A 72,089-nucleotide genomic window follows, 5' to 3' on the forward strand; every position below is an offset into this window, starting at 1 on the left:
CCACCATCAATATTAAGTCTCTTGCTTAGCACGTAACAATGGCGTTGTTGCGGGGTAAGCATTAGATGGTGACAGTCAAGCGGAAAAACGGTCAAGCCAGAATAAGTAAACATTACCCGGAAAGTGGCCGCCTCAATCTTTAGGATGTGTTGACGCCAGAGCTCCAAGCTAGGAAAACGCATCCTTCCTTTGACTATCTGGCCATTTTCTCCTGGTCTGTATTAGGGTTTCGAAGAAACATTGCTCGGTTGAAGTTGAATCCTTGGCTATCGGATAATCCCATTGCGATTGCTCAGCATCCGTTTCTTCTTAGGGTTGCCACGATATATATGCAGGTGAAACTAGATTGTCCCTCTCAGTTTAGAATAAAGACTCTTCTTGTTGAATTCATATCTCTTCATCATGGGAACATAAGTGAATCATCCTCGAGACAGCCATATTCCTCGGCCAAACGCAAGCGTCTTGCTTCCAGAGTATGACTCTAATTACCTCCTGATTTTGAAGTGATAATTCTTCTTTTCCTCATAACGCTGCTGCTTTTTTTTTCTTTTAGAGTGGGCAAACTCCTGGGTCTTGTGACAACTCCCCCATACGGACCATCCGAGTCAAGAAGATCATACCGGTATGCTTTTTACTGACGAATAAATATTTTATTGCCACCATCAATAGGTAACAAAGAGAGATTTTCTTTTGTACAGAGGTACCCAGTTGGAACATGCGTGACCGTGGTTGATGACGACGATCTGGCCACACCTCTTCCTTCAAACTCGAGTATGCCAACTGCTGCCTGGAAAATGTTGATTTGGGTATTTCCTGCTACGAATATCTCAATGCAGGTTTGCCGTTCGATATCCACATGAAGTGTTTATCTTCTATCTACCGAAGTGTAGGTAGGTTCTTAGTGCAGAAGGAATTCATGGTTTTGTACACGAAAATATGGAGAAGATACGGCCACATTGCAACCAGGAACATGGTGCAGCATTGCTCGTCTGCGTTAGTCACCACAGTGAACTGTCTTTTGCCCATGATTGTCAAATTGGAAGGCACATCCATTCGCGACGTCACTGAATCAACCGTTGAAAAGTGGTAGAATATGGTATCTACCTCTGAATCCCTGGAGTTTAACATAAGCTGGCTGCGGCACCGTCTTGACATTGTCAAAGTTGATCGAGTCGGCCTCCTTGCAACGTTGTTCCTGCTACAAAGGTCATTTTGGAATAGGAGAAGGCTCTGACTGCTGAATCTCAAAAGGTGGAACATGCAATCCGGGATTTGAAGAGCAAGACTGAAAGGTACCAAAACAGGCTAACGATGATGTTTTCAAGAAACTACAACTTATTGGATGACCTTTTCTGAGTTGTTATTTTGAATATGCAGCCATGACAACGTCTGATTTTTCTTTTGGGTTCTGATTTTATTTTATTTTTGAATTGTACTGGTGTTTGGGAAAGAATAAATGGAATTTTCATTAATACGTCTTGACTAAATGAAATTTTGATAACTCAGACATGAGGGAGGAAGGAAAAGAAATGCCTGGCCGGCCATGTTATGAAACGACGAGAGGTGGAGCAATGGTCAGGCATAGTATGCCTTGAGCCATTTTCCATTGATGATCGCTTCCAACTTGCCTCCATCTTATTTGACAATCTTGTAGTACCCACTGTTGTAGGCTTTGGTGACCATATAAGGTCCTTCCTATTTTGGAGAGAATTTTGGTGCGGACATGTCTTGCTGAATGTGCTTGGCGGTCTTCAACACTAGATCTCCTGCTTGAAATATTCGAGGTTTTACGGATTTATCATATGCTCTGGATACCCTATTTATGTATGCCCGAGCATGTTCTTCTGCCTTAGTTCTCTTGGAATCTAGAGTATCTAGCTCCGCTATTCTGGCATTCGATGCTTCAGCCTCGTTCCATTGAACTCCACTTGCATCCGCAATCCTAGCCGACGTAATTTTATCTCTGCTGAAAGAATTGCATCCGCGCCATAGACGAGTGAATATGGAGAAACGCCAGTAGAGCTTCTAGGTGCCGCACGATATTCCCATAGCACCATGGGCAATTGCTCGTGCCATGTCCGAGGATTATCATGTACCGTTCGGTTGAGAATCCGAATTAAAGTCTTGTTGATGCTCTCGGCTTGCCCATTCCCTTGGGGATAGTAAGGAGTAGAGAAGACTTGCTTAATTCTTTATTCTTCGAGTAATTCTTGTACTTGCTTGTTGGCGAAGGGAGTGCCGTTATCAGTAATGATGTGCTTAGGCATGCCAAAACGACAAATGATGTATTCCTTAATAAATGATGCAATTATCGCTCTAGTAGTCCCTTGCAGAGGAATGACTTCAACCTATTTAGTAAAGTACTCTGTTGCAGTTATGATATATTCATGCTGCTTTGACGATGGAGGGTTAATCTTCCCAATGATGTCAAGTCCCCAGCTGTAAAATGGCCACGGACTACTCACCGAGTACAAGGGAGTCAAAGGTGCGTGGATGAGGCTCCCGTGAATTTGGCACTCGTCACACCTTTGAACAAACGTTGTTGCATCATCTTCCATAGTTGGCCAGTAATATTTCTCGTGTATCTGTAGGAATAATTTCTTCTTCCCTTGGTGTTCACCTTCATGTGTCTCTTTCAACATAATTTGGATTTCCACCTTTGCCAGACACCATAGTAGATCACCTCCAAAGCTTTTACGGTACAGAGTTCCTTCATGAAACACAATTTTTTTGGCTATTTGCTTCATCTTGGTTGCGTCCTTCTTATTGGCAAGGAGTACACCATCGCGGAGGTAACTATGTATGGCTCTCGCCAGTCCCCAACGTGGCCAATCTTAAAGACCTCTAATTAAAGTGGCGGTGCTTGACAGTTGGGGCATGATCCTTGGAGCAATCGAGATTGAATCTCCATATCTGGCCAATAGTAGCCGAGGCGTTGAAGGCAACGGTAAAGAGTCACCACCAACGTGTGTCCACAAATTTTGCCATGAACATGGTTAAGCTGTATTTGTGCTTCTTCTTCTCCGAGACATCTTGACAGAGATCTATCCGGGTTTTGATGATATAACACTCCGTGAAGCAAGAAGAAATTTTGTAGGGTTTTGAGACTAACATTTCCTTGGGAAAGCGAACTGTTAAGCTCTTGAATGATCGGGGTCCTCCAATCATTGGCTTCAGTATCCTTAGACTGCAAAATCCACGTCGACGCTACAGTCCGACTCTTCACCGCTAAAGTCTCTTCTAAACCTTCGAATTGCAGCTTCGAGGCTAATGTGGCTAGGCAATCGGCGTGTTTGTTGTTACTTCGACCGACATGAGTTATGGTCGCGCCAGCGAAATAATTAAATAACTTTTGTGCCTCAGAACTATATGGCGCCAGTGTTACCTCTTTTAATGCGTAAACTCCATTAATTTGGTTAACCAATAATTTAGAGTCGCCTCTCACTTTTAGGTGTGTAGCACCTGCTTGTTTGGCCAGTGACAACCCTATGAGAAAAGCCTCATATTTCGCCGAATTATTGGTGCACTGAAAGTCCATCTTGAAGGAATGCGAAAAGACTTCACTAGTTGGAGACACCAGAACTACACCCGCTCCTCCAGTATTATTGCTAGGGGTGGTGGAGCCATCGAAATAGAGTAGCCACGCTTCTTCTTTGACAAAAGATATTTCCGATAATTCCCCAAGAAGGTCTTCATGTAGTGCGGTGGTTCCTTCTCCCGGAAAAGCTGCTAGTAAATCCGCGACTGCTTGTCCTTTGATAGCCCTTGGGGAAGCGCATGTTACATCTAGCTCCGACATCTGGAGGATACATTTGGCCGGCCTCCCTATCAAGGCCGGTTTTGAAAGCAAAAATTTCACAGGATCAGCCTTAGATATCAGCACCACTTTGTTTGACAACAAATAATGCCTAAACTTCTGAATGGAGTGAATTAGGGCTAAGCACGCTTTTTCTACTTTAGGATATCTGAGTTCAAAATCCCTCAAAGTTCGACTGAAGTAGTATATAAGATGTTCAATTCCTTCATCATCTTCTTGGGCAAGGAGGGCTCTGACGGCATCATCGCTGAAAGCAGTGTAGAGGCACAATGGTCTTCCTTGTACAGGAGGTCTCGTGACGGCTGGGGATGACAATATTTTTTGGATCTTCCGAAACGCCTCTTGTTGTGGTGCGGTCTAGACGAAACTTGCTCCCTTCTTCAGGAAAGGGGTGAATGAAGCAATAAGCTGGGCTAAACCAGGTATAAAACGCCGAATGTATTTTACCTTGCCCATGAAGCTCTGGAGTTCTTTCACAGTTCGTGAAGGAGACATCGTGAGGATGGCTTGGGTCTTTGATGGATCAACTTTGATTACCTCAGCAGTTACCTGGAATCCTAGAAATTTTCCCGAGGATACGCCAAAAGCACACTTTAAAGGGTTCATTTTCAGTTTGTACTCGCGATACCTTTCAAACACTTGTCGCAGAACCTTTGTGTGGGCCGCTCGGGTCTTTGATTTGACTACTATGTCATCCACGTAATCTTCAACTTGCTTGTGCATCATATCATGGAAAATTGCAGTCATGGCGCGTTGGTAGGTAAGCCGGCATTTTTAAAACCGAAAGGCATCACAGTATAATAAAAAATTCCGAGAGGAGTTCGAAAAGCTGTCTTACTTGCGTCATGCTCATACATCTTTATCTGATTGTACCCGTTTTACCCGTCCATGAAGGAGAACATGCCATGTCCACTGGTGACGTCGACTAGCATATCAATGTTGGGAAGAGGAAAATCGTCCTTGGGGCAGCATTTGTTCAGATCTCTAAAATCGACACATCACCTAATTTGACCGCTCTTCTTTTTTACAGGAACCACATTTGCCAAACAGGTAGGATGGTGAATAAGTTTGATGAAACGGGCAGCTAGCAACTTCTGAATCTCAGTCTTTATTTGTTCTTCCACATCATGTCTGAACTGCCTTGGGGATTGCTTGACTGGTTTGGATCCAGGTATTACATGTAGGTGATGAGTGACCAATCTTTCATCCAAGCCAGGCATTTCCTTGTACGTCCATGCAAATACATCTTGATATTCCTTAAGAAGGTCCACAAGTTTGTGCGCTCATCTGTGCATAGAGCCGAGCTAATGGAGACGGGTCATGGAGATTCTTCACTTCCGATGTTGACAACTTCGAGCTCATCTGTGGTGGAGTTGGTTCCGTCTTGTAATTTTCGTGGTGCATCTTCTTGTAGCTTGCTGTTGTGATTGCATTCTATTGGGCGGAGAGACTGGGCGGTAGTCTCCCCTGCTAATTGCTAAAAGCAGCGCCGATATACAATTTTCCCTTTTTCGTCACGACTTGCAACAAAAGCACGCTCCCTCTTGGTTGATAAGGGAGAATTGGTGTGTCCTGTCGTTGGAGGTGTGCCGCGGGATTGGGTTCCTTTGTTTAGTGACGCAAGTTTGTCCTCCTCTTCAATTGAGGTCCATGTGGGGAGTGGAGTGCAGTAAACCTCGCCTGATGAGTCTCGTGAATTTTCCTTTGGCTCGAACAGCTCTACACCACAAATTGGCGTATAAGGAGACAATTTCTTCGTTCAACATGGTTTTCAGGCATTAGTGATACGTTGAAGGGATGATCCGGTTATCATGGAGCCACGGTCTCCCCAGTATCATGTGGTAATCTGGCTCCTTCTCTATCACTTCAAATTTCACCTTCGACTGGACTGGTCTCACTGACAGATTCAGACTGATGTACCCATACGTGCTGGTTTGGTTTCCTTCAAAATCTGTCATCATGGTAGGTTGTCGCACGATTTTACTTGGCCGCACCTTGGCTGTCCTGAGCGTTCTAAGGGTGATAACATTTGAGGATGCTCCCGTATCAATGAGAGCCTTTTTGAATTCTGAATCCTTGATGCGAGCAGTGACATGTAGGGCTCTGTTATGACATTCATATGCCATCATGTCGTCTTCAGTAAATGTAACATTGTTGATCGATATCTCTGATATTCTTGAAGTCTCTGGATGTGAATGAGCCAAATGTGCATCTAGGTCTATATGGTTGATTTCAGCAAACATCTCTGCTCGCTGATCCTTGAAAGGTGTAGAAGTTCACATAAACCTTTCTACCAAAGAGGCTGCTTCCTGGTCCACTGGCCTCTAGTTGGTGGTGAAACTGTTGATATGAGAACGGTCATCCGGGGTGTCAGTCCCCAGCGCTGGAATTTCTGGGACAGGTGAGCTGCTCCAATCTGACAAGAAAACTGAGTATGTTGTTTATTGCTTCCTTCATCAGGTCCATGTTCCTTGTGTGGATCTCCTGGACTCGTGCCAACTCGACCAATCTTGGGATTTCTTCATTGGCTTCACCATTAGGTATACCGTTGGAAGGAGAGATGTCGCCATTCGCCAGGTTCTGAACGGAACTTGGATTTGTAGAATCAGTTCTAAGACCGACCATCCTTTTAAAACTGGAATTGCAACCGAGAGATTAATCTCCCACTGTAGTCACCAATTGTTTATGGGTAAAAACTGTTTCTGCTGGTTTTGGTAAATTTGAGTGTGTGGATGAGAAACAAATCTAAACCTAAAACAAATGCACTGCACGGGAGTACTTTAGATTCGAGATATCAATCTGTATAATCCTGGCCTAAACCAAGAAATGGTCGTTCCAGTCTTGCTTCGGTCACAAAGTGAAGGAGAAAGGTTGGTCTTAGGGAGGGGAGCGAAGAAGGTGTTGAGACCAGAATGGTTAATTCTGAAGGTGTGGCTATTTTATGACTTGTATCAGAATTTGGAACTAGCTTGCGGAATGAAAGCTATCAGTTCTTCTGTATTTTTCTGGATACTGTGTTGTTGTTCTAACAAAAACTTGTTGTTTGGTTGAAAATAGGTAAAACCTATTTATACAATTCATATTGAACGCACCCTGATATCGTAGAAAGTGGGAATGATTGAGTAATGGAGAAGTGAGGTCATGTGTAAATGCCAGAAACCACGTTCCCACTATGGAGGAAACCGGTTAGTTTACACCCTCTACTTCTTGCCGTCACTAACTGTCCTGATTTCTGACACTTTATTATAATGGGCGTGTTGCACGTCGTACGCTGTAAACCGCCAGACTAATACCCTGATGAGAATCCCCCAGTTTGTGACATATTTGATGTCTCGAGTGTTTTCGTGGAAAACGTGTAGCAGATTGCTATGTTTGGCAAGTCAAAGTCAGGAGACTTGACAAAGAAAAATAACATATGATGATATTAGGCTTGTCTTGACTGGTCGCCTAAAACTTGCCACAAGCCTATCAATTATATGGCGAATTTGGACGGCTGAGGTTGTGACCTGCGAGAAAGGGTGGTCGTTGATTATGGCCACATTCCATTGGCATCTGATAATAGCAAAGTGGCGTCATCGGCATATGCCAATGTATGATGGCATATTTAACACATGCCAGTGGCGTAGCGGCATGCCAGTGGCATAGTGGCGCCTGGGTAGCCGCGGTAGCTATTTTGACATATTGGTGTTAGACCCAAATGTGGCTCCAGCAACATTGGCCCATGTTGTTATATCAAACTTAGGGCCTTAGGAGAATTACTTGGCTTGGTTGGCGTGGCAACCTTAACTAAATTAGGGTTTGGCATATCGAAATCCTAATTAGCGTGTGTGGCATGGTCGCGGTACGGTGGCGTTTTCATGCAATCGGTGCCATAGAATAACCACAGGCGCAAGTATGGCTGGGTGATTATAGTATGGCGTCATTTTTCGGGTTTGTCGGGTCCCACATGGCTCGTGGCATGTTGTGGGGCCAAAGTGGCGTAACTTGGGCTACAACTGGAAATTAGGGTTTCGACTAATGCCACTAAAGCAAAGTCGTGTTTCTGATTAGAATACCCTAATTGGAATTCATTATGGCATTGGCCACGAACAGGAGGTGGGTTAGCACGTAGGCGCACTATTTATGACACGTTGACACGTTCGGCATGCTACTGCGGAAAAGTGGCACGTTTGGCATGCCAATTAGCGTATTGGCGCGGCATGGCATGTTTGGCATGCCACTAGAACGCCGGAGCGGAATGTCACATTTGGCATGCCATTAGCCTGTTGGCGCGGTTTTTGGAAAGCCAATTGGCTTTGTGACCATCTGGCGCTATTTGCCTTTTTTTAACACTATGGCAGGTTTGGAGCGACCTGACTGGTCAATAGAAAAGAGGGGATGGGAAAGCATGTGTGTGGCCGAAATTCCACCGTGCGTGGCGGATTTAAAGCGACATGATTGGTCGATGGGAAATAGGGCCGGCAAGTATGGGCCCAGCAACAACTCATGTGCGTGTGGCGGGTTTAAGGCGACCTGATTGGTCGACAGGAAACAGGGGCCGGTCGGGCAACATGGGGTGTGGCCTCTTGCAAATGGCGCCGGCTGGCATATGTCCACACCTCCCTTTGTTGCTGCTCTTATTTCGCGGCTCCTTTTATTCCTTGCTTTCTGATTTTGGGTAGGATTTTGCACCTACTAATCCACGTGGATTAATTGCCTAGTTCGCCAAGGCTTAATTTCGACCGGCGAGGTCTAATATACTGCGCAGGGCGTAAAACCCTAATTTTTGCAAACTAGTCAGGGTAATATCTGAATCTTGTGAATTATCACAAAATTGATTGAATTCTATGTGTTGACACAAAGTTCTTTAAGTTTATTGCCAGAGAGTAGTATGCTTTCCGATTGAGTACTTTTATGCAAGGACCTTAACCTTGATACTTGCAAATTCGTGCTACTCTGCTGCGAGTGAACACAAAATGTCATGCCATATCAATATTAAGGGTTCAGCCGGGGAACATAGCACAGAAAGCATTCAAATAAACTTATATTAATTGAATAATACAGGCAAGGTGCCGAAATTTACAGAATATCTGGGATTGTTGCTACATGCACCATTCTAGATAAATTTCATGCGGAAATATTGAGTTGCTCAATAAATGCGCCAGTGGAGAGGTTGAACACTCATCATTTTTACATGGGTCTGTCTCTTTGCAGAGTGGCGACACATTAAACGCAAAGTTTTACAAACTTATCCCAAAACTAAAAACCACCATCAACAGATGGTAGTGAAGGCCGAGCTGCAGTTGAAGAGGGAATTGATGGTGGTACGGAATTGTAAGAAATGGAAAACAACAACTGCAAGCAATGGAACTGAGACAGGTCAAGGTTTACTGGCAGTATTGAATGACTGAACAGAAATAGATGAATGTTAGGAAAATGTATATTGAATACACATTCTGAAGGACTGAATCACAAAAGTGATGTTGTTGATATTACATGGCTAATGGTGATGAGATGTGTGCAACTGTTGGAATTACAGGCTTTGCCTTTGGCCTGGAATTATGCTGGGGTTATGAATGAGTTGCAGCTGGTTATGAAGCTATTGCAGGGTCCCATGGACTTGAACTGAAGATGCAGGTGTTGTGTGTCGTTTGAGTGTGTAGTTGCGGCTATAGATGATACAGGCGATTGCAGGTTGTGATGTTATTGGTTTGAACTGTGGTGCTAGTTCAGATGGTGGTTGTTGTTGTGTGGAATTGGTCTTGAGGAATTGTTGGCTGTGTTCAAAGTGCAGCTGGTAGAGTTGTCATTATAGTGTATTGGATTGGGTTGTTGTTGGAGTGAAGCCATGAACAAAGTTTCAATGAGGGAGTTAAATGGTGTTTGTAGAATGTATTGAGCTCAAATTGCAGGTTGTTATGGGATGTGCAGTTAGCTTAGGCTCTGGCCTGGGACTAGTCAGCCGAGTCAGATAGCTGACTGGGTCTTAACTCAGACTCTGATTCAGTTCTTGACCTCTTTTGAGTAGAATTTTTACATGGGTATTTCTCTTATGTGGGCTTGGTGGATTGCTTGGACTTGGGTATTGAAGATTTGACCTAGTTTTGGAAAGATTAAAAGCTATAAAAGGAGAAAGTTTCTACTTCCTTGGAGATCACGTATTTTACACTTATACTTGAGGTTTTTGGAGAGAGCGGCGCCTAGGGTTTGCTTTCATTTATTTTTAATCTTCTTCATTTTTATTATTGATTATAATGAACTCAAAAACTATGAGTATCTAAGTACTATTATTGGTTATGGGATAAAGTTGATTTCACAACATGATATTGCTTCAATGAATTAGTTTTGTCTCAACTTTATTGTTTATGATTCATGGTTTATATTGCCATATGATTTGATTGTTTGTTTGGTTGAGTCCGGAATCAATCCGATTTGCATTCATTTCTAAAGTTATATTAGGGTTTTCAATACGAAAAAGTTGTTTATCCCTGATTCTAAGTAGCATAGTGTGGTTATTACTTGTAGTGATACATCTTTATAATCATATATGAATCATAACCTTGGTTAAATCGAATTAGTGCTTTTACACGTTTGATTGCCTTGATTAGTCTTATTCCATAGAACTTAGTGCTTTTAGGGAGTTAAACTTAATTGTGCTTTTACACTTTAGGTTGCTTTCTAGGAAGAATTCACATATACATATTTTAATGTGGTTGTGATGAAATCAGGGAATTAGTGGGATATACTTGCGATCAAGGTATCCTAGGACTTTTAGTAAATGAGAGATTAAAATACCAATTCTAGTCATTGATGAAAATATATTTTTGTGAATGATAATAACTCGTGACCAGTATCTTCCTCTTATTGATTATTTTCTCATATTTTATTGCTTTCAATTTATTTTTATTGCATTGATAAAAAAAATCCCCCCTTGGTTACTTGAGAATCTGAAAATTGCATAACAACAATTGCCTCTCTGTGGAAACGAACTCTTTCTTATCGCATACTTCATTTATTTTAGTTTAGTGAGAAAGCGAAATTATTTTTGACGCATACGACAGCGATCACTCGCATACAAGGTATGCATATTGTGTTGTATCCAGACTTTGATTGTAGTTCTAAAACTCTCGTTAATCGATTTGAAAAATCCTTAAAAGACGACAATAGTAATCTTACACATACCACTAGCTTCAAGTAATTTTAAAATGATTATTTGATCAATGTTGATACATGAAAATAATTACCCCTTAGCGGGGCTAGGGAGCCTCAAAAGAGAAGGAAAACACGACAGGAAACATAAGGGACTTTGGAACTAAGGCCCAAGCCCTTTAGAAAGTATCCATAAGGTAGAAAGGATAAGGAAAGAATTAAGGGAAAAGGAGAAGGTTGTATAAGGAGGAGTGGCATTAGTGGTAATTAAGAAGGTTTAAGGACATGTGGCATGATGTCATAAAAGGAAGGGCTTTTGGGAAAGTTTATAGTAAGAGGTACATAGTACAATGAAAGGCAAGTTCCCTCCCAAGGGACCACTTTTCCTTAAAAATAAAATAGGAAAAAACATGAAAATGAGTTCAAATGATAGGTTTTCTTATGAACATGCAATTCGGGGACACACAAACTAATTGGGGGATATTTCACTGTAGCTGCCGGCATGGTTTTTCAATGCCGACAATCCATCGACCATGTCGATTTCATTGAAAACCAATACCGACAGCTACAGTAAAAATATCCCCCAATTAATTGTCTTTCTTATTTCTTGTGCAAAACCAAACAAGCCTCTTTTTCTTTTTTTTTTGAAATGGATGGAGTAATTGTTATGAAATGTGTAAAATTCTTGATTTGTTTTATTAAATTTTTTATTAAGCATAAAAACTGGTGATATAATAAAAAAAAAAAATTTACACATCATTTTCTTTTTTTTTCTCGGTTTATGCATCATTCGGATTGGCACAAGAAAATTGTGTATATAAGAAAAAGAAACGACACTATCACTGGGTCAAACAACACCTTAACGGGCTAAACAATGTCCACACACCATCCAAACACCCGCTCTGGCACCAAGTAAAGTCAGTGGGCCAAACTAACCTCGAAAACCGGTTTACAAGATTAGGGTTGTCCAAGATATACATAGTTCAAAAAAAAAGAATCTGGGCACTGTGAAAGACCGGGGACTTCTTACACATGAGCTGATTACATGACCCGCTTCCATTAACTTTTTTGGACGACCGAAGAAGTCCTTCTATGTGTTCACTATGGGGGACAAAAATGCAATTGCACGCAATGCTTTTTTTCAATTTTTCATCGCAAAAATTGAACGTTGATTGGTGTTTTTTCTACGAAATTGGATCGACAATCGGAGAGTCATCAACCCCAGTTATGGTTAAGCGCAATCAAAACGATCGGAAGTCGAGCGGATTGACGGTAAATGCGGCGTGAAAATGGCAAAAAAAACCGTCACCTATACTCTCAATTTTAATCATGACCGTTGATTACCAGAAAAATTCAGCCACACGATCTAAAACCACCGTTGTTAATACAAAATTGTTACAAACAATTGTTACAAAATTGTTACAAAATAAGTATCATATAAATGTTACTCTTATAAATGTTATTAAACTATTGCTACCAAAATTGTTGCAAACACTGTTATAAAAACCCATCCCCTAAGATTTCCATCGTAGCACTCCCAAACTTCGGTCGGCCCCCAACCGCATTGCGGTAATCTAGTTATTTACAGGAAAACTCTAAGAAAAAATTTTGGAATAAGATATACAACAAAGTATTCCCACTAAACATGCATTAAAACAGTCACACAACGAGTTACATCCAGGACGGTAACAATTACAACCATCCATCTTACAACAATTACTGCAAAAAAAGAAACAAATTTCACATTAAAATAATACATGATTAATGTTGTCTTAAATTTTTCATTTAAATTAAAGGCTAATGATACTCACTCTGTTTTTAGAAGAAAAAAAATGCTACTATCACTTTTTTCATTTTAGTCTAAAAATAGGTCATATTAATTCTTTTCTAAAAACGGATATAGTTAATTCAAAAAAGATATAAACGAGATATTTCTTCGAAAAAAAAGAGATATAAACGAGATAAAAGCATTCACGTATATTTAAATTGTCATTAGAGGATTGCAGAGAGCGTATTAGATGATTACTCACCAAGCATCGTCTTTCTCTTCTTCAGCAGAAATACTCATTCCTTCAATTACTGGTGGTGCTTCCATATATAATCAAATGAGATAATATATGGGTGTAATGAGGTTACAGATTATACCAAGAGAGAATGGAAGAAGGATTATATATAACTCTCCCATCGATGAGATGATGTATAACAAAAAAAAAAGTCAATCGATTTATTTTTCTTTCAAAACCACTTGTTATTTGGTTAATTCTTTTGAATCTATCAATATAATGAATTACGAACTGGCAAACTCGAAGTGACTAAATCAGAAGTTTCATCGAATAGAGTAGACTTTAATTTGAAATGATGTATACAGGATATAGATGAGTTTTATTAGTCATAGCAGTTTGACTAAAATTGGGTTAGCATTTGGATCATCGATTCTCAAGAGTCGAATGGTCGAATGATCTATAATTGTTATATGTAGAAATTAACGTTTAATCCCAAAGTTGTTGGGCTTTGGACACTCTAGTCCTCTCCTCTCAAGCCTAGTACTAGGAGGTCCAAATTTACACAATTCAGAACAAGTTGGTCCTTTGGTGAACGATTTAGTCCAAAACGAACATTTTTTTGTGACAAAAATACCCAATGTCTAAATATAATTCGTGATTCTTCTTATTCTTCATTTTATGAAACTAGCTCTCACAGCGAAGAACAAATCTTAAAACCTATTCTCGTCGCGTCAATGAAAGTTTAATCTCCAAACCTAATTATGATAATCAAACAAAGACTCGATTCAAGTTAAAAAACCTAAATCATCATCATTAATTCATCTTCTTGAAGATTAACTCGAAATTGAGAGGAATAGTTGATGAGATTTGGTTTCAGAGAAGTTCATCATTGAAGGCGATTTGAAAGATAAGTTGAATCTATTTTTATCATTTAATTTGATCGCCACTGTTAATTTGCTGATTTTGTAATCGATTTCAGAAGAACAAAATAACGGTTTGAAAAACCTAATTTCTTTGATTTCTTTTCGAATCTCTTATTTGATAAATGAAAAGATTTTAGATTTATAATCGTCTCATCTTGATCTACCTATCTCTAGAACTTTCTCCATTCTGAAACCTGTTTTTCGTCTTCGACATCTAGAAATAATCACATATCATACTAATCTCTCATTGCTTGTATTTTAATTTTCTATTTTTATCTTAATTTTGTGTGTGTGTTTTAGTTTCATTTTACGATTCATTTATCATCCAATTCATTTGTTTTTGTCGTTCTGCATTTTGGTGATTATTGTTGAGAAGTTATAATTTTACTTAGCTTCTGCTCGTTTATTCTCCACATTTAGGCTTTATGCATTTGTTGCTGCCTTTACTAACTCGGCCAGCTTGAATCCTTTCTTGTACTAAAAAGTTACATTATGTTTAATTCTCTAATTAGTACTTTAATTTTATTATCCATTGAAATTGTAGAATCTGGTAGGAAACTGGAATGTTTATACTAAACCATCAACACAGGAAAAGTACAAATAGGTGCATTAGTTAATTTTGGATACATCCACTATGATGGATGGAAATTCATTGAACTTGTCGGGTTGGAAATGACCTTCATGTTATTAGTGAGGGTATATTATCTTTTCACTTAAAAGTTTTCATTTGTACTTCAAAACTACAGTATACTGAATTTCTTTTGTACAGTGATGTTAGTTGATGGGCAAACTAGTGATGATACTAATTTTTGGAACCATTTATAGGAGAGTTAAACATGTGGCTTGTGATTATTTAATTAAGCATGTACGATTCGAAGAACTGGTGGTGGAGGAGGCCATCAATCTAGGGAGATATACTTCAAAATGGGTACTGACTTTACATTTGAGGTGATTAAGTTGATTTTTAATTATTTTATAATAAAGAACTATTAGGCTTCCATGTAACCATGTGTGTAGGTGTAATCATTTTGAGTGGTGATTGGAACTGTAAATGCTATGATGATGGACGGACTAGTTTGTATTTATTTATAGCTTACATGATTAACTTTGGTTTGAAGTGGAGATATGTGACTTCTCCTTAGTACATATGTATGCATATTTTAGCAATTGATCATTTTTTCCGATTTACATGATGTGAAAAGCGTTTCATGTTAGCTTTAGAAGTAAGGTCTTAGCTGGATTCGATTAAGTCAAATTGTTTAGCTCACGTCATTTCGAATGGTGCCTTAGCAAGTGCAAATGATAGTATTGGTGCTTGACATGCGCAACTGAAGTAAATTATTCTATTAAAAAGATGGAATTTTTAAGATGATTCCGGGGACTCGCATCTAATTTAGACCATATTTATATACATGGTATAAGTGTCTTATCTCTTTCGGCTCAATAATTCGATATAGAGCCTTATGAATTAGTTATTGGTGACAGTTTTGCTCGATGGTCATTTTTATATCATTCTAGCCTATTTTTTTATGATTAACATTGTATTATGCCAGTTAGATGAATCCTAAGTGCAGATTTAGTCAGCGGCTATTAAGTAGCTCATACTGTTTAGTTGTTGTAATTGTCAAGTGAAGACAATGCTTAAGAGTTTTATGTTATGCAAGAAATAAAACCTTATGAATTATGATACTTTACTGGTAACATTTCAGCAATCCTGATTACTTCTTGTTAAGATTTATACTCTCTTACCTACTAATGAATGTTTGATCTGCTTGGTGTATATAATTGTACACATGTTGACTTTAAATGTGTACATAGTTGTACACATGTTGATTTTTAGCGTGTACATAGTTGTACACCTGTTTATTGGTAATTTGTATATAGATGTACACACTAACACTTTTGATTTTCTTATTTTAGCTCTTTTAAAGATATTTTTCTATGTTCATTATATTTTGGACTAGCTTGGATCATTTGATTGTTACCTGATATCTAAATTTTGAACTGTACAGGCAGATTTCTTATTCTCAATGTGTACATATTTGTACACATGCCGATTTTTATTTGATTTAAAAATGTCACTGAAATTTCCAGGGTTGTGCGCCTCAATCTCCAAGCAAGTGATCAAGTGAGTGCAGGTGGGGAGACTGTTCTTACTTCCGGGACCACTGCTAAACAAGTTTTAAAGTCTGATTCTAGATATTCTAAGATGTTGAGGAAAGAAAGAGAGACCTTGTGGCCCCTAGAAGAACCGCTGCGAAAGTAAAATATTGGATCTGACTTTAGGGAAGACAAGCCACAAATGCAAAGAGTATAAGATATTTTGATTCATGGAGGATCAATGAGACTTCACGGACGGAGTTAGCTACAAGGTTAGTTTTTCTATCCCACCAAGTGTCACTATTATTGTTAGTTGGCATGTGATAGTTGTAGGGGAATCTCAATGTGTACATAGTTGTACACTTGTTGATGGTTAATGTGTACATAGTTGTACACATGTTATGATTATGATCAAAAAGCTGACTTCGGGGTCGATGCATCTTCCCTAACTAGAGAAATCCATAGGAGATTTCTTTTAACAAAGATTGAGCTTTTAAAACAATCTATAAAATATTGTAAAGATTAAGTTGGGTAAGTGAAAAATGTGAAAATGATCTTATGAAATACAAGATATTGGTTTGGCTTGCTGGCTTGCAGCCATGAGATCAAAACAATAATGTATAATAGCTTACTTGTTGTCTTTGTTACAGTTTAATTAGGCGGTAAAGACTTGCTTAGAAATGCGTAGAATCCGTTGTTTGTTGAATTGCAATCATCATTTTTATACTTATACAGAGTCAAAAAAACATGGGTAAAAAGGAAAACAGCAGACGCAGGTTAGTAAAATTCAATTCTTCACTTCTAAATGTTGGATTTTTTTTTTTTTGAGCCACTATAGGTGTTTGGAAAGCGGCTTTTTTTTATCATCGGTATGCATATTAGATCTAAAGTTGTTGCTAGTAATGTAGGTTTTGAGATTTTTTTCATATGGGATACACACAAACTAGAAGTTGTCCTATGATAAGTTATATGTTGCGAGTATATTCTCATTTTGCATAGATTTCCGGTTATTGTTGCTCTCACTTTTGCATTTCCCCGTAGAATTAGTTTGATATGTGTCCAACCTGTGATATAGAAGAGTTCATATGCTTATGCTTGCGTAGATGACTAGGGTGTACAAACTGGTACACATCTAAAACATTAACTCCATAAGCTTATGCTTGCATAAAACTAGGGTGTACAAACTGGTACACATGTGGAAAAAAATGAATATTATCTTATTCTAGGGTAAATAAATTGGGTGTACAAACTGGTAGACGTGTACGAGAATTGACTCCATAAGTTTATGCATGCATCAATAACTAGGGTGTACGTGTGAAAAAAAATGACTCTATAAGCTCATGTTGCGTAAATAACTAAGGTGTACAAAACGGTACACGTGTAAATAATTCACTCCATAAGCTTATGTTTGCGTAAAACTAGGGTGTACAAGCTACTCCTACTGCTAGGAAATCAAATGATGCTGAGAATAGAGCCAGTGATGTTGGTGATTTTCCCACAACTAACAATTTTTTAACTTTGCAGGATGCAATTCCATCTGGATCATCTATACATCATATTCTGAGTTTGTCGTGTGACGAAAGTATTCTGCGTTTTTGTCATGTGAGTTCAGTTTCCTGCAAAATGCATTCCTCCTGAACTTTTGAAGCTAAATTTCTAATTTTTTATTTCTTGTCATGACCACATAAACCTTTTAAATTTGTTGCTCCTATGTTATAAACATATGAGAGATTTGAAATAACTTAGGTTTGCGACTTTGTATTTCTTGGCATGACCACGTACTGATTAGTAAAACTATGCATATAACATTTATCATTCGACATTATGGATTTTTCTTTGTTGGTTCACTTATTTTCTTTTCATTTGTATCCCATTTGTCAGGAATCTCTCATTTTTTTGCCATTTTTTCCTTTGTCAGATCAAGTTGCGTAGAAGATTGATAGCGTTAACGTGCTCTTTAGTTATACCCCTCATGGATATATTAACTGTAATAAATATGTGTTTTAATTTGTTTTGATTTTTCCATTTTTTATATGTTTGGAACCCCTCATGGATATACTGCCTGCTATGTGGGTCTTCATGTTCGATTTTCTTGATTTTTGCAGTGGTGTACATAGTTGTACACAATAGTGTAAATTGAAATTCTAAGAAATGAAAATTATATAGTCATATGAGTACTCTTTTTGTAGCTTTCAGAAGGAGCTTTCCGAATATATAAAGTTTGTGAATTTTGGACAAACGGTTTGAAAGATAAATTGTTTTTAATTTTTTTTTATATTATTTAAAACTGCTGACATCATCATGAGTCACTTTGGACTAAACTGCAAATATTTGGACTAAATTGTAAACCAGGAAGGTTATTTATGTACTTTCCATAAAAATGACTAATTTGTACCTAGTTGAATGGGTCACGACTAACTAGTATATTTGGATGAGATTTTGGACTAAGCCGTATTTTTCCCTTGTTATATAAAATTTGAGGATATCATGATCGTGATAAAGGCTGGTATAGAATATGAGAATCGTGTGTGTGCAAACGCTCGACACTGGCTGGATAGATCCACTTCTTAATCCATGTAAATATATTGCAGTGTTACAAGGACCTGAGTTCTAAAAACAGCAGCGCGTTAAAGATAAAACCTCCTTGTAAGCATTCATCAAGACACGATGCATCAAAGATCCACCAAAAGAAGCTCTCACATCCACAAAGATCATAACAAAAATCACAGCAATGATTACTGCCAAAAAGAAGTTGATGAATTTCAATGTCTTAAGATTAATAGCAACGAATTAATATTAAAAATTCTAAGAGTTGAAGGAACCTTGCCATTCATTCATAACTGGATCGTCGTCATCATCATCTTCGGCATATAAACTCAGTCCTGGAATTGGTGGTTCCATTTTAAAAAAACAACCTACTTGATGTTGAATTTTGAATTAGGAGATAAGGGATGAATAATTCAGTGAAAAGGTTTAGTATAGGGAGTTTAAGAGAACTCGTCAACCAAATGATGTATATAAACCAAGTCTTATTCTACAATCCATTTGACTAACGTGTATATAAAATTTGGAATATGGACCAAGTCAGTCTCAAGAAGTCGAGGCCTTTCCTCCACTGGTTAATAATCATGTATTCACGTCAAACATTTGGAAATCGACCCGTTAATGGTTGTGGTTATTAAACCATTTTGGTTGTGGGACTATGTTTTGGAATATGGACTAGACCTTCTAACATATATGCAAGAAATGAAACTATGTTTTTGGTGGCGGTACTGGATACAATTTCGGTTTAGAATTGTATCATCGCGGAGTAGAGGGCTGTGGTAAAGGGTGTAGCACCCGTAATGTACGGTGTTCCTTTACGTTCGTGTTTAGAATTACATTGACATTGTTATACTTACACGTTTAAGAGTTCTTTCTCCAAGAAGAAGTGTTAAGAAGAAATACCGATCTGATTTAAAAAAATGCGTTGTGAGGAGGGAACTTACATTATAGGTACGCAAGGAAGTTTTTAAACTGTTTCGTTCATTTCTGCAATGAACAAAAAAAATGTTTGTAAAAAAGAACCAAACTTTGCGGATGTCTCTTTTATTGGCACAGAAAAATTGGTTAGTAAAAGATCAGGGGCAGGTTACCTGGAAACAATACCTGGTTAATTAATAACATGAGCAGATATGAATACTGAATCATTTGCAAGAAACGACATCTTGTGATTACTTCAACAACTGCTACACAAGGAGCACAAGGATTAGCAACATGTGAGCATTTGACAACAACAAAGACTGCAAAAATAAAACAAAACAAAATTATATGCGAGAATTATTACATGGTTTACACTTCAAAAACATTTATAGAGTTGGATAATCCTGAGCTGTTGAGGTGGCTTCTGAATTTCTTATCAAATAGCTGTTGCGGCTAAAAGATTATAGTATGACTTCTAAAAGAATTTCCTGAGAATTCAACCGACTTAATAATTTCAACCACATTATGGGTGCCATGAATAACATATGTTACAGCATTCTATTACATTTTACAACATCTGGAATCAGACAAGCGGATTAGAAAGAAACAAAAAAAACTCCACTTCTACTTCAACTTACAACGCATCTCTGAATTTAGAATGAGAACAAATCCACATATTGCCGCCAATAACCCACTTGGAATGGAAGAAGGATACCTGATGAATGGAGTTACGCGGAAGGGAGTGCGCGAAGATATTAGGGGATATGCAGCACTTCTGGAGTTCCCAAAGCCATCATCAACAAAGCAACAGAGTCCTTGCAGTTTATCTGATCTTGCCAAACCCTTTCAAATCATTCCTCTACTAAGAGTACAATCTTGAAATGCCAAACAGTCAATTGCATGCATTAACTTTCTTCTCGGGCCAACTGCAATTGCACCCATTTCTTTGAGCTTTCCCATGTTTAGGTTCAACAGTTGAAATTTATCATCCACGTTTCGCATTCGGAACATCTGCACAAACTGTCCTAGCCCAAGTGACATGAGCCACCTGCTCAACCCACCAGCCTTTTCCAGTTTCCTCTCCAGGTTTGCCGCACGCATCTTTTGATTCTGTTGTAGTACACCCATACCCATATTCAGACAACTGATCGATCTGACATGAGCTCTAGAAGGTCCTTGACTACGGAACATTGTTGGTGGGGGGGAAGTATTATTAGTAGGCAGCCTCTTCTTATTCTTATCAGCTTCAAATACTCTAGATACCCTAATCTGTGGAGAGGATCCAATAGCACTCAGCCTTGCATGTTCATTATCAGGGACAAGAGATTTAGATGTTGCTGGGCGGTAGAGTGACTCATCCCCAGTAAGCCTAGTTGGGCCTTTTGGTGCAGTTCTTCTTCTAGAAACCTGCTTGGGCAACTTCTTTTTCATGGAACTGGGTGGGGAGTCCAGATTTCCTCCACTGATCTGAATACCTTTACTCGAATCCAGTACTGTATCACAGTTCTGAAGCTCTCCTTCATGTGGGCGTTTTCGTGGCTGTTGTCTCTTGTTAGGAAGTATTTGCCGTCTTTTAATTATTCTTTTCTTGGACTTGTGCTGTCTGTTGTTTGTCCGAGGAGGACCTGGGGCTGTAGCCGGATGCACAGACGGAGAAGGAGGAGGGATCCAGATAGTAATTCGCTGTTTCTTAACAATTACCCAATTACCATCTTCATGCAGGTCTTCTGCAGCATTAAAGTCTAAAGACTCAACAGAACCATGGAGAGAATAGTCTTCAGCTGCGGCTAAAGCTGCTAGAGGTCTTCTCTTTCCTCTTACCATTAGGTTGGAACCTGTGTAATTATAAGTTCAGTTATACAAACCTCTAAATATTAACGCAAAACAAACTAAGAAACGACCGACGAGAGCTTCCTTATAAATAAAAAAAGGAAAAATGAACTGCCTTAAAATGATTCGATATCTAAGGCTAAGGACGAACTTAGAAAGAAATAACTAAATATCCTTCTCAGAGTAGATGAAATCTGAGCCTAAGATATCCAAACCACGATATCTACGGGGATATGTTTCCTAGAGCAAACTAAATAGGAAAAGAAGCTAGAAAGAATATGGTCATGTCAATTCTCAAAAGGCTTTTCAGTGTTACTACCACCTCGGTGACACAACAAAATTTATTCCTCCAGGTCGAACAGCAATAGATGAATAGAATGCTCCAACCAAGTGAATTAGATGATAGTGAATCGATTGGCCAGAGGGACAAGTACTATCTAGCTCTGGCCTAAGGCCAAACCAAACATATCAATACTCTACTGACAGATAGCATAAGAATCAAGAAAATTGACCAAAAAGTTTCGAATGATTTCTTGGATAGATATTGCTATGATTTCTATGAAATCAATGATACCCAGTTCGCTCAGATTCCAAAATGAGGTTAGGGTTATTATCAAAAATAGCTAAATTTATTATCCATTAGTGTAACTAGGGATGATTAGAAACAAGCAAGTAGAAGATTGCCTTCAAATTAATTGCCTTCAAATTAGTAAACAAAAGCTAATTGCTTTGGTATAAAAAATTAAAAAAAAGGCAGCCCTTTTCAATAAAAATTGACTGAGAATTAATCTTAAATCATCGTCAAATGCCGAACTATGAGAAAGATCCTGAATCAGATAAGTTAATTTATTATCCATAACCAGACATTAAATGCCTGCAACAGAAATTTCTTGATCTGTAAAATTAGAAAGAGATGTGACAGAGTTAGGGTATGAATTGAATATTAAACAGAAATAACTTACCAGAGTTATACTGAGAATCTGAACTAGAGTTCTCTACCGAAAACCCTAAGATTTATTGTAACAGCTTTGGTTGGTTGCTGTGGAAGTTGGCTGGCTGTACTGTTTGTTTCCGGAATTGAATCGGTTTGATTAAGGGACCCTCTTTCACAAGGCTGCTAATGGGGGTGCCAATTTGCTCTGGGGTGTACCAATCCAAAGACAATACTCCCTCTGTTTCTGAAAGACTGTCCTCTATTTTATTTTGGTCTGTTTCAAAACTGTGTCCAGCTTCTGTTTATGGACGTATTTTTTCAATGATCTCTCCAATATACCCTTAAACCTTTTATATTTATAAAAAAAAAAATTAATGGGACCCAATCTAAAAATCTATATAATTAAGGAAACACATTAATTCTACATTCCTTTTAAAAGACAATATATATGGTTCCAAATTAAATTCCTTATAAAGTTTATCCTCCATATGTGTACAATCTTTTTATCTCTATATTCTTTTCAGCTCTTTTTTTTTGCAAAAATGGGATATGTTTTAATTTTATTTTTTTTATTTCCTATTTACAATTCCATATCAATTTTTGGAAGTTTTTATTATTAACATTTTAATTGAACTAAATTAGGCAAGTACTTGAGGGTAGACATGTGAACTACAATGGTCTTCTTAATATCTTGACAAAGTCAAACCGGACTATCTTTGTGAAACGGAGGGAGTAGCTATTTTGTATTTTGTATTTTGGTACACCCCCAAGCAATCCGATACCCCCTATTAGCAATCTTGCTCTTTCACCATGTAAATTTACATGTGGCATACTTAATGACATTTTTTCATAGCACCCAAACAGTAAAATTTTATAATTGATTTTTTAAAGACCATCAAATGCGTCTAATATCTGTCGAATACTTTTTTTTTTTGAAGCATAAGATTTATTAAGATTATGACGAAATTACACGGAGGTATGTTGTACCTATTGGGTCTTCCATTACAATAGGACTAATATAAAGTGGTGTTATATGATCCCAGATGGTTGTCGATAAGTTTGCTGAAGCGTAGTCATCCGCTGCTTTGTTTGCTATCATGTCTGCCGCCTGATTCCCTTCCCTGTAATTGTGGTTTATGGTGCAGTGTGGGATTTGGGTCATTCTAGTTTTGATTTATGCTATCATATTGTTTAGGTACCAAGGTGGTGCGGTTGTTGAGTTTAAAAAGTGCAGGAGGTTTTCTGAATCCGTTTCAAATTGTACCTTTGGCCATTCTCGATCTGTAGCCATTCTCGTCGTGATAAGCATGGCCCAAGTTTCTGTGATGAGCGCAGTCGTTATTCCTAGAGGTTGGGCGATGGCTAAGATTGTGATAGCTTGTTCGTTTCTGCAGATGATACCCGCTCCAACAATACCTGGGTGACCTCTAGCTGCCACATCCGTGTTGATTTTGATCCAGTCTGTGGGAGGTTTGCTCCAACCTACCAAAATTGTGGTATAGTGTTGAATCCTGTGTGCAGGGTTTGTAGGTAAGTCCATGCCTGGTAGCACCGGTGGAAGTCTGTGTTGAGCCCAAGTATATTCTTGCTAAAGTTTGATAGCCATTTGAGTTGTTTTTATTTTTATTTATTTTTATTTTATTTTTTTTATTTTTTTTTAAGCAAAGGCCTTCAAAAAGGCTAATGATCCTCCTCAATTGTTGGTATGAGCCAAACAGGAGGGACATACCAGTACATAGTAGAATTGTTTTTCTTAGCCCACATTGCAAGTTCATGAGCTACAGAGTTACAATAACGAGGTTGGAAACTAAAGATACATGCAACTAACTGAGACGAGAAAAATTGAATATCCTTAAAGATTGCATCCATACGCGGATTCCCTTCAAAATTCCCAGCTATGAATTGATCGATGAGGGCTTTTGCATCACTTTCAATGATGATATGAGTTAATTGTTGCTCCAAGGATTTCTTTAGTACTGTTCAGATGGCTCTTGCTTCGGCTTCTTCAGCAGAGTGTACTTCAAAGACTAAGGACGCACAAAAGGTTGCTTTTCTTGAGAAATCTCCCATCACATACCATGCACCATTTGCTCCAGAAGTATCATCAAAGGCACCATCAGTATTACATTTAATCCAACCAAATGAGGGGGGCATCCATTTATCAAAATACTGACAGAAGTAGTAGTAGAAACAGTCAAGCTAGTTTTCCTAGTGAGAAGCATAGATCTGGCTCTAGCTAGGACAGTAGTATGATTTTCATAAATATTTTGAAAGATGAAATTGTTTCTGCTAGTCCAAAGAGACCATAAGATAGCAACAAAAAGATTTTGAGCTTCATCAGAGAGTTTAGACTGAGGGTCAGTTAACCAAAAAAGAAGCCAAACAATAAAAGATTTGTTTTGAAAATATTTGGTGTTAATGTTGAAATCAAAGATAAACCAGACTCTACTAGCAAAGGGACATAGGGCCAAAGCATGCATAATAGTTTCATGAGGATCAGTACACCTAGGACAATCCACACTATGCATTGGTATTCTAGTGTGAAGGATAGTTCTGGAGGGCAAAGCATTTCTAGCTTCTCTCCAAATAAAAAGTTGAATTCTGTAAGGAACTCTGATTTTCCAAATACGCATCCAAATATTTTTACAAGGGGAGGGCCTAAGGCCTCTGAGCCCCATGTAGGCAGATTTAGAAGAAAATTTGTCATTCTTTAAAAGATCCCAAGCCCTCCTGTCAGGAGTGCAAAGCTGGCTTAAGGGAATGGTGATAATCTTCTGAAGAGAAGCATTATCAAAGTGGTTGTTAAGTCTAGACTCATCCCAACTTCTGGTTTGGGAATCAATAAAGTAAGAAACTTTGATATTAGGATCAGGGGGGACTATAGGGTTGGGTGTGGCAGAGCCCAAGGAAGGTATCCATTTGTCACACCATGGGTCAATAAATTGACCGTCCCCAACTATCCAAGAAATGAAAGGCTTGATTAGTTCTTTTATGGCGTGTAGACACTTCCAGGTCCAAGAACACTTACCAGTGCACTTGGCATTCAAGAAATCAGTTCTAGGAAAGTATCTAGCCTTAAGAACAGTGGCCAGTAAGCAATTATGACTTTCCAGGATTCTTCGGGCATTCCTAGCTAGCATAGCCATATTAGTTAATTCAGCCTTTCTAAAGCCTAAACCACCTTCAGCTTTGGGGGAGCATAAAATGTCCCAACCAAGCAGGTCCAGCTTCCTATCTTTTGGGTCTAAAGTTTCACCCCACCAAAATTTGCAAAGGTGAGAGTCCATTTGTTTACAAAGATGCTTAGGAATAAGGAAGGCTCCCATTTGAAATAGAGGAATAGCTTGGCCAATATGTTTAATTAAAGTGGTTCTAGAAGCTTGGGACAAGAGCTTATGAAGCCAGACAGAGATTCTGGCATTAATAGCTTGGAGAATACCCATATGTGTCTGGATTTTTGAAGCTTGGAACATAGTAGGAGTGCCAAGGTATTTTTCTCCTAAATCTTTGCTTTGGATTTCTAAAATATTGGCCAAGAGAGCTTTTCTATGCTCAGGAATCTTCCTACTAAATAAAATACCAGATTTTTCAAAATTTATTTCTTGCCTAGAGGCCAGACAGTACTTTTGAAGGTAATTTTTTATAACTTGAAAATTTTGGGGAGTAGCTTTTGAAAAAAGGAGGGATCATCATCAAACAGAAGATGTGTCATTTTGGGAGCATCTTTACAAACTTTGATACCCTCTAAAATACCTTTCTTTTGCAGACTATCAATGTAAAAAGATAAAGCTTTAGAGAAAATGATGTAAAGATAAGGAGAGAGAGAGGATATCCTTGTTTAAGCCCTCTTTCAGGTTGGAAAAATCCAGTAGCGCTACCATTGAGGAGGACAGAGTAAGAGACAGTAGAAACACACTGGTTTATGAATTTAACCCAGTGGTTAGAGAGACCCATTTTTGTTAAGACCTTTTCTAGAAAATCTCACTCAAGTTTGTCATAAGCTTTAGACATATCAAGTTTGATGGCAGCTATGCCTTCAGCTTTGTCATTGTGATTGACAGCAATAAGGCCTCATTGGCTAGAAGAATATTATCAGAAATACTCCTCTTAGGAATAAAGACACTTTGATTTTGGGATATTATATTGTTCATAAAAGGTTTAAGTCTATTAGCCAGGGTTTTAGAAAGAATTTTGTAAATGAAGCTACAGAGCCCTATGGGTCTGTACTGGGAGACAAGTTCAACAAGAGGAACTTTGGGAATAAGAGAAATATTAGTATGGTTAAAAACCTTAGAAATATGCCCAGTTCTGAAGCAGGTTTGTATCATATCAATGACAATATCTCCTACAATATCCCAGTGTTTTTGATAGAAAAGACATGTGAAGCCATCAGGCCCAGGAGCTTTTTTTCCCCCATCTGAAAGACAACACTCTTAATTTCCTCTGGAGAAAGAGGCATATTTAAGAAAGTGTTATCCTCAACAGAGAACTTAATAGGGAGATCAGCAAGAATCTCATCCTGGAACTGCTGAGGATGAGAAGAATAAAGGTGTTTGAAATAGTCTATGAAAGAAGTTCCAATACTATCTCTATCAGTTAGAATAGCATTCAAGGAATTCTTAATCCAGCTAATGGCATTTCATTTCCTTCTAAAGAGAGTAACTATATGGAAATAGGGTGAATTTCTATCACCTTCCATTAGCCAAACCTCCCTAGATTTATCTTTCCAATATAACTCTTCTAAGTTATAAAGGTACTCAAGTCTAGCTTTGAGTCTGGAAGTGTTGCTTGTATCAGTAGGGTTAGAGAGTTGGAGCTCATCTAAATCTTTCCTGATGGTAGATATATTAGTTTGAATATTACCAAAAGAAGATTTATTCCAATCTCTTAGATCTTTCTTAGTACTTAACAGTTTAGCTTTAAGCTTGTAAGCAGGGGAGCCTACCACATTGACAGACCAGGAATTAGCAATAATGTCTCTGCAAGTAGGATCCTCAATCAACATAGCCATAAAATGAAAAGGTCTAGGCATACAAATATCCTCGTAGTTAAAACCTATATGCATAGGGCAATGATTAGAAGAATCCCTGGGGAGGTTGTAACACAAAGTTTAGGACAAAGATCTTCAGCAGTTTGGTTAAGAAGGCATCTATCTAATCTTTCAAGAATTAAATCAGGACCTTGTTGCATATTGGACCAAGTGAACCTAGGTCCACAAAAACCAGGATCATGCAAGTTAAACACAGAACAAAAGTTTCTAAGGTTTTCAAAATCAGGATCATCAACTTCTAGACCACCATTTTTATCTTCAGTTCCTAAGAGAGCATTAAAATCTCCTATACAAAAAATAGGTTCATCTAAGGGAGCATTAGTTTAATGACATTGTTGTTCCCAGAAAGCTTGTCTCAAACTACTATTGGGTTCACCATACATGAAATGAATATGACAGGTTTTAGAGGGAATGATGTCAGTAGAAGTAACATAGATACCCCTCATACTGGATGAAACAATGTTGAGATGAACTTCCTTTTTCCAAGCAAGAGCAAGACCACCCCTTCTACCAATACTAGGGACATTAAAAGTACAAGGGAATCCCATATTTGTTAACTTTCTAGCAGCCATATCTTTGTTCATTTTTGTTTCAGAGAGAAAAATGATGTCAGGGTTGACATTCCTCCATAGTAGACTAAGTTCCTTATTAGCAGATTTTTTACCAAATCCTCTAAGGTTCCAAGCAATCAGATTGATGTTATTGACAGGAAATTGGTTAATGGTATTGTTGGCAGTATCCATTAAAGGAATTGGGAGAGGTTGATTTACCTGAGTGGTAGGGTCAGACCCACCACCAAGAGAAGCACTGGTATCATCACCACTTTGAGAAGCATTTTGGGAAGAATCGAGACTAGAAGTAGCAACATTGAGATGAGAATTATTGCGGACACCATTGTTGTTTGGGGAATTATCAGCAGGTACATTGTAGCTCCCATAAGAATTGACCACGGGTTGGGTATTGAGAGAACAAGTTGAAAGATTGATAGCAGGTAAATCCCCCAAATTGGTAATTAGAGGACATAATTGAGCATAATCAGGTTCAGTGGTATCATGTTCTTCAGGAATAACCACTATACTCGCCAAACTAGAGTTAGCTCTCTACATTTCCTCAAATCAGCTCTGGGATTAATCTTTCTTTTGAGATTTGCTAAAGCTTCATGTTCAGTTGAATTAAGAGCTCATCTAGTACAAATGGGGTTTGTATTTGGGGCGGCAACAGTTTTGAACCTTGTTGAAGAGTTGGTAGTACGAATCGGTCCACTAGGAATCGGCTCAGAACCAGAAATAGAAGCTTCAACGTAACATTTTAGTAGTAACTTGTTTAAAAATGATTGGTAAACCATTATCCAGCTGAGTTGGATGTTGTTGAACAGGACCAACATCAAAGATCTTCAGGGTAGTGGATCTGTTTACAAAGGGCCCCATCTGAAAGGTATTAGATAAACCTTTATGGTTAGTATTATCCATTCTCTGATCAATATCACTTGTTTTTCCTTTGTTGCATATTGTGATAGCAGAAGATTCGATTTGAGTATCGGGCACAATATCGGTTTGTTGCATAATGGTATCTGTCAGAGCAGTGGAGGAAGGATCAACTTGCTTATTTACTGTTGGAGGGGCATCATTAACCTTGAGACAGCAGGGAGAACATACTTGCTACTAGAAGCTTCCATTTCTTTAATTTTTTTCTGCTTCAACTTCCAAGTTGGATAGTTTTGATCTTTATGATCAAGAACACGACAAGAAGTGCAGAAATACCTTGGGACTTTGATGTATCTACATTCAATCAGAAATACTTGAGTTCTACCATTGGTGAAGAGAGGAATGTCTGTTGGTAAAGCTTTCTGCACTGGGATTCTGAGACACACCTTGATTCTTTAGAGGGTGTTTTCCAAAAGGATTTTGAGCTTCAATGAGTTCGCCCATGCTGAGAGTAAGAATCTGAAGATTTTAAAATTCTGTACATTCATTTGGAATGTTGCACAATATAAACTACATAATTTCTTTCATCAAAATAGAGTTGATAGTTTGCAGGCCATCCTTCAACTGGAACCACTTTTAACACCATTAAGTAACCACAAACGAACCAAGGTTTCTGAGAGTTGATTCTATTGAAATCCTCTTCTGATAAGAAGCGAATAACTACTTTGTTTCGCAGACTATTAAAGGTGGTGACAGTATGAGTTTGAGCTAAGGGCCAATTATTGCATATGTAGAAACGGATTGAGGATGTAGGAACCAATGTTTCACAACATAGATATGGCGCCATGCACCATTTCCAATTACTATCAGATTTAGCTAAGACAATTTTTTTGTCTATGAAAACTGGTTCAGTAAATGTGGAAGGTAGGGTTAATTTTTCAGCCATTTGAGTAGACAGGTTTTGAATATCTTGATCTAACTTTTGGGGGTTTTCTGAGGAATTTGAGAACTCCATCAGGTAAGAGAATTGAATATATATGAATATATGTTGGTTGAGATCAGTGATATAGATAATTAATATAAAATGTAGCTGAAGAGAAAGGAATCTCGTATTGGTACTGTATTGGAATTGATCACAGACAATAAGGATGGGGAGAAGGCAAGGGGATTTTATTTGTTTATAAGTTTGAACCTTAAAGAGGGAATGAGATAACTGTTGACTAGGATTTGAATAGATTCCAGGAGAAAATTGGTGTAAGGTATTTGTAGTGAGACTTCAAAGACTATGTTGGGGAGAGGGTTCATCATAAGAGATGTCATTATCGTATCCATGTTTTATGGGAAGCTTCAGATTTGGGATGTTCATGTGAGTTTGATGATAAGAATCCTAAGTAGGGACAAATCCCATAATACTTTGTATGTAAGCCTGGGATGGAAGAGAATGGTATGTAAACTTGACGTAGTCTGGGGTTGGTGGATTATTAATGGGTTTGTCTTTTTTTAGGCTGACGTAGATATGATGGTACAAACTGCCAAAGGTAATAATGGAAGTAAAATTAGGGACTGGGAAATAAAGATGGGAATGGAGGGAGTGATTTTGTTGTAGTTGATGGTTTTGAAAGGGTTGTTGTAAGTCAATTGTAGGCATAGTTTTGGTAGTGAAGCTAGTAACCCATCTGACAGACGTACCCAAGACCGCAATGGTGCCTCTCAACTGATGTTGCATTCTTCCAATATGCATAAAATATAAAATCTTAATTAGACCCCAAAAATGCATATCAATGTTAGATGACCTACCAGATACTCCTTAATAGCAGTTCCAAGAGAAGTAATGGTTAAGAGGAGAATTAGGTGTTGAAAATAGGGCTGAATAGGGTAATTATGGTCTGTAGTGATTAAACCATATGCATGGTTTTGAATGGGCGTGGTAAACAAAACGACATGACGCTTAACCAAGTGCCATAAATGGCAATGAATGGGCATTATAGGTTCTTTAAAAGGGGTTTTATGGAAGAGATTAGCATATTCAGAGCTTAAAATTTTGGTTTTTTTATCAGAAGAGGAAAGGATTAGGGAGAGTCTAGTTAAACTAGAAGATGAAAAATCAAGGTAATGAAGTTGCTTCAAACAATGGTGTTGCCAATAATCAAGATAATACTCCACTTTCAACCCCCTTTGAACAAGCCAGAAACCTTGTTCCAACCTTGAGTACCAGCGAACTTCAACAATTGAGAGATCACATTCAAGCAGAGATTGATCAGCGCCATCATGAGATAATTCGTCAGCAGGAAGAGGAAGAGCAAAGACGAAGAGAAGAAAAGGAAAAATATGATCGCAAGTTTCCTGCATGGAAGCCAAAGTTTTTAGCATATGATCAGAGGAAGGGAGAGGAATGGATAGAGAAGCATTCAGGGTGTAAAGGGTATGAAAGTGCAACAGATGAGGATTTTGAGGATACAAAAAGAAGGGATGGAGTATGATCTTGAGGAGGTGAACACCAGTGATCTGGACTCTGATGCTGCCAAGGATAAAGCAATGATGGAGCAATATTATGACAGGAAACTGAAGGGGAGATTTGAGTTTGAACTGTTAAATCCCAAGATTTATGCAAGGACGATGCGAGAGGGGGAGAGTAGTAGTGATAGTGAGGAGACCCTAGAAGATGAAACCGATGAGGATCAGGATGGAAGTGATGCTGATGATGTTGAGAATACTCCATCGTCTGACAACACATCTCCTGCGCCTTCTGAAAATGCTGATGAATGGTTCCAGGAGGAGGAGCATTGGGATTCTGATGAAGATGACTATTAGTCGTCTCTTCGCAAGTATTGGGTTAGCCAAATCTTCACATTTTGAGAAGATTTTGAAGATGGTCAATAAGGTTTTTGCACAATGGTAATTCCAGTACTTTCTCCTATTCCTTTTAATCTTCCTGCAGGTGGTGGTAGTAGTCTGTAAAGCAGTTTTTCTTTCTTTTCGGGTGTTTTTTTCGATCTTTTGGAAGTAAAGTTGCTGAGAATAAGAAAAGGTATCAAGGGTATTCTCCTGGTAGGTTCGTGTTTTCTGAAGATGGTATGTATGGTTGTTTTGGTAGTAAAGTTGGTAGTGACAGGCAGTGCTCAAATAAGTTGGAATCAACTTAGTGTATGTTTTGGTTGATTCAAAGTTGTAATGTTGTGGGCAGTTATTTTGGTTATTTTTAACTCTAGATATGTAATGGTTTGAATGGGTCTGTAAGTTTTTTAACTGGATATTGATGATGTTGTAGTGAACTTCAGCAATGACGATTTTCTCTTGTGAAAAGAAGAATGACTTAGATTTAAACAGAAGTTTTTCTTGATTGTTTTTTTTTTGAGATTATGAGATTCCAAATGTTGTGAATGAAGGTGTAGATACAGAGAATGCTAGTAAAGAAGACACAACTGAGGATTGAATGGATTGAATTAGGGCTTTTGATTCTCAAGGAAAAATTGGTTGAACACATTCAGGGAAGAACTAAGCACACATCAGGATGACGTTGCGGACACTCTCTTTCCTGCTTGGCTTTTGTTGGGTTTGTTTGGTTTTGGTTGTACAGTACATCATTTCTGGCTAACCAAAGAGACCAGAATAGAAAGAAAAATGTTGTAGTGGCTTCATTTCGAGATTGTGTTTGAATGAGTTGGGCTATAAGAATACTTTTGTTGTAAAGAGTTCGCTATAGTAAACTCAAAAAAGTTATATCATAGAGTTAGATTTTTGTTTTTATGACGCGTTTTTTTTCTTCAAAATGGGTGATTTTATTGAACTAATTATGTTAATTACAATTGGTAATATCTTCCTTTGCCCAGTCCAGCATATACTGTGGAAGATTATCAATGTACTCAAAATCTATACTGTGGAAGATTATCAAGGAACTATCCTTGATATCAAAATCTACTTGATCAGTTCTAGCCTTTTTTGCTATTTTATCAGCTAGACCATTTTTCAACGTATCACTGATTGGCAAAAGAAAAATTCATGACCCTGTAATAAGAAATTGATATCAAGGATAGTTCCTTGATTTATCTAGTGAACACAAGAGTTTTGTTCATTTATTGACCTAACTAAAACTTCACTATCAGACTCTAGAATTTGCCCATTCCACTGCAAGTTTCATAGCCAAGCATTCCAGCTGCTCCACCTCCTGATCAGCTATTATTCCCCCATTGAAGAATTGCCCTTTTGCTCCAAGACATTGACCTGCAAAATTCCTCACTATTAGAACTATACTCCTTGTATAAGGTATCTTATCAAAAGATGCATCAATATTGATTTTAATGTAGTCTCTGTCTAGTGGATCCCATTTGAGTGCCCGCAGATGGAGATTAGTATTAGAAACAATGTTATTACTGTTAACAGCTTTGCATCTTTCAATCAGAGTAACAATATTGCTTACGGAGATCATTCTGTTTGGTTTGATATTCTGGAAAACGACATTACATCTATCTTTCCAGATTATCCAGAGTGTAATCATAAGCAAATTTGGTTTGTACTCTTTGTCAGCAGATGAGACATATCCTTGATGAGTCCCTGTATCAAACCAAGTTAGAATACAATGCAGCAAATCACCATGAATGGTTAGAATATCACTGACATTAACATTAACTCCAGCCATAAAGACCTGACATAAGGACACTCTAGAAAAAGATGGTCAGTTGTTTCAAAAGCAATATTGCAAAGGATGCAATGAGTATCTATTTTTGGTTTATATCTAAAGATTTTATCCCTTGTTGGGATGATATTCTTAAGAGACTTCCAACCCAATAGTTTAACTTTGTGAGGAATTCTACATTTTCAAAGAGCTTTCCATGTTACACTAGTAACAACCTTGAGGAACAACATTATCATTATCATAGTTACACAGTACTTTATAAACACTTTTGACAGAAAATATTCTTTTTCTATCAGGTAACCAGATTAAAGTATCAGAGCCATCCAAAGGAACCTGCATTGACAGAATCTTATTAGCAGTATCATTAGAAAAACTATCCTGCATAAGCTGAACATTCCAGGTTTTAGTTCCTGGTATGAACAGATCTTTAATAAAGGTTATAGTGAAAACAATTTCCAAGCTAACTGGCTCAGGAGGGTGATCTAGTCCTATGATCCATTTGTCCTAGCAGATTTTAACTTTTTTCCCACATCTAATGGCCCAAAAACTGTTCTCCTTAATCACTGTTATGCATCTATAAATACCTGTCCAGATCCAAGAGCTATTATCTTTAAGTTTTTCTAAATGAAAGAAATTGTCACTCTTAAAGTATTTAGCTTCAAGAATTTGTATCCACGACTCATCCTCTTTTGAACTTATTTTACAAGCTAGTTTCATGATTAAGGCCTTAGTAAAATTTCTAAGTTCCTAAAGCCTAGTCCTCCAAATTCTTTAGGTTTATTGAGATTAGTCCAGGCTAAAAAATTTATACCTTTATGACTATGATGATCCCACTAAAAATTTCTCTGTAATGTGTCAGCTTATCAATAATGGTTTTAGGAATCTTAAAACAGCTCAATTGGTAAGTAGGAAGAGAGTTCAAGACAGACTTTATTAGAGTAGTTCTACCAACTAGATTAAGAGATATACTTACCCAAGTTTTAAGCCTAGCTTCAAAGGACTAAGCTAATAGGACCAAAAGATCTAACTTTGGACTAACCCAAGAGCAAAGGAGCACCTAAATAGGTTTCAGAGCCATTCACCAGTTTCATATTAAGCTTGATAGCTAGATACTCACAAGCACCTGGATTAAGATTTCCACTGAAATAAACACAAGATTTGTCAAAATTCAAAGTTTGACCAAAAACACTACCAAAATTATGCAGAATATTCAAAATGTTATCAATATTTTCCACATTAGCTTTGGCAAAAATGAGAATGTCATCTGCAAAAAAGCAAATGAGATATGGGTGGAGCTCTTCTTGACACTTTAATACCTGTAATAGCAAGAGTTTGGATGGTATTAACGAATAAGAATTCTAATTGTAGCATAGTTTAGTCAGCGTCTTGAACCAGTTTGGTTTTACAGGTCAGACTAGAACATCAAAATAGAGTACTTTTCCAATTACATTTCCAGTTTCACATTTTTCATTATGCAAGGGGATGATGTTTAGAATTCTGGTTTGAGAGGCTGCCAGCGAGAATGAAGCTTTTGATGCTTACAACTGCCAATAAGATCATCAGGTTATTGGATGACTCTCGAGAAAATTGGTTGCGGTTTAATCTGCATATATACATCAAACTACAAGTAAATTAGACTGGAGAAAGTCTCTCTTTCTCTCTCAACCGGAGGGTCAGTGGGATAATAGTTGCAGCAACTGCTTAGTGATTACAGAGTAGAGGTTGTTGATTTGTTGGGAATCTTCTTATCATCCTCTGAGGAGACCGGACGTGAAGCTGACAGTGATGAAGATGCTGCATGATACGATGACGAGACAAGTTGGGCTACTGCTGGAACCGCACCACCTGCACATTTAGAAAATAAAGCATGCATGTATTTAGTGTTGAAATTCTGGTAACTGCTACTTGGGATCAAAGGAGGAAGAAATAACATGGGTCAGGGTACGGACATATTTCCATTGTGATTCATTTACTCATAATACTGTCACATCTGCTGATGAAAAAAGGAGATTAGATCAAATAAGCTGAAGATTCTCCAACAAGCTATACTGCATTACTGCATTATGAGGGCCAACATTACTGTCACAATGTTGGACACTAGCACACTTCTGACTCAATTCTAAGACAGATATCTTTGGAGTTAAAATTCACTGTGATAGTCTTTCTTACAAAATTATTAAGCTACGTCTTTCACCCAATGAACCCTGACGCTGCAAGTTAGCAGTAGTTAAAATCCAACAGCAGCGAGATTTACGTAGACACATCAACTGAGGCTAGGTCTCACTGTTTATTCCTTGCAAAAATTGGTCATTCAGGGCTCTGGTTGTGTAAAAATGACGAAATTACTTGGATTATATTGTTAAGCTATGTTGTGTTGTACTGGTTTTGAGGAGGCTTCAGTGATTGTTGAACAAAAGTTCCACGGCTGATTTAGGATATGGAGACAGAGAGCATGTTTTCAGAGGCTACAAGTTCTCTTTCCCTCATAAATCATCTTTTAAAAAGAAAAAGATATATAGTTGCGTTAAAGAAGATAAGAAAGACAACATTCATCTAAATTGTCTACACTTAGAAAGCCAAACACATTTTATATAGTATCAGAATAGAATGCTTCGCCAACAGAACGAAATACAGATAATGACAATAAAGAATGAATCCAAAATTATACCAAGACAAATATCTAACCTGCCAACCCAGCACAAGCAGAAGAGAACAGCAGCACCGGTGGAGTCTGCACCCACAACATCCAAAGAAGGAAAAGAAAGAGTCACTTTCATTACTGCTTCTTTACGCACCAGTTAAAATGTTTTCAAAGTTGAAAACTAAGGTCATTATATTTAATCTAAATGAACTAAGGAGGACGATAGAAAGAGTGGAACCACGATAAAGCCAACAACCGCTGAATACAAAAACAATATCATATGTGGAACTTTTAGAGAAAGTAACAAATAAGTATGGGTGGCATTCAACAAAACCGTATAAAAACTGGATAAAATATTTACTTCCATCGTATTAATCTATCTAACAATGTTACCAGTTAGTGATGAGCACAACGGCACAAGTATCTGTAATGAGAAAGTACCCACCATAGCTTGCTTGAAATGAGAATGAAAGGAGTAATCTAATCTAATACTCCCTCCATCCCATAAAAAGTTGGTCTTTCACTTTTCTAACTTTGCCTATTTTCAGGCAAAAATAAAAAAAAGTGAAAGATCCACTTTTTATGGGACAGAGGGAGTATAACTATAGAAGTACTTTGCTGCCACTGTTTTATCTAAGAAATTCCATCGTATTGGTCTAACTAATAACTATTACCAGTTCGTGATGAGCACAAAGGCACATGTGCCTGAAATGAGCAAGTACCCGCCATAACTTGCTTGAAACTTAAATGACAGACCAAGTGTTACTCCACTTTGCTGGCACTGTTGTTTTTAAAAATAAATGAATTATGGCATATACGCAGCATCGAAGGTCATGTCTTTATGACCACGGTCTGCCCCATCTTTTTTAACTTGTTTGCAATTAATATATTAGTAGCTTTACCTGTATCCTTGTACTGACCAGTAAACCCTAGGATACAACACCCACTTCTCACAGCCAACTCTCAAAGTTTTTCATGTTTTTCATGTTTTTAGTATTTAGAATATTTATTTTTAAGTTACAAGAGAGCACAATATTTTCTGCCTAGTGTGAGATGAAGATTATAAATATAAAATTAGTAAAGAAGTGTTCTGTCGCCCTATTCGATAATATACAATTTTCAATTGGCCTTCTGTCAGAGTACAGTACCTGTAGTCTTATTTATTTTCTGCCTACTCTTTAGGATTTATTAAAAAACTGCTACTTTTCAGCCAACGTAGCACATACTTTACTTACACTGTAAGTTTGCTTTAGAACTAACGTTCATAAAAGTGTCAGTTGAAAGTTTAAGAAATCAGATGATTAGGGAAATTCAGGTGGAGCGAGTTATAAAAGCAAATTGACCAAATTTCTATGGAGTACTACTGCAAACCATACAGTACAGCTCAAAACTACCAACAAAAACCAAATCCCCATAATATTCCTCTTGAGAAAAAAATGGCCCATAAAAACCAGTTTTGAAGGTCTCAACAATCAGGGACGACAAAATCTTGCTTGCTAAAATGGAATAATATCCCTGTTCAGAGTTTCGAAAATAAATCATATACAGAAGATACCTTTTTCTGCTAGCATATGTAACCAAGCATCTCAATCACTGGATCTTTCCTAAACTGTTATACGATTGAAAGTTTACACATTCTATTCATCCTCCCTTTTGTGCCTAGTGAAACACTCCCACCAAGCTCAATCATTAAAGAAATCAAGCCACTAAGGTGATGATCATAAATTTCCTACTTACTTCAATTGCTCATTACATAGGATTTTAGAACGAATGTGTGGTCAATTCGGTGTTTCCTACTAAGGTAAACACCAATTGGACCTGTTGGTAGAAGTTCCTTTTCCTAAGGCTGTTGTCATAATATTTCGGCTTTGCATAGATACAATGGGCACAAGATGAGTTTTTATAAACTTCAAATATACAATGCACGAAAGCAGCAGACTCAGAAACATGGATGAAATAACGCCAAATGGACTAATTTAAACCAAACAAGATATATCAAAATTGAAAACACTTACACCGACGAGAAAATGTAACCACATAGGGCCCTTTATCCGCCTTTGAACCAATGGTGTCACTGCGTGAAAGACAAAGATATAAGAACTCTAGAAGTGTACAAGATATTATTCAACAAGCAAGCCTTTAGTCCCAAACAAGTTGGGGTATGAAAGTATGAAACCCATGTCAAAGTTACCAAAACCAAAGACAGAAAATAAAAGAAATAGTAAAGTAACGCGCTAGCCATAATCCAGTCTACTAATAAACCCTAGGGATCAAAGTCCTAAGCTCTAAGTTCTTGCTCCCGGATTGCTGAACGAAATCCTAACCTCTATAAGCTACCCTAAAAGAAATCTTAACCAAACTCCCTAGGTCATAGTTCTGGTACGTGGATTGCTAACTTCCACGCAATTCTGTCTGAAGTCAGCTCTTTGGACACATTCCATTTTTTTAAGCTCTTTTCACAGCTTCCTCCCACGTCAAGCGTACAAGATGTTATCCACCTCAAGAAAATGGTGAAAGTATAAATACAGTTGGGCCAATTCTTTCTTAGTTCCTGACTTGTACATCGCCTTTCTTTTCACACGGTTCACAACCCAACAATATTTTATTTTTAACAAAGCAGGCTAATTATGTGCTCTTCTTGTTGCTAATTTTTATCCATCTTTGGCAAAAACGTGGCCAATTTTCTTTCCAGGTGGTTAAGTCGGTAAATTTCAGTATGATAGAATCTAGATGCTTGAGATTTGGAGTGATGAACAATCCAAGCCTTAGGTGATCTTTGTTTTTGAACTTAATAATCCACATTATATATGACAGTTTAAATCATATGCCTATGGATTTTTGTTGATCGCCAAATTTATATTATGCCTATGATATTTAAGATGCAATATCTAAGTTTTCATAGGACATTCATAATATGATTTTTCCATTTTTATGTAAATTGTAATGTTTTGGAAGAAATGGCAACATGCATACACATAAAACAAATAAATCATAAATTTGAAGGGAGATAAGAGATAACATAGGAGAATAGCAACAGCGATATCCCCTACCATTGCTACCAACCTCATGGGGTCACTTTACTGTGCTCCACACAGTAAATCTTAGTTTAGGGATGGCCACCAAACTGCCATCGAGTTTTAGTTTTGGATGAGTTTCTACAAAGATTCCTCTTGGAATGGAGAGTTTAGTGTAAAAATACAAAGCAATGCAAGTATAAGTCGTACTTCATGATACACAAAGAATGGCAAGTTCCGGTCTCTTTTAACTCAAAAACTGCACAATTCCTAATGCATGATCTTATAAAGTGCTTCTACAGAAATCAAGCATGAGCTGCATACCTTTGTTCTTACTTAAATACTACCTCCATCCCACTTTTTGAGGGTCGGAGGGAGTATATTCACATGGTCATGATTCTTTAGCATTACACTTATATGTTGGTTTAGCACTTTATAATACCAAGCAAACAAAGACTTGAGAAAATTGAAGGTCAGAGAAATGAAAAAAAATCTACGAGCTTAATGCATAATGAGAACAAAAATTTGCATTATTGACAAATGTGATTGAACTTTCTTTAACACTAATCAATGATAAATGAAAAACAAAGAGAGTTGAACCTACCAAGGTTAAATCCGTAGAATGCGCTTGCAGTACCACCAACAGCAGATCCAATCTATATATACATACAAATTTTAGGTACAGAAGCCTAGATAAAGCTAATAGCACCTGGGAATCTAATATTGATAAACCCTTAACAAAGAGCAAATGTTATGATCCTATAAAGAGTAAAACTGAAGAGAGCGAGCTAGTACCATGGAAAAACTGTCTCTGATTAATGGTGAAATTGTCCAGCGACTAGTTTCCTGCGAAGATATCCTCGACGGTGAGATGGGGAGTGAGAGAAAGAGGGGATCAGAGAGAAATTACCAATTCTTTAGAAAGAGGTCCTGCACAATGAGGACATCTAACAAGGATATGTTTCTGGTTCTCCATCTTTGCCATAAAATTCACTTCCCAAACACTCTCACTAACAACAAACACACAAAAAAAACACAATTAATATAATTCACCATTTTTCTAACATTTTTACTCATGAATTAAACTAAGAAACAATTTATCAAACAGGTAAAATGCAAGTTCAACATAACATTTGAAGCAGACAAATATAACATCAAAATCTCGAGGGAGATAGCTATATATCACTAAAAAACAACTTGGTACCGCGATCCGCAGACTGCAGTTATCTAGGGCTTGTGATCCCTCCCACTTTGCCTCTGTAGCTATAGGATTTCTCGGTTTCTGCCTTTTTTTTATGTGAGAGACTGCTGAGATCCCACTGGACCTAGTTTCGGGACTTCCACCGCTTCCGCGCGCAATAAGAGCAAACACTGGCACTACCCTGCGGTGAGAGGTAAAACTAACAAACATGATAGTTTCACCCCAGTTTTACACTTCAATTTGGACCGAGTTCTAAGACTGGGTCTTATGGGCATGCCCAAGGGCTTCCCAACCCCCTTTACACATCAGTCTGGGAAGGGTCTGGTCTTGCAGTTTTTTCTAGAAACTTCCCGTAACGGCTAATCGTTAGCCGTTCTAACCCTAAAAGCCGGACATTAATCAGCCGTTATACAAATAACGGTCACTAATCGACCGTTTTGAAGGAAACCGTTAATGGTTAACCGTTTTTCTTATCTTGACCGGTCAAAATCAATTGAACCGGCTAACCATTAATCGTTCCACTATTTACCCTAAAACATCCAGAGAACTCGACAGAGTTCTTCTTTGGTTCTTCTCTTTTCTTTTTTTTCCAGCCACAGTTTTTCTTCTCCCCCCTCCGTAAAAATCACAAAAATTCGTTTTCTTCCATTCTTTTGTTTGGGTTTGTGGAACAAAGGGTGAATTCTAAGTTGGAATTGATTTGAAGGCGTTTTAACCACTCAATCCTTAAAGGTAAACTATTTTAAACCAAAACCCTAATTTCTAATTTCCTTTTGAATTAAGATTAATTGTGCAAAGACTGTGTAGTCTCTTAATAATTCACACCAAATAAAGAATTCTTTGTTCCATCCTCCTTCAACATATCACCCCCCTTAAAAAAAAATTGAAAATTGTTGCGTTTGATTCATCTGAAGATTTGGTCATCATGAAATCTTGGGTGAAAATTAGCTCCCGACGTGAGGTAGTGCTTGGTTTCTTACCAACTGAAAATTTTTGGGAGATGGTGTGGCAGAATTATAAGTTAGAGTTTGGAAATTCCCGACAGAAAACCATGGATAACTTAAAGGACAGATATAGAGTAATTCAGGAGGAAATGCAATTATATTATGCCTACCAGGCCGAAGTTGTCGTGAGTTGCCGCGATCCCCAATCCATACAACTCAAATTATGGTAAATATAAATATTTTTGTAGAATTTTTTTTTAATACATAAACATTGATATTAAAGGTTTGTTTTTTTTTCTTACAGGAAAGACTTGCTGATTTGAAGTACCGACAAGTTAAAAGCGTTGAGTTTCCCCACCGAGAAGTTTTTATATTTCTAAAGACCAAGTTCCCTGATTTCCTAACAGAGCTTAAAAGTTCTGGTGATTCATGAACTCATATGTAAGCCCTGGTTACGATAGGTTTTGTGGGCACACCTCTCTGTAAATCCTCACAATATAGCACTCGTCCTTTAGGGTCACCTAAAGGTTTAGAGCTTTAGTACTTATGCTATAATTGTAACCGCGATGACTGAGAAATTGATCCACGGTTTAATAAAACTATATATTATGTTGTGTTATATTATTTGTGCTACACTTTTTGTATTGTCATTACATCAGTCCGATTCACACCATTCCATGAATTATTTTATTTACTTTTAAAATATTTTTTTTCCAGTAACTTACAAGTCACTTTATCTCTGCTAGGTCATTCAGTTATTTGAAAGACATGACGATCATTTAACAGTATATGTAAACACTATAAATTCAGTTGTCCTTAAGGAAATCAACACACACCAAAGAAAACATTTTTCTCTCTTACATTTTTCATCTCCTCAACAAAATCATCCATAATGCCTTTGTATACCACAGAAGAAGATATAGCCATCATAAATGCTTGGATAGATGTTGTTACTCTCTCGGAGGTTCGTCGTCATTTGGTGCCGGCAACTAGAGTTTGGAGACAGGTTTTCGATAACTATAGAGATGTTTTTATAAATGTTCATCAAAGAACATAAGCAAATATAAAGAGTAGGGTTGGTGTAATAAAAAAAGGAGTGAGCCAATACATATGCATCCAAAAAGATATTTATGAACAGCATGATAGATCCCCTTTATTGACCGTTGAAAGACTTGTAAGTGTATCTTGTATATCTATCCACTTCATATCTATTTTTGTTTCTTTACTTACCTAAGTTATTATGTGTATATAGGAAACTATGGCGACTGCTATGTACGCTACAAATACCAGGAGAGAGTTTAAGTATTACGAATGCTACGTCATATTGAAAAATGCATTTCCAGAATTGTGCATGGTACAACCACCAAATAACCCTCCTCAAAATGGTGATGAAGATTAGTCGTTCAACAAGTATTGCATAGGTTTTGTGGGTACATCTCTGGCAAACCCTCCCGAGACTAAACTCGGTTGTTAGGGACACCGACCGGTTTAAAGGCTTGCTGCACGTGCTAAGTGCAGTCGCGGTGCCTGCGACAGTGAGTTAGGCTTTGTTTCTTGTATTTATGATGTACCGGAATATGTCGTAAAGATATTTAAATAAAATTATTTTATTTATGTGTGGTTGTTAGTTATCGGCAAAACCTCACCACATAAACAAAACACAGTCAACAACGAATTGAATAGGTACATAGTGTAGTTATATGTCTCTGACATATGCACTTTTCCACAAATATGAATGACTGATGACATTGAGTTTTCAATACTGTCACAATGAGTTGTCGACCAATAGCAGTGATACTTCAAATCACTTGCTCAGTAGTCGGTAGATGCTTTTTCTTTAATCACGTGGAGTGACATTGAAAACTTAGTTTTTAGTTCATTTTAAATTTTGAATGCTTGGTTATAAATAGCCATAAAATTAGAACACATCTACAACCAATCCCATTCTTCTTTTATTTATTTATATTTCATACCTTTTATTTCTTTTTCAAACATGGTTAGGTTATCTGCAGAGGAAGATGAGGCTCTTATTAGGGCTTTCTGTTTTGTATCAAATCGTCAAATTCAACAAAGAAACCAGCATGCTGGATTGTTTTGGGAGCTGGTGCTCCGAGAGTTTACCGACATAATAGGAAATATTAATGGTCAATCTAATAAAACTATTGTTTGTCGTGTCTCCATAATAAAAAAAGAGGTTCAGATATTCGTAACACTGCAAATACCACTGTATCGTAACGTTCCTGCTGGATAGAATGCAGCGAGAATTGTAAGTTATACCGTTGTAAAACTATATATCGTATTTTAAAGAGGTACTTCAGTTAAAATAATATATATTTATATGTGTGTATTATTGCAGGAGGGTCATGCGAGGGAGTTATACATGCAACAAAAGCGAACATACTTTAAGTTCTATAATTGCTACCTTAGTTTGAGACAACAATTTACTCATATGAACCCACAGCTGTTAGCACTTGAGAACCAAGATGTCGGTGACGCCGTTGAAGACTAATTAAGACAATTAATGGGTTTTGTGGGCATACCTTTCTGAAAAACCCTCACGAGAGTAAAACTCGTTCGTCCATTAAACGGTTTAAAGGCTTGCTGCATGTGCTAAGTGCAGTCGCGTTGCCTGCGACAGTGAGTTAGGTTTAAGTTTTTGTGTACTACCAATTTGTAATAAGTGTACTACATTCTTATGGGAATCATAAAAAAAATCATTTATGATGAAGACTGTTCATGCAGACCCCACTGACCCATTTTGAGTTTTCGAAACAGGGTGCTTTAAAGGACCTTGTCTCATATGCAATTGTCTAACACAAGTGGATGGTAATAAATAACCATATGCAAGTGGATGGTTGTATACCTCACCTTTATTTGCTTATAAAAACCAAAACTAGTCGACAATGAGATTCACAATTATTTCAGACCACCAATAGCCAAACTAAATAGGTTTTTTCTTTCCAAACATATTAATCATTCACAAATGGCCGACGCCGACCCCTGGGAAGGTTTTGATGAAGACGAGCTTGCAGCGGTGTTAGATAGTTACTCGGAGGTCACCCAACAAAGTTCAATGGAGTTTTCAACAAACACACCAGTTGTGGCTAACATATCAAACCCATATGATAACCGCAATAAATCGGTTGTCGTTGACCTCACCCCATGTCCAGTAGTAAAACAATCAGAGCGTCTAATCCATAACTTAGGTGGTGCCTCTAGTAGTATAAAAATAATTCCAGGACCGTCCGGTGAGCTTCAAAAGTTACAAGATCTCAGACATAAAAGGATAGTAACGGGAGAGGAAGATGTATCTACACAAGTCCTCCAATGATTAGCGCGGGATGAAACTGAAGGTGTTAACGATCTTCATTTCCAGACTAAACCTTGGTTCTTCGCACAACAATATTACGCAGAGGAGAGAACCGCATTGGGATCTATTCAACCGATAAACCAAAGAATTGAAAGGTTGGTTGTACTGGTCGAGGAGCAAAGAAAGTATCTTGATGACTATGCTTTGAAAGTGAAGGTGATTTATCCACTTAGTAAATCAATTAAATTTCGTGATCAATTATTGAAACCCATTACTCATAGTTGGATTTTTTATAATATTGCAGGATCCCAGTGGTAAAATGCCAGCAAACGTCCATCACAAAGTGGTTAAACATCCTGACTATGGAAAGCATATAAGGGTGGAAGTGGTATTAGTTTTGAAGAAAGTGGTAATATTTTCTCCAACGAAGAAAAACTTTTACATAAACATAACGCTCCCTAATATCGAGAAGGTTTGTTCCAAATATATGATCTAATGTGATTTCATAAACATTTTCGAATTAAAATCACTAACTTCATTTATATTCTATAGGTGATCCCTTCGGATTCTAATGTTGTTGTGATGGGTCGTCGACAAGTTTGAGTTAACATTGTTACCAACCAAATCCGTTTTAATTTCAAGAACTGTTTTTAAAGACATTATAATTGTACTACGTTGTTTAAGTATCTGAATAAAATGAAATTATTTAAGCATCAATGTTACTTATTTGTACTGCTAATTGATATTAATGCGACATTACTCAATCACTCTAAACATTACATTGTTTGAAATAAAACATACAACCACACCTACTAGTTGGATGACATCAAAGACATTGAATTATGAAGAGTACATAGACATCGTAAACATAACACAGAAATAAAACATAAACATTACATAATAAACTAAAATTGAACAAACTAAAACACATAATTAAACATTACATCAGAAACACATAATAGCTACCCAAAGAAATTATCGAGCAACATAATTAAAACTTACTCAGCCCATTCCACCAACTGACAACCGGGACATTTCCAAAAATGTTCACCGTAGGTGTTCTTAGCTTTAGAACGATGGAGTTTCATAACAAAATTACAATCAAGGATTGGGCATGAGGCAACCTTTTCATGTTCAACCTTAATTATCCCTTTGTCTTTGAAGTTTTTGCACAGTTCATCTACCTTTATATCATCTTTTTCCTTGATTGAATCTTCCAACCACTGTGGTTTTTCACGACAATTATCGAATTGGCAACGCAGGTACCTACTCTGTCCTGGTTCCGTTTCGAGTAACATTTTGATGCATGTACAACCTCTTTGTGGGCACTTCGAATACATCCAAGGGCACTGCATTGCGGAATGGTCATCAAGAAAACAGAGTGGACAAATTTGGTTTGCCTCGACACACACTATCTGTTTTCCTTTCCTGCTAGAATTCATTCGTGACTCGGTAAATTTCGAAAATCATATTAGGCTTCAAGGTAGGTGTTTTTTTGAATGGTAAATGAATTGTGTTTGTAAAAATTTTGATTGGGATTTATAAGAGAAATCCCCGTTGCTGATAAAGATAAAGTTATATCGATCTGGATAAGATATCAATTAGAGGTAAGAATCCGATTAAAACAGTGCGTTGATGATGATAAAATCCGAGGCTAACAGTGCGTTGATGATGATAAGAATCCGAGGCTAAGATTACGTCCGAGTATACCTTTGCACATGTACATCCAACACAACTGAAAATAAATATTACTCCAACAAATCTCAAAACAAACACAGTGTAACCATTAATCGTAAAAGAAAACGTAAACTGTAAATGAGTGTGCACGGAGTGTAAACGAAAAAAGGTCAAGGAACGGCTACCCATTAACCGTTCCAGGAAAGAGAAAACGACCAATGGTTAGCCGTTCCACAAGAACGGTCAATGGTTCACCGTTATTTTTCACAAGAACGGTAAATGGATAACTGTTTTCTGCTTTTTGAGAACGGCTAACAATTAGCCGTTCCCGGAGTCTTCCCGCTGGGATTCCCGCACACTAGGGAACTCTTGCGGGAAGGACCCCTTTAGACCACGGTTTTTTGGACGGGAAGCCCTTGGGCATGCCCATAAGACCCAGTCTTTGGGTTGGGAAGCCCTTGGGCATGTCATAAGACCCAGTCTAATAGCAGTGGCCCCTGCTAAACGAGTTCAAATATGTTCACACTCCACTAACGAATGTATATTTCACATAGTTGGAATTAAGTGTTTGACCCTCACCTCACTCTCTCTTACTCAAATGGCCTTTGACTTAAAACTCAATTTTAAAAAGATTAACCCATTTTATTGAAATGACCCTTAAAAAAGAAGGAGGGTCATTTGGATAAAGATGTTTGATGATGTTATCAAATTATAAACTATATCCTTTAAGGGTATAATCGTCATGCCAACTTAAACATAACATGTCTCACAAATCATACGTAAGAATTCGACAAATTTTATATACTTGGAAAGTTTTTTAAAAGACCTACACAACGAGCGTAAATACAACTATCAAATTTTCATTTCATGAGATTTTTTATTCTCTAAATAATTTTTTAAATTTTCTTCATTTTATAGTATGGAGACAATTAATATGCACACTAATTTTATGTGGAGGAAATATACACACTGATTTTGTACATAATTTTTTAAATTTTCTTCATATTTTATAGTGTGCAGGCAATATGCACACTGATTTTTGTAAATATTTTTTTAAATTGTCTTCATATTTTATAGTGTGCAGGTAATATGCACACTGATTTTATGTGCAGGCAATATGCACACTGGTTATTTTGTTAATCCTACTTGCTATAATATTCCAGGGTCACTGGAGTAATTTGCAAATTTTATTAAATAAACCTGGGGCCAAAAGAATGAGACCTATAATTTCCAGGGTCATAAGAATAAATTTCTCTTTCACATATTCTTCTGATTGGTTGATTATTTAACTGATAGCCCCATTACCCTCCGTGTTTAGAATCACGACCCTCGTTACATAACTCCCTAAATTAAATCAAGGGTAGAGATTAAAATGTGAAATATACACTCCTTAAGGAGTGTGCATGAATTAGAACTCCTGCTAAACTCCAGTGATGGTGGGGTCCATTATCTCTATTATACGTTTGGGATAAATCGAAGTATAACTTCGGTCAATCCAGAACTGCTCCGCTCTAAAACTAAAGCTTGTAGGAAAGTAGAAATTAACGTTTAATCCCTTATTAGTTGGGCTTTGGACACTTTAGTCCTGTTATCCCAAGCCTAATACTGGCTAGTCCAAAATTTTCCCTTCCATACAATCTAATCCAAAACTTAGACGAGTTAATTCTTTTTCCCACCGATCCAAAAATAATAGTATTTTTCTGTTACCCGAAGTATACCTAAACTATAAAAGCTAATATTGGAGGAGAGAAAAATCAGATAGGAAACAGAAAAAAGAAAGAGAGAATAAGAGAGGCGAACTCGAATTGGAGATTCAGAAACGGTTCATCTCGATTTAATTCAAAACAAGCATGGAGAATCTAAAAAATGTCATCAACAATGCTTGTTCTTGAAGATTTACTATAAATCAGTGCTGAAAACATGATGAGCATCATCATCAACAATTGAATCTAACAATTTTCGTCAGCAAAAATGATTATGAAGTTAAGTTTCATCTTCTCTTATCATTTTCCCTCGATCTAGAGTTATTAGTTTAGCGTTGGGGATTGAATTTCAGTTCAATTTTTCTAGGGTTTTTATAAGACTAAACTCAGGTTTTCTTTTGATTAACATTTCTGATATGAAATTATAAAATTTTGTTTTTAATTTTGTTTTTTGTTTTAGATTAGATCTAAGTGATACGATTTTAGTTATTAGTATTTTATTCATCTTTGGATTTTTCTTGTTTTCATCTCTTGATCTATTTATATCTTCACAAAATTTTTATCAACAGATAAAATCACATGGTTTATCACTTATGTTTTTGAAATAAAGCTTAAGCATATGATCTTGAATGGATTTGTTTGAATCGATGCTCGATTTTATTATGTTTTTGTAGTTGTGTACATTTTTATACACTGAAATGCTATGTGATGAATAAATGGATTAATCGTTTCATTAGACTTGATATTGTATTTGGTAGATTTGTACATAATTGTACACTGAATTTCTATGTAATGAATGCTTGTATTATTTGAGTAAATGCTCTATATTGTTACTTTTTGTAGATGTGCACATACTTGTATACTGGTATTCTTTGCGATGAATGCATGGCATGTTTTGTGGGTATTAATGCTAGATTATTTTGTTATTTTTGTAGACATGTACATGTTTGTACATTAAAATGATCTCTGGTGAATATATGGCGTGTTATGTGGGTATGGGTGCTAGATTCTGTTAGGTTTTGGTAGAGGTGTACATGTTTATACACTAGTATGCTCTGTGATGAATGGATGGCATGTCCTGTGGTGTGAAAGCTAGAATTTGTTAGATTTTGAAGAGGTGTACATGTACATTTGTACACTAGCATGCTCTGTAATGATTTATTTTAAGTTTATTTTTTATTTTAAGATTGTCGGAAAAAAGTTTTGGGTGTACACAATTGTAAACATGTTAATTATTAATGTCCACATAGTTGTACACATGCTGATTATTAATGTGCACATAGTTCTACACATACTGATTTTTTTTTTGTGGATTTTTGTATTCGAGGAGGAAGGTTAGAGATCCCAAGGAAGAGATTGTTCATATGGACATGTTGTACATAATGGAGAGTTTTTTTTATGTTGCTTGGATCTTTGGCATTTTCAATGATACAATTATTGTAAGTATCAAAGCTATGGTTCTTATTTCTTTTGTTGATATTATATTTTTTGTGTGTTTTGGAAGGTGTATTGAACTCTAATATGTTTCAATTTGGTTTGTAGAATGTAATTGATTTGTTATGAAGGGAAACTTTGATTAGTATTTTCTAGTATGAATTTGTTTTAGATTACTATTTCACAATTTTGCTTGATATAACTAGTAGTTTTCAGTGTGAAGCATGTAGTTACGCTTATGTTGTTATTATGAGAAAATGTTCACTTAGGAACATTAGGGCCTTGCTTTTTGGTTTATGCTTTGCTTATGATGTGGATGTTGATTGAATGTTTTGATTGTTCTGGCATTATATCGTTAGTATGCATGTTGATTTATTGTTACCATCATATTGATTTATATAAAAAGTTATCAAATGAGAAATGTAGTTGTACACATGTTGATTCCTAATGTGTATATAATTATACACGTGTTGATTATTAATGTGTACACAACTGTACACCTGTGTATTGTTAATGTGTATATAGTTATACACATGTTGATTATTAATGGTACAAAACTGTATGATATAGAATATTGGTGTGTACATGGATCTTTGTGTACATGTTTGTACCCTAGTATATGTTTCAGTTTATATATATGTAGGGTATCAACCATGTCTGATAATATTGTTATTGTGAACCATGGTGAGCATTTGGCCTATTTGATAGATGTGTACGAATTTGTACACTGAAATTCTATGTGATGAAGTGCATGGGTTGTTTTGTTCGAATTGATGATCCGTGTTGTTATTTTTTGGTAGATATATACATACTTGTGCACTAGTATGTTCTGTGATGAATGCATGGCATGTTTTATGTGTATGGATGCAAGATTTTGTTATTTTTTTTGTAGATATGCACATGTCATGTGTGTATGGATGTTAGATTATTGTTATTTTTTCCTGTAGGTGTACGTGTTTTCAAACTAGTATGCTCTGTGATGAATGAATGGCATGTCATGTGGGTATGGATGTTGTTAAAGCATAACTCGGTTGAACCCACCAAGTGTTGGTATGTCGAGTTTGGTTGTCATATTTTAGTATCAAATCTCATCTAGAATCGCTTGATTAATTACCAGAGTTAACTTTGTTTAGGTTAGACTAGAAAGTTTAGGAATGTTGAGACTTAAAAGTATTACTCTTGATGACCTCGAGGACTGCCCTGGAATCAACCGTGATAGGGTTCATGCTGACATCTTCATGTGGAATAGAAGGTGGAGGAGCCGCTGGGTGTTTTAATTTCAATTCAGTATAGGTATTCTCGTTGCGAGGGACAACACTATTCGACGACAACACACGAAGTAAAGACATACAAATGCTCTAAATTGATTAGTTACATGTTCTTGCAAAAGAAAAAACAAAGAAACTCAAAAACAGTTAGATTCTTGTACTGAGATGTGAATTTTCATAGCTTACTGCAGCCTGCAGTGCAACTGCAAATGCATTCCTCCTTAGTCCATATACATATGCATTTTCAAAGAAAATCAAATGTGTTAGTTTAGTTGGCAATGACAGTGCAATAAATATACAAGGAAATGAAAGGAAATTATCAAAGGAAAGTTGCCAACCAGTAATACAACTTTCGTTGCCATTGAGATCTGGCAACCAATCACTCAAGCAAAACAAATCTTGAACACATTCTTATAAAAATATATGTGTTTTTTCCAATCCGACGGTTCTGAACGGAGTGTATTAACCAATCGATGGCTTTCGTTGCTCTAAAAGTGTAGAAAAGTGCTGGAAATAAATCTCGGTTGAGAATGCACCCGCAACCTACGCATTCATCCAATGTCTGTGAATAATTCAAAACGCTTTTAGCCGCATTTAGGATTGTTCCACTCTCTCTCCCTATTTATGTCTTACATCGGGAATTAATGGGAAAAAACACATATGTATTGATGGGAGTCAATGTGTCCCTAATAATAATCATTCAAAACCGAGAAAGAAAAAACATCAATATGGTATATTCAAAGATGAATGAATCTCAAATATAAACCCACATACACACATGAATCTCAATCGTAAACCAGGTATGACTTTCTCTCTTTCTCATACTGGTTAATCTGAAAATTATTTTTTTATATCTACTTGATTTGATCTTTAAAATTAAAAAAATAAAATAAAAAATATGTTTATACGTGTTTAATTTGAGAATATTTTATGCAATTAATGGGTCATTTTCGGCTTCAAATTTTAGGAAAGTAAATTTAGAAGTTATTATTGTGGAGATCCCTATTGCTCTTTCTAATGGAGGAGAAAGTAGTTATATTGTCTGGAATCTCGGAATGGCTTTCAATTCAAGTTTCAGGAAATGTCGTCGCTTCTCTTATGGCTTCCTTAGCACCGAATCAAAAGTATCATATTGAAGTATATAACCCATTTACTAAAAGCTCAAGCATTTTTGGTTTTCACATATTTGAATCTACGATATGACAGTGTTTTATGCATAGTATAAAAAGACCACAGATGATAATGCTACAATAGATTATCTTTCTATAAATAATCGCGTCTCTAAATTTCATTTTGTCGACATAGTAAAGTAAAATGATAATTTTTGAGCGTGTGTTATATTTTTATTTTTTAAATACCATTATAAAAACTTCAATCATATTCCTCAAATGGATTAAGGGCAGGCGTGGATGACTCGAGACCGGATATTAAAAAAGTATAATGAACCAGCAAAGTAATCAGTTTGGACAGTTCTGATGGATGATAAATATGAGTTTTTATAATCATCCAACTGATATTTTTGTTTGAGTGCTGAGTATTGACCATTTTGGGACATCGATACGATATTACAATGTAAAGAATTACTGAAATAACCTAGAATGATGTTGCATAAATGACCTTGATGCCATAACATCATTAATCCACAAATCATTTGTTTATTTTCCGATGTTGTGGTTTTTAATGTTGAAGGCTCTGTATATGAAGATTTATTGGCATCAGGGTTGGGCGATATTTGTAGACATAATTAATATTATTCGTTGATTGACTAGAACCTGTTAATAGGGTGAAGATTAGAACAACCCTTGTAATCAATATTTACAAAGTGGATTTAAAGCGAGTTGTAGTTTCTTTATGTAAGGCGTTAGTATAATGTGCAGTATGTAGGGGCATATATTTTACGAGTCTAGCTTTCGATTATATTGATGATCAAGTGTTGTACCTTTCACAGTAATATAACTATTTACGAGATTTATGTGATAATGAACACCCTACTCTGTTGACCTACAATGTTACGAATTTGGTTGTTATACATAATTTTACCTAGTATGAAATGATTTATTCCATTTGTGTTATAGTGAAAGATTGATCAGTCTAGTAAACTTAGACTTAGAAACTCCACCGATAACAAAATATAGTTGGGCACTCATTTATAAGATTTATTTGGAGCATAGGCAGATAGGTAGTCATTGTAAGGGCGTTTTATGTTCCATTCACCTGTTTGATGACTGAATTTTTCTCAATGTTCAGTATGTATTGTGTATTTTTTTTTATTTGTTGTGTGTCACTTATACTAGTCTTTCTATAAACTCTTATCTCATTATAAACATCCATGAATGTACTATTTCTTTATAAGTACAAAGTGTGTTCTTCTCTTGATGTTAAAACCAAGTTCCACCTAGAAAGGCATTTGCATGTAGCGAGAGTTAAGTTTACTAAACAGTATCGCCAAGCTCTTAATGCATCTGAGGCCAGAATTTTGAATTCTTAGAAGTCACTTTTATCATTTATATCGATATCTATTTGAAGTTATTTTTTACCATCAACAACAACAAGGCCACACAATTTTCTTACTTTTCTGACATCTGACCACATTTGATACATCACGGGGAGATGAAATTCACAGGTTTGTTTGTAAAACTCTTATATAGAAATTTGACCCCCTGCAACGATATTGGTGAGGTATATTCCCCTAATAACTTCACCGTTGCTGATGAGAATATTTTTTCCCCTCTAACCTGGAATGAACACCTGTTGTTTTTCAAGTGGGATACAGAGGTTTAATCTCTCGACCGCGCTTTATCTGATCTTCCTCTCGATAAAGTTTTACCTAATTTGAATATATCGAAACAAGTCGTGACAACACCTATCTACCCAATACTGTTTCGTGCAACCCCACAGTATAGCAACATGTGTTTGAAGGCACATGTTTAGTTGTTCTTATCCCTGATATCCAAGAAGAAGTATCATTGTAACAATGGGTAAAACGAACTATACAATCTCATCAAGATGAAGGTCAAGCGACTAACTTGAATAATGATTCTATTAGGAATATAGGTCAGGTTAACGCAGACTTGACCTGAACTGTATTCCTAATAGCTTCAATTGTAGCAACATTCCCTGTTGAACGCGTGAAGAGGTATGTATTTTGAAACATTATTTTATTGTTTTATTTTCTCATTGAAATCGCATCATATCTTTCTCAAATTCTTTTGACTTCCTTCTGAAGTACTATATGCTCTACCTTCTTCTTACTTCCTGAAGCCTAGATGCTACAAACTAAATTTTACGGATTCATCTACATTTTTTGAACCTATGCTTGGAATATTCTCACAATATATTGAAGTACATATTTTTGGGTGTTTTTATGGTGCTCCTTTGATTTTTACAAAGACAAATAATCTTACTTTTAGTAAAAAACCTCCTTGAAACACTAAACGCAATTTCGGAGGATAAAGATAAAATCCATTGATGATAACTGATTGTCAGGCCATTCAAGACGGAAAATATGTTTTGTTTTTTTTGCATTAGACAGTAATGTGATTGTTCCAGCACAAAGAAATTTGCATTTGGGGGGGGGGGGGGGTGGTAAAGCTACTGAAAGTCTTATTTCTCAAGAGATGCACTCTAGGTTAAAAAGCAAAATTATGTGAATCTGGGAAAAAATGAATGTGTGGTAATGAAAATTGACGAGTTGAAAATATATTGTGAGAAGCTAGAGACCGATTTGAAAACTTTCAGAAAGGATTTATCAACTAGTTTCAGAGAAACTTGAAATGGGATTTCAAAATGTTGTCCAAGAGAATGAGTGATTACTAGACTAGAGAAACAATGATGAACGAAATAGGCAATAAAAGGGAATAGTTGACAAAGTAGAAACACATTGTGGTACAAATTATTTTGTTATATAGAATTGGCTTATGGTAAAGACATTGTTAGTAGTCTGGTTGCAGTTAGTGGGAATTAGAAGGGGAAAAGTTGACAAAACCAGGACAAATGGTCGTATCGGTACGTCTTAGCTTAATCAGATATTGTTTTCTGACATGTAATAAGTGTCGGTTATATTAATAACTATCGTTTTGTAAATCTTCTTCCTATTAAATTGATACTGCGTTCATGAGGGTTATAATGCAAGAAAACTATGAAATACTTTGGCAAAGTATGTAACAGAATGATTGGACTTTAAACCATAACAAGTTTCTCTTTGAATGCACTTTATCTTCTTTTTTCCCACTTTTAGTTACTTTATCTCGTCCAGTTGGAGACTATAGCAAAAGTGCATTTGTATACATAGATATGTTTTTACGTTTTCACATTTTGGTTGGATTTTTTATTTTGGGCAATATAAGATTGAACTAATTTAAGTGCAAACCTCAAATATGAAGTTGTCTTAGCTTTAATGCGGAGAACAAGGATGCTTAAGTTCCCTATCAAAAAGTGCATGTTGCTTCGATGAAAAGGGTTTAAATCCACTCATGCACGCGGCTAACAATAAACATGTTGAAGATGTAAAGAACATTGTTTTTGTCGAATTGCGCAATATAATCATCAGACATGTGAAGAACATTGTGTAGACATAAAATTTCATTAATTAAATCGGCTGAAAGATTAACTTCCTCTTCGAAACAACATGGGTACTCCGGGTCTTTAAAAACTTCACTTCCTGTGCTACTAGGCGACTTTCCAGTACCTAATGATTATGGAAGCACCAGAAGGATATCAACAATCTCTGTGGGTTAGTCCAACCCTAACTTAAACCGGAAAAAAATCAATATTGATGGGCATCCAGGGGCCACCTAGGTTTTGCAGGTTTCATCTACAGAGATTCGGAGGAACGAATTGTGACGGGACTGGCTCCACCTCTAGAAATTACGACTGCATTAACATCAGAAACTTGGGCTCTGCTCTTAGCATCCAGAATGTCTATGGAAAGGAAATGGCAAAAGGTTCCCTTTGAGACAGATTCAGAATACCTTTTCTGATTCATCACATAATCCACTGCTCCACCATGGTACATCGCGAGAATGGTTGATGAAATAAAAAAATAGGATGCACCAAATTCCGCAATCATCTATCCAGCATAACTACCGAGAAGGAAACCAGAAGGTTGACGGCTTGGCCAATCATGCAGTGGATGGAAGTCAAATGGGAAATCTATCAACCAAAACTTGGGATCGGGCAATCCCACCTTTAATTAGTCAAATTATTTTCCATTGACTCTGTGAGTACCACATACCCACGCGAAATTGTAAACTAATCCTTGTTATATATAAATGCATGCTTTAAAAAATATAAATCAGGATAAACTTTATTTTGGCTGCACATAACAAACTTATTGTGAGATTCCGAGGGATTAAGATCAAACCATGTGGTCGACTGAGAAATGGATACAAACCATGGCGGATTCAGCAAGGACAAGCTAGACGAGTCAATAATATTATTGTTGAATCCACAACTTCTAAAGAAAATTGTTGAAGAAGTTGATAAAAATCAAAGTCACGGATCTCTACATCAACAACTAGACAAACCCGAGCCGTTACGGCACGGGTCATTTCCTAATTAAGTTACATAGAGAGATGAGCACTTGGTTATTGATAGGTTCAATTCCTCAACTTAATTGTTCAATACACTTCAACTACAATACTTTTTTAATATGATATCTCCATAATATAATATTCTCGCTATAAATATTGGAATTTTCTAATCTCAATTCGGCCGTTTAGCGTTAAAATAATAAATTCGGTAATAAAAATACATTCCAAAAGTTTCCCTTAAACATTAATAGGTCCAAATATTATATAGAACAACAATTTCATAATAAAAATGAAAAAATAATTTTCATACGTATATTAAATTGAGTTTTAAATTATTTGCTATATAATAAATACTATTTGTATTTTATTAGAGTTTCTGACTTGTATAACATTAATGTTTCTATAATTTACAAAGCCTTATTAATTAGAAACTTCTATCAAATTAGTCAATGGGTGCACATCCTAGATACTTTATATTAAACCACAATTGTTCCAATTCAAATAATTAAGAATTATTCTTTAAATTATATATAATTAATATATCTATTAGAGAAAGGATCAATGCCATCAGAGAGGTTTGCGCAGCATAAGAGGAAATACTAACCCAACTACAGATGTGGCGTTGCGGTAAGTGTATGCATCTCCCTTCTTGGAAAAGTCCGTGTCGAGACCATGAAGGAGACATAACTACTTGTGCCTTTAATGGTGTAAACACTGATTTCCTAATTTCATACATAGATAAACCACCAACAAGGGTTGTAGGTGATGATTCAGATAATGTTGTAGTGCAAGATGTTTCATTGGGTATGTCACTAGAAATTTTGAACTAAATTAATCAAGATTCCTATTGTCGCCAGCATACCTCCTCCATGCATAATCAATTTATTGATTGACCTAATGCTAGAAAAGAGTTATGAGATACGTATAATAATCGAATAACCTTCTACACAAGTAGAAAACGTGAGACCTTGCAGAGAGATTTTGTGGAGAAATCAGGTATAGAAAGAACACTAGTAAGTAGACTGATCTTATGTGTTTTATACTAGGATCAACCTAATTTAGAAAACCCAAAGTGTTCGATTAGGTTACACCTTGAGAGCTTCTTCATGGTGGCCTAGAGTGATAGAATTTGTTAGTCGAGCATTTTTATATCCAATGATATTAGTAATTCAGGAGATATCAGAGCTTATTGATATTCTAAGGTTGGTGATAATATGTGATTAATGACGAATAAATGAATATATTACTTCAATGATTGTTTAGTAATGAAGAAGGATTCCTCCTTAATTATTTATTTATTGCTTTGTTATTACTTTTCTTTATAACCCATAAAAAAAATACCGAGTCTGATTCGCGGACAGGTCATTCGGGTGTCGACCCTTACTTGTCATTACTTCATCTGATGCGCAGTGTAGATGACCTCGAGCCTCTTTAAGGCTCCCTACTTGGGATATTTAACAACCGAAAACTCTGTGCTCCTCATGGGAATGTACCTTGCTTACATTATAATACTAGTTAATCACGTGGAAATAAGATCATTAATTTATTTTGCATACGATAACCCATTAATAAACTACTTAAATTTCTAGTTTTCCTCCTTAAACAATAAGTAAGAACAAGTTCTTGCAAGATTAACTAAAAATAACACATCAAGTTGTACCAAAAAGCTTGAGCAGAGAATTCCACATCATTATTTTAAGAAACCATTGACTTGAGTTTTCAAGAGAGTAAGATCAGCATAACCCTTTTCCATCTCAGTTTTTAACAAGTTTTGATCTCTTTTGCAGTAGCAAGATGATCAAAAACAACTTCAGAATTTCTTAACATATTACCAACCAGGTCTGAAGAGACCAATAATACTTTCCTTGATTTCTTTATGCTCATAGGCAAAGTAAGATGATACTCACAAAATTCAAGAGTATTAAACGGTGACCATAATTTTATTCTCTTTTTCTTCACTTCCCACACCTTCACAATTAATGATACCTTGGCTTCATCCATTTTTTCACAAGTTGTAAGAAACAATACATTATGGAAACTTGAACAGAAAAATCATTACAAGCGTTCGGTACTTAAAACTAGTTCTCAAATTGAGCAACAATGGAAGAAGATAACATATTCCAAAAATAACAAGAAACCATAAAAAAAAAAATTAAAGTAAGAACCCCTACTAGTTTCGAAACTTCCCCTTTTATGAAAGTCAAGCCTACTTATAAAGAAGAATTTCTTGTAGTTTTTCAAATGAATCGAATTTTTTTACAAATTTCTTTAGGTTACAGAATCATCCAGAAGGTAGGGTTACCAGACTTTGCAAGGATTACAAACAAATTCTAAGGCAAAGATAGTTTTAGACCTAGGAGTAAATATTTCAAAATATAATCAAGAGACCGCAGTTTATCACAAAAACATCCAAATAAGAGTGTGCGTGTTGCACTAAGGTGAACTATGTATACCCGAAATACTCATATGGTTTTTCAAACGAAATCATAATTGCGTGAAACAACCTTTTGCAAATTAGAAAGCTAAGTTTAAATATCAACTTTATGATTAAATGAAATCATCTAAGCGCATATGGATACCATATTTCATATGTCCTCCCAATCCCAAAGGGATACTATTTAGTAAAGGCGCCAAGCCTAATTCCGTCTGGGAATACTCTAGAATATATGTACATTAAATAATGAACCCCTCGAGGAGCAACGTATCATTAAACAGGTGCTCCCTCAAGCCTATATATATGTAATCTTATCCTCACAGCTAGGATCTCATCCTTGACTCTCTCAAGGATCCCAAATTAAAGATTCTATCAATAAAGTGCGAGTTCTTTCGCCAATGTCTCTTTTCTTATGTTTGAGCTTAGTAGTGAGTTTATATCTACTTGAGTGAAGTGGTTAGAGTTTAAGCAACTATATTTTGGCGCCGACCAAGAAGAGCTCTCAAGTCAACCTTATATCCAATAGGGAAAAGGTCATTTAATTGCATTTCAAAGTTTGATTTCCCTTGCTTTTATTTATTGTTTTTAAGTTTATATTGTTACTTTACATAATGTATTTTCACTTTAATTACTTAGTTCAATTCATTTTATGAAGATTAATTTTTTTTATTATTTTACGTGTACTTTACTTACGCAAGATCAGGCAAGAGAAGTTATCTTGTGAGTTCTCGTTTGAGGAACCAATACATGAAAACTCATCCAAAAATAACAGTGAAATCTCTTGTTGTTGTTGAGGGTAATTTTTGATAAGGGCATTTGTAGTAAATTTTCCTTGCCCTAATTGTAAAAATATACTGAAAACTCCTGACCCGACATTAGGGTTGGAAAATCTATACCGAACAATTTATATTCCATAAGAGAATCAACAAAGCGTATTCAATTAACAAACTCAGTAGTTCTATATTTATTCTAAATTTGTATATGTATGCCAAATTTCAGGGGTTTCCCCAGCAGAAACCTCGTTATTTCATGTGCGCCAATATATATACCTTTTATGCTATGCAGGTGGCATTATTCATATTAAGAATAGGATTTGGCGTCATTCTTGAATCAACATGTTACTGACAATATTATATTTAGTACATGGTCACATCAGTATTGTCTCGATTCGCAAACTCCCACTGCCGATTTCCTTGAACATACTGTACTATCATATTCAAGTTCGTACTGGAATAGCATCCCACTTTAAATCTAGGTCTGGTATATTGCCATAGACTTAAACCCTAGATTATAGCCATGTGATAATCACATCATTTTTGGTACATTAGATAGGCATAGCCAAGCCCATAGCATATGCTGCATATCTTATAGTACCTTAGCTAGTCATAGCTGGGGCCACAATAAAACAGCTCATAGAGCCTCGGCTAACATGAAAATGGACTAATAGCCTAATTGGAATCACCCCAAAGAAATTGGCTAAGTCCATAGAACATCCAAACACAACTTGGTGAAATATGGCATGTGGCATACTGTCACGCCTTCAAATGTTCCAAGCAATTTTTCGTGAAGGTATAACCCGACAATACAATGGTTCAGTGATCTCTTATCACCCACTTGTATTTCAGCCTTATAAGATTGCACCAATGCAATCATCCAACTCTATCAAGAGTATGCAATAGAAGTCTTACTCAGATTTTCTCTACCAAACAATGTAGCCCATACTACAAAGAGGTTCTTGCCATGTTTATGCTTCACAGAATTGGGGGAGTATAATCAAATCAACAGTAAACCAAAGGCAAACATATAAGCCAACAACTCACTTTTATTAGCTTAAGGGGAAGATACAAAATCGTCCAACCAATGGACTTACAAGCTTATTCTCTAAGCCTACAGCAAAATCACTCTCTACTGCAATATGGTTCCTCAACACTCGAACTATTGAACAACACCAACATTATTGATTCCTAAGCTATTTATACTAACTAGGATCAGGTCAAAAATTTTGTGCAACCGCTGCACAAGCCTTGGACAGCCAAGTGTCCAAGTAGTTTCCATAACCGCCACTTTCAACTGCCACCTTTTGAGTTGTCATGGCAACTGATGACACACTTGTTTTGAACGGTTAGGGACACTCTACTAAGGTTATGAACTCATTTCATAACCCTTCCAACTTGTCTCGCACCTTTGGCACGCTTGTTAAGCCAATAACTAACTTGTGACCGCCACATGAGTCGTATTGCACACTTGTTGTGCCATACTGGATTCTGTCTTGAACCAACATTCAGCTCTCTTGGCCCTACATGTTTATCATTCCAAACTCATGCACGGACAATCTTTATGCTTCAAACATCGAGGCCATCTCCTTAAGCTCACTCTAGTTACTCATGCGTCATATATGCTTCACTTCGCCAATTAGCTTGACAACAGCAATGCAACTCTTGCATTACCAACTTGTTTGCATTTTTCAAGCTTTGTCCAGCCTTGAACTAATTCCATAGACCAAATCTTGATCTATACTTCACTCTTGCGTCATCCTTGAGCTTGGGACAACTCAATTCCATGGATATGCATCGATGCCAACATCGCATGTTGCATCCGTCAACTTTGGCCATGTCTTTCTATACCTTTAATGAAGCTTCATTGTGTCGGCCAATAAGCTTCATTACTTAGCCAAATGTCTTTACAATGTAGTGCTACACTTGCACTTCATTGGCCCTACGGGGTTATGCCATTCTTAGCACTTGACGGTCTATACAGAATACCGCTATTATGGCTTGTTTTGCGCTATTATGGCTTCACATTGCACCATTACGGCGGAGTACTGACTTGGCCTGCAACTCTGTGATGCATAATCATTATGCTCACTTGCAGTACCGTCACACATACCCACTACCGCGCCACAGTTTAAGCCACGCTCCAATATCGCACCTTGGCGGCTTTGGCCAAGGCCATAGCATAGGCCGCGCATTATCGCGCTTTGGCAGCTATGGACAAGGCCATGGAATAGGTCACGCTTCATTATCGGGCCTTGGCATCTATGGCCAAGGCCATGGCACATGTCGCGCGCTAATAACATGCATTAGAAGCCACGACCATCGCGCCTTGGCAGCCACAACCAAGGCCATAATACAACACGCGTCATTATTGAAATTTGGCCAGCCGCGACCAAAGCCATAGTGTAGGGAGCGATATTTTAGGATCTTGGTCGGCTTCATGGCGTAGCCATTATAAGTCACGGGGACACGTCCAATCAACGGCCTAAAAAGGATCTAACCTTGCTCATGCTCCTCTCATGATAGCTTAGATCCATTCCTAATCCAACTTGCATACCCTAGTTGAAACAAGAATCCCATCTTAATAACCTTTGCCGAATTGAGGCAAAACCCTAATTCTAGTCCATGGCATATTTTGTGTCGTTCATATGCTAATATTGAGTCATAGACAAACGCACATTATCTCAACCCCTATGAAAGGCTATAGGTATGCTACAATGTCGTGCACATCCTATAAAAGTCTACGGCTAGGGTGAGATCCGGCAAGAGAAGTTATCTTTTGAATTCTCGCTTGAGGAACCAATACATGAAAACTCATCCAAAGATCACATTTAAATCTCTTGTAGTTAAACTAGTTAATATTTCAAACAAAAAACTACCATATTGCATTGTTACTCTTTGGTTCATGCAAGAAAAACGGTTTTCTAAAATACATGCTTATTGTGTTCGAAAATAGTGTTAGCACTTCGAAAGCGCGTAGGTATGCCTGTAAAGCGTATCCAGTCCGGAAATTAGCTTAGGTAACCTTGAAAACCTAAAGATCCATACGTGCATTCCGTATACCTGAGTTTGTAAGTATTATTCTTTACGATTTCAGTCCATAGTAGCCCTCTTCAGTTTTGTAAAGTTGTCCTGAGCCACAATATGGGGATAGCTAACTGATAGCTATGTCAGCGTCCAAAGCACTTTGAGTCCCTGAAAACGAGTAACTATAATGTTCGAACGCTCGATAATAGCCACAACCGGACACTATAAATCCTTATACAAAGCCATCACGGTTCGTCTAGTGAAGCACCTCGAAGCGTCCGAAAAGAATCACCAGGATAATGAAGACGGAGTTACATGATGATCAACCATAAAACTATGGCAGAGTAAGCCGAAGGAAAGAGAATGAAATAACACAAAGATGCAGCCAGGAAAAGCAACAGGAGGTTGCAGACCAAAACGCAACATAACATGAAGATGGTACATCAACGAAGAAGCGAACAAATGTGGATACCCGTAGATTCAATATCGTAAAACAAAGAAACAATTCAATTGCAGAACACCTAACGGTATCGAACTTTATGCCATATTAGGCAGACTTATAAACCCAGCAAACTCCGTTGCAGAGCACGCCCGACTATAAAGACCTTAACAAAGTATTTACGAAGGAAATATCATATAATGACAAATGAATGAGAAAGCAAAGACACGGCTCAAAAACGAAGCATCAAAAGAAGCCAAATACAACTTCAACCGGAGAGCAAAAGAGTATAATTACCTCTGAAACCCGAAAAGTAGTTTACATTATGATATAAATAAATAATAAGCACCACATTTCACAATCACATCCAGAGATGATTTACTATCGTCACATGCTTTTTTTGTGATGAAGTTCTCTGCTTGGAGATGATTTATTTTCCTCACATGCTTCCTTTATGGAAAAGTACCGCATTTGATGACGATTTATTTTCTTTACATACTTCTTCCGCGATGAAGTGTCGCATCTGGAGACGATTTTTAATAATAAATCATAAAGAATATATATATTTTTAAATATGAAGTGTAAAGGAAATGTAATAATTTCTAAACATAATATCCAATAGAAGTGTGGGTTTCTATTATCACAAAATATACGCAACAACTAAATTTTTATAAATGTCTGAACCATAGGTCCTGCTTCAGAGGAGATATTTCTCGGCCAGTAGAAAGCGAGGGTCCTTTCGACGGGGAAGCTTCATTTATCTAGGTTTTTAAGTGTTCAAATTTGGTGTATAATAGATATAAACCTAAACTTATCAAAATTTAAACTAGATAATTTAATAAGTTTTCCTTCCACAAGAACTTTCTTTACTCCTAATAGCAACAACCAACACTCGCACCTTGGCTAATAGCCTGTGCAGATACACATCTAGAATAACTTTTCGACTTCTAGAGATTAAAATGCAAAAAATTAGTTTATGTATAAAATTCCAGAACGACTTTTCAAACTACACGGTCAAAATTTTGTGAAGCAAGATATCTACTAACCTCTGCTTTTGGAGAGCGGAAGCATTCTTATTTTTGGTATCCAAACCCCCTGTAGATCCCACCCAACCTAATATGAAAACACCCAAGGCCAAACATGCGTTCTAGATGAAAATACTAAATCCTAACCTGGCTAGTCTGGGGCCTATCAATTTTCTCACTCAACCTTTAGAAGGGGATAAGGGGTGTCCTACTAAGGTACCCTCACTATTAAAATTCGATCCTAAGTTTTATCGTTCTAAATTTAAAACCATTTCAAAACCAAAACCTGTTCAAATCATTCCTCTCACAAATTAAAATTAAAGTTCAAATTCATCAATCGATATTAATAACATCGACCGATTTAAAGGAAATTTCATCATCCATTTGAAAAAATTAATAAAATTAAACATCGTCGATTGCAACCTATATTTCTTTATTATACTTGTGATCGATTTTCATTTAAGATTGAAAACGACAAACAATCTTGAGTTACCTTGTTTAACCACAATCGGTCGACGTTCATGTCCATATTTACCATTTCCTATGACAATCGGTCGATGTCCATGAACACGTCAACCGACTGTCCCGGATATGTTTTCTGGTCGAAGAAAATTTAACCAGAATCGGTTGAAGTTAATGCCCACATAAATTGATTCTGGTATGGAAAAGATAATCGTTTTTTGTATGTTTTTTTGCTAGAATCGGATTACATGAGCACTTGTATGGACCGATTCTTTTACTGCAGCGTTAGGAATCGGTCTAAATGTGTGTATCGTGCTTACTGAAAACGCGCGGGTACCAAAATACACCACCAACTTTTTCTTAGGAAACCTGTATGGACAAACTTAAATATAATTCTGAGAGTTCAACTTAATAAATCTCAATCGAGGAATAATATTTAGAGTTATATCTCTTTTTCTCACAATCAGAAAGTTTACAGAGGCAAGTCCGTGAACCTGATTTACGTGTGAGAGTACTTGGACGATTCCAAAGATCGAATCCAAGAATCAATCAAGTCATATCCAACAAAAAAGGATGGATGTATCTAGTTTGATTGATTTACGTACAACTTGTGATATTTCAATTATAAAGATAAAAAATATAATGCGGAAAAGAAATAACACATACACCAGATATTTTGTCAACGAGGAAACTGCAAATGCAGAAAAACCCCAGGAACTAGTCCAAATTGAACACCAAACTGTACTAAGCCGCTACAGACATTAGCCTATTACCAATTAAATTCAGAGTGGAATGTAGTTGAGACCGAATTAAAACCTCGCAACAATTCAGTTACATTCGCACTCTTCACGCCTCTTGAATCCCAGCAGGACTCCGCGCAATTGATTCCCTTAGATGACATCCTTTACGGTCTAAGAGTTGCTTCAACTCAATCGGTGACTTTAAACCAATTTGCCTCCCATAGATAAGCCTATGTGTGATTTCATTTCTGATCGATACATCAAGGTGAGATTGGAAAACGATAGCAATAGACAAAGTCTTGATAACCTCAAAATCTGGACTTATGCATCCCGAAGAGCATCCTAGATTATTATTCACCTCACAAATATTAAACCTGTGGAATCACAAAGTTTGATACGAAGAGAGCTTTGTGATTTTTATCTATCTTGTTTGAGTGAGGAGCTCATCAATCAAACAAGATCAGGATACACGAACTATCAAGATAAAAAAAAAAATTGGATATGGCTTCACGAATCCCTATGTGAAGTCTTTTTAGTCGCTAAACCCTAGAAGGGGTTTAGGGGAGGCCGACTCTAGTTTACAACTAGGACACACAAAGAATAATGTCAGGGATTCAAAAATCCCAGTTGCTTGAGGTTCTCCCTTATTTAGACTTTCAAAGTATAAGATGCTTTAGGTTTAAGCTAAGATAGCTTTGGAACCAAGCAAAAAATATCCACCATTAGATGAATCTTTGAAACGATATTAACATACCAAGATATACACTCTGGTTAGGATGAACCGTAACCGAACTCTGTACAAAGACATTGTTCATGGACGGTTAGCCGAAACTAGCCAATTGAACCATAAGCTTAATCATTTTCAACACTTACGACTTTATGTTTGAGTCACAACCATAGGTTATAATGTGATCAATCATGTCTATATAGTGTCTTAGAGATTTATTCAAATGCCAATTATCTCACATAAATAATTTTTGTGCATCTGAAAATATTCGACAAGGCAAGTACGTGTACCAGATACGTGTACTCTACCTTGTTTGTGATTGTTTTTGTCATGGTACATGTACCGGGTATGTATACCCTTAAGAAAAAAAAAAGGATTCAGAAACTCATAGAACTTTTATGGTTTGCGTACCGGTGTGGCATCAAAACCAACAGTTCCTTTACGGTATGCATACTTAGTATGTGTACCATTTCTGGTTCATGAGCAACAAAAATTTTATGTTATGGATACCGGGTATAAGCACCAAAAAGTTGTTGTCGACATATAGCTACTCTGGTACGTGTACTGCGTACATGTCCTATGGCTCCGGACCTATAATAGTTTATCCCAATATGTGAACTGGTATGCATATTGTCTTGAATCCAGATTTACAGTAGTTATATATTTCTCTCTAAATCAATTCAAAACATTCCCAAATAACATCAACGAGACATATTACTGTTCCAGGCTATTTTCGAATGATAATATTGAATCACGATTTAGATTATGAACAATAAATTATTCTTAACCGAAATTCATCAAGTATGAACAAATGTGCATTAAGCTTTCTCATTTATATTTCGAGAACTAATTACCAAGATAAACTTGACTCGAAATTCTTGATATGCTTGCAATAGTCTAATTAGTCATGCGACATCGTCTCGTAGATAGAAGGATGAATATAACTTGAGAAATAGGTGGTTCAGTCTTCAATTAACTTTCGTTGAAGAAGTTCTCCAAAAAGCTTCGGTTGATCTTCGCCTTCAAACGGTAGAATGGATTGGTGTCCGATTCTCAACTACATACTTTTATCCGAATCTGAGACTTAAATAAATGTAGAGTAGAAATCAAGACATAGTTTTGGTCAACTAAATTTGACAACAAGCTTGATATAGCAACGCTTGTGAGTTCGACCGAGCAATGCTCTAAAAATCTCCTCATTTGTCATTTTTAGTGACAAAACTATCAATATATGGATTTAAAAATAAAGCTTCAAAAAATCCTTGAATTCATCATGATTGATTTCCTTGTGAAAACATTGGGGGTACTAAAATGCACCACCAACTTTTTCGTAGGCAATCTGTATGGACTAACTCAACACAACTCCAAGAGTCAAAACTCAATCAAGGAAAGTGTCTAGAGTTATATCTCTCTTCTCCTGTTGTTAGAACATTTACAGAACTGAATCTGTTAACCTAACTACAAAGAGAGTTCTGAGATGGTACCAAAGACCAATGCCCAATGATCAATCAAGTATTATCCAAAAAACAAGGTCGGACCTGTCTATTGTGATTGATCAACGCACAACCTGTGATATTTCAGTTATAAAGATAAATAATATAATGCGGAAAAAGAAATAACACATACACCAGAAATTTTGTTAACGAGGAAACCGCAAATGCATAAAAACCTCGGGACCTAGTCCAAATTGAAGACCAAACTGTATTAAGCCGCTACAGACATTAGCCTACTACCATTTAACTTCGGTCTGGAAAGTAATTGAGCCCGAACTCAGTCTCCCACTGATTCAGGTACAGTCGCGCTACTTATACCTCTTGAATCCCAGTAGGACTCTGCGCAATTGATTCCCTTAGACGGTATCACACCAACTAAGAGTTGTTTCAACTCAATTGAAGGATTTAAACCAAATCTGCATCCCACAGATTAAGCCTATGATTTATTTCCTAAATTACGATGTAAACAGATGATGAGATCAAATGATAGATCCAGGTGATGGAAATCGATAGAAACTTGACAAAAGTCTGGCTATCCCCAAAACCCGAACTTATGCAACCCGAAGTGCAGCCTAGATTATTTTTCACCTCACAAGTATAAAACTTGTGGAATCAACAAAGTATGAGACGAAGATACTTTGTTGATTACTGATAGGTGTCTAAAACACCTTAATTATTATTTATTGTTTATGCTTTCTTTGCGAGTTTTCATGTAAATTATGTATCTTATGTTTGCTTTTGAGTGTATTAGGTGCAATGGAGTCATTATGCGCAAAAGAAGGAGAAAATGTCAATTTGGAGCGTGAAAGCAAAAGGCTCAATTCACTGGCGAGTGATATTTGGAGCAAGCTAGGTTGCGCAAGGAGGAGGCGAATAATGAGCTGTCAGTTTTGCATAACTGACAGAACAAGAAGAGTAATGGATGACCCATATTGATATACTGGGTGCCTATAGACATTTTGGCTATTACCAACACCTGGAATTGAGAGAATGATTTCTCAATCATTCATTCCCTAAATCAGAGAGAAAAGAAATGGCGGCTCCATTAGAATTCAGATGGAAATGGAGATCGAGAGATTAATGAGGTTCACTGTGAAATGAGCTCTATTGATTCGTATTAGGGTAAAATCAAATGGGTCTTTGAACTGAATCTCAGAAACAAGGAAGGAATTAGGTTGTAATTTGAAATTGAGAACTGCAGTTAGGGTTTTGATTTGTTTCTGAAATTGAAGAACGAGCAGCAGCAGTTGAGTCTGGATCGAGGACATGGCAAAGAATGGCTGAAGTTTCAATCTGTGTATAGAAGACAATGAGATCGAGAAGAGCTGATGGATTCTGTTGAAGACGATGAAAGGGGAAGATCCAGTTGAGCAATTAGGGGGTTAGTGTGAATCGATGCTGCTGAGTACAGAGAAGATGAAGAAGCTGATGTTGTTCAATGATGGTACTGACTTGAGATTGAAGGGGGTTTGCTTTGATTTTGAAAGCAACAGGAAGAATTCAAGAGTTTGATGTTTCTGAGATGAAGTGATAGCTGGTGCAATAACTGGTGGATGTTTACAAAGGGTTTTGTAGTGAAGATTACAGGGAAAGCTGAGAGGGACAAGGCAGTGGAGAATTGAAGTGGTGTATCTGTGACAACAGTGGAGTTTCTTGAGCTGAACTAGCATATGAAGGTTTGCTGCTGATTGAATGGTTGATTTCTGGTGGTGGTAATGAACTCAGAGAAGCAGTGGCGTTGTATGTTTGACTCGAATGGAGATGAAATTGCAGGTTTAGTAGATGGACCAGAAGGCATGGGTGTACAAGGAAAGATTGAAGTTGCAGTTCAAGTTGTTAGTGGTTCAGGTGGTATTTTAGATGGGCACTGCTGATTGCTAAGTGGTGTACTGAGATGTATGGCTGGTACAGGGTAGTGCAGCTGTCACTGAGCAGGATGGAGTTGCAGGTGGTGGATGTAGCTCAAGCTGCAGGACAGATTAGTCTGCAAGAATTGGTTGGTGCAGTAATGGGTAGGTGTTGCAGCTACAGATGATAAAGAGTAGGTAGTGATGGTTGTGCTGGTGCTGCCATGGCTCTGGTGGTATGAATGGGACTATAATGGGTAGTTTATGGCTCAGTGGAGACGGTATTGCAATCGCAAGTAAATGGACATTGCAGGTGCATTGTTTTGTTGCAGAGTAAAAGCATGAGCTGAAACGGTTTGAACTATGTATGAGTGATGTGATTGAGTTGCAGGGTCAGATGGTTGAGCAGTGATATGAAAGAATACAATATGACAGGAAGAGCAGGTGCTGGTTTCGAGAAGATACAACTGAGAAATTGGACCTGTGCAGCTGAGATCAGTCTTGGATTGAGAGTGCAGGCAGCTGAATGAACTGAAGTTGGATAGAAAAAGGTCGTTGTTGGTTGGATGGAATGAAATGTGCAAGGTCAATTGAACTGAAAGTGATGTTTCGAGGCAGTGGGTTAGTTTATGCAGGAAATGGAGTTTCAGCTGCAGTTCCAGTGGTCTGTGGTTTGAGAAATTGCTGTCAAGAAGGAGCTGTTGCAGTTGAGACATTGCAGGTCATGGGTTCTGCCAGAGATACAGGGTGATGGTGTGAGCCTCAAATGGATTTTCCAGGGAGTTACCGGTTCGATGATGGTGATCAAGATGTTCATGAGTTCGAGAGAGGAATTCGAGTCAAGGAGAAGAACAAGAAGCTGTTGCCGTTAGTTACAGAGAATATGAAGCTCAGGTGGAGTTGTGAGACTTCAGGTGCTGGTGCTACTGAGAGCTTGTGTTGAATTGCAGAAGAAGATAGAGATGGGTTGAAGTGCAGCTGCGGTATTGAGAGTTTGATGCAGTCTATGGTCATAAAGTGCAGCTCGTAGTTGTGTTGGAGTTGCAGATGCAGTTGGAGAACAAAGATTGCAAGCTGAAGTGGTGTGTTATATGGGTTTACTGGGATTTGTTTGAGCTACAGATGGTGCACGAAATGCTTGATTAAATTGTGCATGAATGGATGATCGTAAAAGACCAGGAAATGGCCTGAGATATGGCTGGAAATACCCCCAAATCGGCTTGAACTCGGACGGAATCGGAGTACGGCGAGTTGACTCACTGATCCATGTAGCTGACTCAGTTTGACCTAGACTTGTTTTGCTGGGCCTGGATAATGGACTGTCGACTTATTTTCTGGCAAGGGATTAGTTTTGAGAAGGGAGGCCGGAGGTATATAACAGAGACAAGACCTAATTAATTTATCTTCTCTTCTACTTTTAGCCTAGGGTTTAGAAAGATGGAAACTATTATTTTTCTTCTTGTGATGAACTCTTATGCCATGAGTATTTAGATTTTATTATTGGTTAAGGAATAAGTTGGATTTCCAAATATGGGTTTTCATTCAATAAATTAGTTTTGTCTCACAATTATCGATTATGATTCGCTAGAAATATCGCCATGTATGATTGACTGTTAGTTTTGTCAAGTTGCAAATTGGTAGAACTCGTAATCATATCTATTACTAGTTTAGAGTTTATTATACGTAAACGTGATATACCTTGAATACACGTAGCATAATTGTGATTATTGCTTGTAGTGATACATCCTAGTAGTCACATGTGGATCATAACCTTTGTTAAAACGGATTAGTGCTTTTACACGTTCGTTTGCATTGATTAGTCTTACTTCATAGAACTTAGTGCTCTTAGGGAGTTAAACTTAATTGTGCTTTTACACTTTAGGTTGCTTTCTAGGAAGAATTCACTTTCGCATCTTTTAATGTGTTTGTTGATGACAAGAGGAAATTAGCGAGATATTCTTACGATCAAGGTATCTTAGGAATTTTGATAAAAGTTGAGATTAAATATCAATTCTAGTTATTGTTACAAATTCATGTTTGTGAATGAAAACTAATCCTTGACCAATATCTTCATCTTATTGATTTGCCTGTTTATTTCATTATTTGCTTTTAGTTTATTTTCCTTTACATAAAAATCAGAAATCCCCCCTTGTTTATTTAAGAAACCGAAACAACTTGACAACCTAGATCCTCTCTGTGGGAACGATCATTTCTTATCCTTGCTATATTTTATATTTTAAATAGTGAGAAAGTAATTTATTTTTGACGCATACGACAACGATCAAATTTTGGCGCCGCTGCCGGGGAGGCGGTGGTTGTCACTTGTTTTTGGTTTCTTATTTTCTTGTTTTTAGTTTTGTTTTATTTTCTGGTTTTTAACCTTGTTTTGAGAATCGTGTTTCAGGTACTTATTTCTCATGGATGGAGCATATTGGAACAATGGATACGGTTTCCAACAATCTCAACAACATGACAACTTCCAACAATTCCAAGGGTATAATCAAAACCAATTCATTGGCTATGACCAATATTCCATGGATCCTTATGGTTTTCCTCAACAACCTTATGGCGGGTATGTGTGTGAACAACCACAAGGATTGGAGGATTCTTATGATCGTGAACAACAAGTCTCTAACTTGTTAGACAACTTTTCCAACTTTTTACGACAAGAGTTTCAAAAAAATAAAGAGGCTACAAACGAGCAACTCCAAGAACTTCGTGAAGGTATGGCTATCTTACGAAGAAGCATTGATGAATACAAGGAAGAAAGGTATGAAGAAGAATTTTGTTTTCAAAGCAATAATTATTCTAATGTGCCTGTGCTGTGTGATGAATATTTAATTGATGTTAATGTTGAAAAAGACCAACCTTTAGGGACTTTCGTTGATAATTGTGTAGCTAACTCTACTCTTGATTTTAATAATGATCATTCGCCTATTCAAAAGGATGAGTTTGAGGTTAGCAACACTAAATTCAGCGACAACCAATCTTATGTTATCTATGAAATTGACGATGATTATGAAGATACGTCATTTGAAGCAACTCATGGTGACATTACCCAAAGGTGTACAATGGAATTATGGGATCAAGATGAA

At 36.9% G+C, this 72,089-nt stretch overlaps 3 protein-coding genes across 4 annotated transcripts; 1 reads left to right on the forward strand and 2 right to left on the reverse strand.

Annotated features, from left to right (window-relative positions):
* Positions 1-19,311: 19,311 nt before the first annotated feature.
* LOC113314136 lies at positions 19,312-22,338 on the reverse strand. 2 transcript variants are annotated; one of them, XR_003342293.1, is made up of 4 exons: positions 22,226-22,338; positions 20,149-21,268; positions 19,620-19,696; positions 19,312-19,502 (listed from the first exon to the last, which is right to left on the reverse strand). XR_003342293.1 is itself a non-coding variant. In XM_026562903.1 (2 exons), the coding sequence occupies exon 2, from the start codon at positions 21,255-21,257 to the stop codon at positions 20,280-20,282; it is 978 nt and encodes a 325-aa protein (XP_026418688.1). In that variant the 5' UTR covers positions 21,258-21,268; positions 22,226-22,338; the 3' UTR covers positions 19,923-20,279. The 2 variants fall into 2 exon arrangements, 1 of the variants encoding a protein (XP_026418688.1); XM_026562903.1 differs by lacking the exons at positions 19,312-19,502; positions 19,620-19,696 and having other exon boundaries at positions 19,923-21,268.
* A 12,285-nt stretch (positions 22,339-34,623) lies between these two features.
* Positions 34,624-40,333, reverse strand: LOC113313174. Its single transcript, XM_026561913.1, has 7 exons — positions 40,164-40,333; positions 39,870-39,969; positions 39,755-39,805; positions 39,564-39,615; positions 37,961-38,019; positions 35,990-36,035; positions 34,624-35,149 (listed from the first exon to the last, which is right to left on the reverse strand). Exons 2-7 carry the CDS (start codon positions 39,942-39,944, stop codon positions 35,013-35,015), a joined length of 420 nt encoding a protein of 139 aa, XP_026417698.1. The 5' UTR covers positions 39,945-39,969; positions 40,164-40,333; the 3' UTR covers positions 34,624-35,012.
* Positions 40,334-44,087: 3,754 nt separating this feature from the next.
* On the forward strand, positions 44,088-45,017 carry LOC113312838. The gene is made up of 4 exons (XM_026561574.1): positions 44,088-44,411; positions 44,481-44,630; positions 44,719-44,823; positions 44,967-45,017. Exons 1-4 carry the CDS (start codon positions 44,088-44,090, stop codon positions 45,015-45,017), a joined length of 630 nt encoding a protein of 209 aa, XP_026417359.1.
* The last annotated feature ends 27,072 nt before the right edge of the window (positions 45,018-72,089 follow it).

This window comes from Papaver somniferum, chromosome 9 (assembly GCF_003573695.1).
Source record: "Papaver somniferum cultivar HN1 chromosome 9, ASM357369v1, whole genome shotgun sequence".
NCBI lineage: Eukaryota > Viridiplantae > Streptophyta > Magnoliopsida > Ranunculales > Papaveraceae > Papaver > Papaver somniferum.

Bases quoted from the DNA above. Each gene is read 5' to 3' on its own strand.
- LOC113314136 (XM_026562903.1), bottom strand. From the start codon at position 21,257: ATGGTAAGAGGAAAGAGAAGACCTCTAGCAGCTTTAGCCGCAGCTGAA.
- LOC113313174 (XM_026561913.1), bottom strand. From the start codon at position 39,944: ATGGCAAAGATGGAGAACCAGAAACATATCCTTGTTAGATGTCCTCAT. The intron at 38,020-39,563 runs GTAGGTTCAACT...TCTTTCACGCAG, and splicing joins ATTCTACGGATTTAACCTTG to TGACACCATTGGTTCAAAGG. The intron at 35,150-35,989 runs GTTAGATATTTG...CTAAATGTGCAG, and splicing joins TGCTTGTGCTGGGTTGGCAG to GTGGTGCGGTTCCAGCAGTA.
- LOC113312838 (XM_026561574.1), top strand. From the start codon at position 44,088: ATGGCCGACGCCGACCCCTGGGAAGGTTTTGATGAAGACGAGCTTGCA. The intron at 44,412-44,480 runs GTATCTACACAA...CTTCATTTCCAG, and splicing joins TAGTAACGGGAGAGGAAGAT to ACTAAACCTTGGTTCTTCGC. The intron at 44,824-44,966 runs GTAATATTTTCT...TATATTCTATAG, and splicing joins TATTAGTTTTGAAGAAAGTG to GTGATCCCTTCGGATTCTAA.